The sequence below is a fragment of the Canis aureus genome, chromosome 19, assembly GCF_053574225.1.
Source record: "Canis aureus isolate CA01 chromosome 19, VMU_Caureus_v.1.0, whole genome shotgun sequence".
Lineage (NCBI taxonomy): Eukaryota > Metazoa > Chordata > Mammalia > Carnivora > Canidae > Canis > Canis aureus.
This window is the reverse complement of record NC_135629.1, coordinates 48,581,521-48,653,609: the sequence shown is the minus strand read 5'-3', so window position 1 is coordinate 48,653,609 and position 72,089 is coordinate 48,581,521. Positions and strand designations below refer to the sequence as shown.

The following is a 72,089-nucleotide window of genomic DNA, read 5'->3' as shown; positions in this document are numbered from 1 at the left end:
AATGAACTATTGGGACTTCATCAAGATAAGAAGCTTTGGGGGGGAGGGGCAAGATGGCGGAGGAGTAGGGTCTCCAAATCACCTGTCTCCACCAAACTACCTAGAAAACCTTCAAATTATCCTGAAAATCTATGAATTCGGCCTCAGATTTAAAGAGAGACCAGCTGGAATGCGACAGTGAGAAGAGTTCGCGCTTCTATCAAGGTAGGAAGACGGGGAAAAAGAAATAAAGAAACAAAGGCTTCCAAGGGGGAGGGGCCCCGCGAGGAGCCGGGCTGAGGCCGGGGCGAGTGTCCCCAGGACAGGAGAGCCCCGTCCCGGAGGAGCAGGAGCTGCACCGACCTTCCCGGGCGGAAAGGGGCTCGCGGGGAGTTGGAGCAGGACCCAGGAGGGCGAGGATGCCCTCGGGCTCCCCGGGACAGTAACAGCAACTGCGCGCCCAGGAGAGTGCGCCGAGCTCCCTAAGGGCTGCAGCGCGCACGGCGGGACCCGGCGGGACCCGGAGCAGCTCGAAGGGGCTCGGACGGCGGCTCCGCGGAGGGGGCTGCGCGGCCCCGGGAGCAGCTCGGAGGGGCTCGGGCAGAGGAAGAGGCTCCGTGCGGAGGGGCCTGCGCGGTTCCAGGAGCAGCTCGGAGGGGCTCGGGCGGCGGCTCCGCGGAGGGGGCTGCGCGGCCCGGGAGCGCGAATCCAACAGAGCAGGCTCCGGAGCACAGGGCGCCGGGACACAGCCCAGGATCCCGCCTCCCCCGGGACAGGCAGAGGCCGGGAGGGCCCAGGACAGCAAGGACGCTCCTGCCCCAGCTGAGCACATCAGCGGCCCCGCCCGGAGCCTCCAGGCCCTGCAGACGGAGTTCCTGGAGCTGAATCCAGGGCTCCAGAGCTGCCCCGCCACTGGGGCTGTTCCTCCTGCGGCCTCACGGGGTAAACACCCCCCACCGAGCCCTGCACCAGGCAGGGGCACAGCAGCTCCCCCAACTGCTAACACCTGAAAATCAGCACAACAGGCCCCTCCCCCAGAAGATCAGCTAGACGGACAACTTCCAGGAGAAGCCAAGGGACTTAAAGTACACAGAATCAGAAGATACTCCCCGGTGGTTCTTTTTTTGTTTGTTTGTTTTTGTTTTTGTTTTTGTTTTGTTTTGCTTTTTGATTTGTTTCCTTCCCCCACCCCCCTTTTTTTTCTCCTTTCTTTTTCTTTCTCTTTTTCTTCTTTTTTTTTTCGTTTTTTTTTTCTTTTTCTTCCCCTTTTTTTTTCTCTTTCTCTTTTCTTTCCTTCTTTCTCTCCTCTCTTTTTCTCTTTTTCCCAATACAACTTGCTTTTGGCCACTCTGCACTGAGCAAAATGCCTAGAAGGAAAACCTCACCTCAAAAGAAAGAAACAGTCCTCTCTGCCACAGAGTTACAAAATCTGGATTACAATTCAATGTCAGAAAGCCAATTCAGAAGCACTATTATACAGCTACTGGTGGCTCTAGAAAAAAGTATAAAGGACTCAAGAGACTTCATGACTGCAGAATTTAGAGCTAATCAGGCAGAAATTAAAAATCAATTGAATGAGATGCAATCCAAACTAGAAGTCCTAACGACGAGGGTTAACGAGGTGGAAGAACGAGTGAGTGACCTAGAAGACAAGTTGATAGCAAAGAGGGAAACTGAGGAAAAAAGAGACAAACAATTAAAAGACCATGAGGATAGATTAAGGGAAATAAACGACAGCCTGAGGAAGAAAAACCTACGTTTAATTGGGGTTCCCGAGGGCGCCGAAAGGGACAGAGGGCCAGAATATGTATTTGAACAAATTCTAGCTGAAAACTTTCCTAATCTGGGAAGGGAAACAGGCATTCAGATCCAGGAAATAGAGAGATCCCCCCCTAAAATCAATAAAAACCGTTCAACACCTCGACATTTAATTGTGAAGCTTGCAAATTCCAAAGATAAGGAGAAGATCCTTAAAGCAGCAAGAGACAAGAAATCCCTGACTTTTATGGGGAGGAGTATTAGGGTAACAGCAGACCTCTCCACAGAGACCTGGCAGGCCAGAAAGGGCTGGCAGAATATATTCAGGGTCCTAAAGGAGAAGAACATGCAACCAAGAATACTTTATCCAGCAAGGCTCTCATTCAAAATGGAAGGAGAGATAAAGAGCTTCCAAGACAGGCAGCAACTAAAAGAATATGTGACCTCCAAACCAGCTCTGCAAGAAATTTTAAGGGGGCCTCTTAAAATTCCCCTTTAAGAAGAAGTTCAGTGGAACAGTCCACAAAAACAAAGACTGAATAGATATCATGATGACACTAAACTCATATCTCTCAATAGTAACTCTGAATGTGAACGGCCTTAATGACCCCATCAAAAGGCGCAGGGTTTCAGACTGGATAAAAAAGCAGGACCCATCTATTTGCTGTCTACAAGAGACTCATTTTAGACAGAAGGACACCTACAGCCTGAAAATAAAAGGTTGGAGAACCATTTACCATTCGAATGGTCCTCAAAAGAAAGCAGGGGTAGCCATCCTTATATCAGATAAACTAAAATTTACCCCAAAGACTGTAGTGAGAGATGAAGAGGGACACTATATCATACTTAAAGGATCTATTCAACAAGAGGACTTAACAATCCTCAATATATATGCTCCGAATGTGGGAGCTGCCAAATATATAAATCAATTATTAACCAAAGTGAAGAAATACTTAGATAATAATACACTTATACTTGGTGACTTCAATCTAGCTCTTTCTATACTCGATAGGTCTTCTAAGCAAAACATCTCCAAAGAAACGAGAGCTTTAAATGATACACTGGACCAGATGGATTTCACAGATATCTACAGAACTTTACATCCAAACTCAACTGAATACACATTCTTCTCAAGCGCACATGGAACTTTCTCCAGAATAGACCACATATTGGGTCACAAATCGGGTCTGAACCGATACCAAAAGATTGGGATTGTCCCCTGCATATTCTCGGACCATAATGCCTTGAAATTAGAACTAAATCACAACAAGAAGTTTGGAAGGACCTCAAACACATGGAGGTTAAGGACCATCCTGCTAAAAGATAAAAGGGTCAACCAGGAAATTAAGGAAGAATTAAAAAGCTTCATGGAAACTAATGAGAATGAAGATACAACCGTTCAAAATCTTTGGGATGCAGCAAAAGCAGTCCTAAGGGGGAAATACATCGCAATACAAGCATCCATTCAAAAACTGGAAAGAACTCAAATACAAAAGCTAACCTGACACATAAAGGAGCTAGAGAAAAAACAGCAAATAGATCCTACACCCAAGAGAAGAAGGGAGTTAATAAAGATTCGAGCAGAACTCAACGAAATCGAGACCAGAAGAACTGTGGAACAGATCAACAGAACCAGGAGTTGGTTCTTTGAAAGAATTAATAAGATAGATAAACCATTAGCCAGCCTTATTAAAAAGAAGAGAGAGAAGACTCAAATTAATAAAATCATGAATGAGAAAGGAGAGATCACTACCAACACCAAGGAAATACAAACGATTTTAAAAACATATTATGAACAGCTATACGCCAATAAATTAGGCAATCTAGAAGAAATGGACGCATTCCTGGAAAGCCACAAACTACCAAAACTGGAACAGGAAGAAATAGAAAACCTGAACAGGCCAATAACCAGGGAGGAAATTGAAGCAGCCATCAAAAACCTCCCAAGACACAAGAGTCCAGGGCCAGATGGCTTCCCAGGAGAATTTTATCAAACGTTTAAAGAAGAAATCATACCTATTCTCCTAAAGCTGTTTGGAAAGATAGAAAGAGATGGAGTACTTCCAAATTCGTTCTATGAAGCCAGCATCACCTTAATTCCAAAGCCAGACAAAGACCCCGCCAAAAAGGAGAATTACAGACCAATATCCCTGATGAACATGGATGCAAAAATTCTCAACAAGATACTGGCCAATAGGATCCAACAGTACATTAAGAAAATTATTCACCATGACCAAGTAGGATTTCTCCCTGGGACACAAGGCTGGTTCAACACCCGTAAAACAATCAATGTGATTCATCATATCAGCAAGAGAAAAACCAAGAACCATATGATCCTCTCATTGGATGCAGAGAAAGCATTTGACAAAATACAGCATCCATTCCTGATTAAAACTCTTCAGAGTGTAGGGATAGAGGGAACATTCCTCGACATCTTAAAAGCCATCTATGAAAAGCCCACAGCAAATATCATTCTCAATGGGGAAGCACTGGGAGCCTTTCCCCTAAGATCAGGAACAAGACAGGGATGTCCACTCTCACCACTGCTATTCAACATAGTACTGGAAGTCCTAGCCTCAGCAATCAGACAACAAAAAGACATTAAAGGCATTCAAATTGGCAAAGAAGAAGTCAAACTCTCTCTCTTCGCCGATGACATGATACTCTACATAGAAAACCCAAAAGTCTCCACCCCAAGATTGCTAGAACTCATACAGCAATTCGGTAGCATGGCAGGATACAAAATCAATGCCCAGAAGTCAGTGGCATTTCTATACACTAACAATGAGACTGAAGAAAGAGAAATTAAGGAGTCAATCCCATTTACAATTGCACCCAAAAGCATAAGATACCTAGGAATAAACCTCACCAAAGATGTAAAGGATCTATACCCTCAAAAACTATAGAACACTTCTGAAAGAAATTGAGGAAGACACAAAGAGATGGAAAAATATTCCATGCTCATGGATTGGCAGAATTAATATTGTGAAAATGTCAATGTTACCCAGGGCAATATACACGTTTAATGCAATCCCTATCAAAATACCATGGACTTTCTTCAGAGAGTTAGAACAAATTATTTTAAGATTTGTGTGGAATCAGAAAAGACCCCGAATAGCCAGGGGAATTTTAAAAAAGAAAACCATATCTGGGGGCATCACAATGCCAGATTTCAGGTTGTACTACAAAGCTGTGGTAATCAAGACAGTGTGGTACTGGCACAAAAACAGACACATAGATCAGTGGAACAGAATAGAGAATCCAGAAGTGGACCCTGAACTTTATGGGCAACTAATATTCGATAAAGGAGGAAAGACTATCCATTGGAAGAAAGACAGTCTCTTCAATAAATGGTGCTGGGAAAATTGGACATCCACATGCAGAAGAATGAAACTAGACCACTCTCTTGCACCATACACAAAGATAAACTCAAAATGGATGAAAGATCTAAATGTGAGACAAGATTCCATCAAAATCCTAGAGAAGAACACAGGCAACACCCTTTTTGAACTCGGCCATAGTAACTTCTTGCAAGATACATCCACAAAGGCAAAAGAAACAAAAGCAAAAATGCACTATTGGGACTTCATCAAGATAAGAAGCTTTTGCACAGCAAAGGATACAGTCAACAAAACTCAAAGACAACCTACAGAATGGGAGAAGATATTTGCAAACCACATATCAGATAAAGGGCTAGTTTCCAAGATCTATAAAGAACTTATTAAACTCAACACCAAAGAAACAAACAATCCAATCATGAAATGGGCAAAAGACATGAACAGAAATCTCACAGAGGAAGACATAGACATGGCCAACATGCATATGAGAAAATGCTCTGCATCACTTGCCATCAGGGAAATACAAATCAAAACTACAATGAGATACCACCTCACACCAGTGAGAATGGGGAAAATTAACAAGGCAGGAAACAACAAATGTTGGAGAGGATGCGGAGAAAAGGGAACCCTCATACACTGTTGGTGGGAATGTGAACTGGTGCAGCCACTCTGGAAAACTGTGTGGAGGTTCCTCAAACAGTTAAAAATATACCTGCCCTACGACCCAGCAATTGCACTGTTGGGGATTTACCCCAAAGATACAAATGCAATGAAACGCGGGGACACCTGCACCCCGATGTTTATAGCAGCAATGGCCACGATAGCCAAACTGTGGAAGGAGCCTCGGTGTCCAACGAAAGATGAATGGATAAAGAAGATGTGGTTTATGTATATTACTCAGCTATTATAAATGACAAATACCCACCATTTGCTTCAACGTGGATGGAACTGGAGGGTATTATGCTGAGTGAAGTAAGTCAGTCGGAGAAGGACAAACATTGTATGTTCTCATTCATTTGGGGAATATAAATAATAGTGAAAGGGAAAATAAGGGAAGGGAGAAGAAATGTGTGGGAAATGTCAGATAGGGAGACAGAAGGTAAAGACTGCTAACTCTGGGAAACGAACTAGGGGTGGTAAGGGGAGGAGGGCGGGGGGTGGGAGTGAATGGGTGACGGGCACTGGGTGTTATTCTGTATGTTAGTAAATTGAACACCAATAAAAAAATAAAAAATAAAAAATAAACGCTTTGAGGAACCTCAAAAAAAAAAAGAATGTAAAAAGTGAATTCCCCATTGCTAAAATATAAATGTGACTTACTTACTTAGTTTATGTATTTATTAAAGATTTATTTATTTATTTTAGAGAGAGAGCACAAGAGAGAGAGCATGCATGTGCAAGTAAGAGGGAGGACAGGGGTAGAGGGAGAAAGAATCATGAAACAGACTCCCCACTGAGCATGGATCCTGCCGAGGTGCTCAAATCTAGGACCCTAAGATCATGTCATGAACCAAAATGAAAAGTCGGACCCTCAACTGGCTAAGCCACCCAAATGCCCCTTTTATGTATTTTTAAAGTAATCTCTGTGCCCAATGTGGGGCTTGAACTCATGGCCCAGAGATCAAGTGTTCCATGCTCTGCTTGCCAGGCTGGCTCAGTTGATGGAACATGTGACTCTCGGTCTCAGGATTTTGATTTTTTAGATCCACATTGGAAGTAGAGGTTACTTAAAAATAAAATCTTAAAAAAATCACTTGCCCCACTGAGACAGCCAGGTTCCCATGACATGAGAGATTTAAATATAAAATTTTTAATATAAATTCTGACCTTGAGCCCTTTGTGTTTTAGGTTTTAAAAAAAAGGAATTTATTACTAAAATTAACTTTGCCCATTCTACTTTAAATTTTTGTGTCTAAATACCAACATTCTTTTGATTTCATGCTAATTCAAACATTCACTCTTCATTTCTATCCTCTCCAAATTTCTTTCAGATTTAATTTCAACATAAAAGATGGGATTATTGAATCTGTGTCATACATACATGTGTAAGAGTGTATTTGTAGGAAGTAATGTACAAATGCACACATATATACAAGTGCATACACTCTTTACCCATTGAAGACTTCCTGGATTCACCAAATATTTCCAAATACTGTATTGATTCCTAACAACATCCACCTGACTTAGAAATAAGAAAACAGAGATTTCAGGTTGATTACATTTTTTACAATTATATAACAAACTTTAAAGCTTTTGTACAATTTCTTGAATTATACATAAGTGGATTTATGTGGTGTCTTAATTTTTGTATGATTACCTGAATTCAGAAAATTTTACATTTTAAGTGTGTGTTTTCTTACGTGTCATTGCAATTCAATTCTTTGTGTAAAAGAAAAAATCCTGGGGGCACCTGGGTGACTCAGTGGTTGAGTGTCCGCCTTTGGCTCAGGTTGCGATCCCAGAGTTCTGGAATCAAGTCCCACAACAGCCTCTCCCCCCGCCCAGGGAGTCTGCTTCTCCTTCTGCCTATATCTCTGCTTCTCTCTGTGTGTCTTCCATGAATAAATACATAAAATATTTTTTTATTTTTTTATAATAAATTTATTTTTTATTGGTGTTCAATTTACCAACATACAGAATAACACCCAGTGCTCATTCCGTCCAGTGCCCACCTCAGTGCCCGTCACCCATTCACCCCCAAACCCCGCCCTCCTCCCCTTCCACCACCCCTAGTTCGTTTCCCAGAGTTAGGAGTCTTTATGTTCTGTCTCCCTTTCTGATATTTCCCACACATTTCTTCTCCCTTCCCTTATATTCCCTTTCACTGGAGGGTATTAAGCTGAGTGAAGTAAGTCAATCGGAGAAGGACAAACATTATATGTTCTCATTCATTTGGGGAATATAAATATAAATATAAAATATTTTTTAAAAAAGAGAAAAAATCTGTCAAAACTAATCAATGAATCCAACAGGATATAAAGTCAAAATACAAAAACTGGTTGCAACTTTATACACTAAAAAAAAAAAACATCAGAAAAAGAAATTAAGAATCCCATTTACAACTACACCAAGAAGAATAAAACACCTAAGAATAAATTTAAACAAGTAGGCAAAACATCTGTACACTGAAAATTATAAGACACTGCTGAAAGAAATGAAAGATGACAAAAAAAAATAGAAATATATTTCATGTTGATTGGAAGAATTAATACTGTTAAATGACCATATTCCCCAAAAGCAATCTGTAGATTCAGTGTAATCCCTGTCAAAATTCCAACAGCATATTTTACAGAAATAGAACAAATGCTCCTACAAATTTTATGGAATCACAAGACCCGAATAGCCAAAGTAATCATGTGCTGGAGGCAGCACACTCCCTGATTTCAAAGTGTATTACAAGCTATGGTAACCAAAACAGTATCATGTTAGCATAAAAAGCACACAGTTAAATGGAACGAAATAGAGAGTCCAGAAATAACCCACAAATCAGTGGTTAATTAGTTTATGACAAAGAAGGCAATAATATATAAAAGGAAGGATCAGTCTCTTCAATAAATGGTCATATGCAAAAAAAATTCAATTGGACCACTATCTTACACCATAGGCAAAAATTAACTCAAAATGGATTAAAGTCTTGAATATAAGACCCAAAGCCATAAAACTCTTAGAAGAAAACATATTGGTCTTGGCGATGAGTTTTAGGATTTAACACCAAAAGCAAGAGAACAAAAGCAAAACTAAACAAGGTCTACCTCAAAGCAGATGGTTTCTTCATCAACAAAATGAAATGGCAGGGAATGTTTGCCAAATCATGTATCCAAGGGGTAAATATTCAAAATATATAAAGAACTCTTACAACTCAACAGCAACAAACAATCTGATTAAACAATGGGCAGAGGATCTGAATAGACATTTTTCCAATGAAGACATACTGATGGCCAACAGGTCCATGAAAAGATGACCAACACCACTACTCATCAGGGAAATGCAAATCAGAAGCACAATGAGATATCACCTCATACTTCTTGGAATGTTCAGTATCAAAACAACAAGAAACAGCAAGTGTTGATAAGGATGTGGAGGAAAAGGACCCTGAATACTGTTGGTGCAGTTGTAAATTGGGGCAGCCACTATGGAAAACAGTGTGGAGGTTCCTTGAAAAATTAAAAATAGAAATATTACATGATCTAGCAATTCTGCTTCTGAGCATTTATCTGAAGAAAACAAAGACAGAAATTCAAAAAGATATGCAAACCCCATTTCATTACAGCATGATTACAATAGCCAAGACATGGAAACAACCTTGATGTTTGTGAGTGGATGAATGGACAAAGAAAGGTGCTGCACTGAGTGATGTATGGATATATTGAATGCCTACATTGTACATCTGAAACTAATGTAACACCATATGTTAACTCTACTGGAATTAAAATTATATATATATATAATTTCTAATATATATATTATAATATATATATATTACAATATTATTTAGCCATTAAAGTGAATGAAATGCTGGCATTTGTGACAGCATGGATGGAACTTGGGGGCATTATGCTCAGTAAAATAAGTCAGACAGAGGAAGATAAAAACCATATGATTTCACGTAAGTGTGGAATCTTAAAAAACAAAACCAAGTTTGTGGATACACAGTACAGACTGGTAATAGCCTGTGCTAGGGGGTGGGGAGTGGGTGAAATGGGCAAAAGTGTCAAAAGGCACAAATTTCCAGTTATAAAATGAGCAAATCTTGGGGATATCATGTCCAGCATGGTGACGATAGTTAACAAAACTGTACTGTAGATTTGAAAGTAGCTAGGAGAAGGGATCTTGACAATTATCATCATGAAAGAAAAGTATTTTTTTTACAGATGATAACCGAACTTATTTTGATCACTTTGCAATATATAAAATATTGAATCATTCCATTGTACACCTGAAATCAATGCAATGTGAAGTCAGTTATATTTTAACGACATCATCAACAACAGCAACAACAACAATAATGACAAGGGACAGTTCATCCATAACATTGGCTCAGGGTTGAGTCACAAGTATCATGGGCCTAGGTGAGCATCCCAGGCATTCTTAGCCTATAGGATCGCTATTCATAGGCTGAGGCTTAGGAGGACAACAATAAAATCTATCTCATCAGGAAGAGCAGATAGGGAGGAAAAAGGAATGACAACAAACCCAATGTGAAAACTGATTTTGTATTTTCTTCTATGATGAAATTATATAAATGGCCTTATGCCAAGTGCAGTTTTACCCATCTGAGTTATACAAGTCATGGTTATTCTTTCAAGAAGTCTAGGGAAATTTTGGTGTGATATATGTCATTGAAAAAACACTTGAAAGGAAATCATTTTTAAGAAATCGAAGAGGTCCTGTAAAAGATATAGAAGTTTTCAAATCTTTCTGATCCAAAGTTGGGAAGAGCTGTGGGCACATATGTAAATGGCAAAGGAAAAACTGTATATATATCACACAGAGCAGAGAGCTTAGTAAATGGAGTTTTCTGAAGTTGTATAGAGAGGTTGAATTCTAAGAAATGGAAATTTCAGGAAATATGTAGAAGCAAATTCTATTTCACAGTGATCAAAAAACATGACTTTGAGCCCTGCAATCAAGGGCACTTCTTCACCACCAAGACAATGTTCTTTTTATAACTGCCCTCCTGAAAAATCTCATCAGAGCCTCCTTTATATCTTTGTTCCTCAGACTGTAGATGAAGGGGTTCAGCATGGGCGTGATGACCATGTACATTACTGAGGCTACTGCACTTGCATGGGAGCTCTGGGTAACAGCAGAGCTAAGGTACACTCCCAGGACAGTGCAATAAAATAAGGAAACAACCAAGAGATGAGATACACAGGTGGAAAATGCTTTATACTTGCCCTGAGCTGATGATATTCTATGTATGGAGGAAATAATCTTGGAATATGAGCAAAGGATCCCAGCAAGGGGACCGCCAGCCAACAGCACAGCTGAAACATATATTATTGTGTCATTAAGAAAGGTATCAGAACAGGCAAGTTGGATCATCTGATGGAGTTCACAGAAAAAGTGAGGGATTTCCACCTCTGAACAGAAGGAAAGCTGCAAAACCATTAAGCTCTGTAATAAGGAATTCAGAACACTGATGATCCAGGACACCAGAACCAGCAGTCCACAGACCCGGGGATTCATGATGACCATGTAGTGCAATGGGTGACAGATGGCCACAAAACGATCATAGGCCATCACAGCCAAGAGAAAGTCATCCCAGCCTGCAAAGAGTAAGGAAAAGCAGATCTGGCTGATGCATCCTGTATATGATATAAATTTGTTCTGTGTCTGTATATTTATCAGCATCTTGGGGATGGTGGTTGAGGTGAAACAGATGTCTACAAAGGACAAGTTGGCCAGAAAGAAGTACATGGGAGTGTGGAGGTGAGAGTCAGAGCCAACAGCCAGGATAATGAGCAAGTTTCCAAACACAGTGATGAGGTACATGAAGAGGAAAAGTCCAAATATGGGGAGCTGAAGTCCTGGTTTATTTGACAATCCTAAAAGAAGAAATCTTGAAATTTGTGTATCATTTCCTGGTCCCATGTGGTGGTTGTGATGATTAGGAATTAGAAAAGATGATTAAGTTTTACAGAAATGGTCATTAGTAACATGGTAAAAATGCTATAATTAAAATGACATGTGGGGGAAAATGAGGCATACAAGCAAGTGGATGAGGTGTTATCTTTACTGGGAGTTCAGGAAGACCTAAAACAAGGTGATATTTGAAAAAGACCTCAGGGAAATCTGTAGGAGAGACACAAGTATATCTGGGGACATGTGGGCCCTAGAGGAGAAAGAGCCAGTGCAAAGACCGGAGCAAGACACTTGTTTTGGATGTCCAGGATTCAAAATAGAGCCAGTGTGATCGGGAAATGAGCAAGAGGGAGAGTGATTACAGGTGGTGTCAGGAATGTTGAGGAACAAGGTTGCCTTCCCACTGCAGCTGAGACTTCAAGACACAGGGAGTCCTTCATTCATAGTGTTCCTTGCACTTCAATAATTTGTTTCCAAGGGATCCTGTCAACAAAAATAGATCCCTTCCTTATTTCCAAGTGTCAGTTAAGATCCTGGAGTCTGTATTTTAAAGGTCTCATATTGGCACACTATGGACTCCTGGGGCTATGTGACTACCAGGCTCTTCTCAGCCCCAGCTACAATATTTAGGAAAGAAATGATACCAGTTAGGCTCTCAATATCAAATTATCATTATTATAACATGTATAGAAAAATCCTCAAATTCCAGTTGGTAAGACTTCCATGAACATGTAACTTGGTGCTCTAATTTAATGACCATTTTGTCTTGCATTTAGCTAAGAATAAAAAAATTCAAAAGGAAGAGAAAAGAAAGAGGATGGAGAAAGGTCTAATGAGCCCAAATGGTTCCTGATAGATAATGATGATGAAAAAGCTTCCCTGGTTCTGGCTGCATTCCAACCCTAGATATATCCCTTTGATGACCAGAATAGCTAATAATGCTGCAAAAACCAATTTCTCCAAAAGAGAAAAAGGTGATGTATTTATGGTATCAAGACAGCATAATGTATGAACATCCCCTAGAAATATGAATTAAAGGAATACATCCACAATTGACTGAAGGAAATACACAACATACAAAAATAGCAGGAATTTATCAAGATGAAATAGTGAAAGACTTTTCTAAATGATATTAAATACAAAATCTTGGAATCCATGGATGAGTTTTGAATCCTGGATCTACAACACATGAGATGTTTGAATTTGGGAAGAAAAAACCATTCTATTTTTTTTAATTTTTTTTAATTTATTTTTTATTGGTGTTCAATTTACTAACATACAGAATAACCCCCAGTGCCCGTCACCCATTCACTCCCACCCCCCGCCCTCCTCCCCTTCCACCACCCCTAGTTCGTTTCCCAGAGTTAGCAGTCTTTACGTTCTGTCTCCCTTTCTGATATTTCCCACACATTTCTTCCCCCTTCCCTTATATTCCCTTTCACTATTATTTATATTCCCCAAATGAATGAGAACATATAATGTTTGTCCTTCTCCGACTGGCTTACTTCACTCAGCATGATACCCTCCAGTTCCATCCACGTTGAAGCAAATGGTGGGTATTTGTCATTTCTAATAGCTGAGTAATATTCCATTGTATACATAAACCACATCTTCTTTATCCATTCATCTTTTGTTGGACACCGAGGCTCCTTCCACAGTTTGGCTATCGCACCCCGATGTTTATAGCAGCAATGGCCACGATAGAAAAAACTATTCTAAAATGTTAATATTCTCACCAGAGTAGTGGGGGTGGTGGTATCCATACGGTGGTCAATGGATTGACTCCATATATGTAAAAAGTTGAGCATAGTTCCTTCCTATTAGTATATGAATGGTCTTTCTCTCTGTTCAGTCAAGTTTGTATGTGTGTGAGTGTACATACACGTGTATTTGTGTGTTTGCATGTGTACACATTCTCGGTCATAATGCAAAAGGTATATTTACTGTGGGTAGTTAAAAAAATTGGAATCCACTATAGTAAAGGAAAACAATGGTTTTAATATAAGGCCAGTGCTTGCTAATGTGATGAAAATGTATGAATGAAGAGTCCATCGGAAGACCAGGTTGCAGAGGGAAAAGGCAGTCAGCGTGGGTGCTGATGTGACATCAGACTCCAAGGAGCCCATGCTGACTCAAGCTCCTAGTCTAATTGTTATTCCTGTCCTTACTCCCAGTTTATTTGGCTACACTGATTTTTATGTTTCCTGAAGGTGGATGAGGCTGACTTCTTCTGTTACTTTCCTGGGTGTCATTCCTTCCTTTGTTATTTTGGGCTTTGGGATTTGATCTTTGTTTGACACAAAATCCAATGGGTATGTGCCAATCCTGGTTCTCTCTTCCTTGTCTGCCATGCAGAACACTTCTAAGATCATACTCTGCTAAGTCTTGCAGAGTCTTGTTCTGTGACAATATATCCCCTTTCTGTATATAATTTATCCTTGAAGACCCTGTGTAATATGAGCACTTATTTCCCTGTTCTCCATTATAACGTATGCTCCAAAGGAGTAGCAGCCTCACGTACTTTGTTCATGTCTTTGTGTTGACAATGGTACACATTTGTATAGAAGCAATAATTTTAAATGAGAGTTAATTAAATGGAGAGAATGGCAGGGGAAAAATTATGTTAAATATGGTGGATTTAAGTAATTTTCTTAAAATTAAACAATGTCTGGGAAGCCAGGTTGGCTCAGCAGTTTAGCGCCACCTTTGGCCCAGGGTGTGATCCTGGAGACCCGGGATTGAGTTCTATATCAGGCTTCCTGCATGGAGCCTACTTCTCCCTCTGCCTGTGTCTCTGCCTCTCTCTCTCTCTCTCTCTCTCTCTCTCATGAAAAAATAAATAACATCTTCAAAAATCTAAACAATATCTAATACTAACATCTTACAGAAAAGATATACAATAGCAACCCTCATATCAATATGGGTCACTAACTCAGGATGAAATGGCTAAAGGCTTTGAAACAAAAGACTAGGAAAACATTATTTTTAATACACAGTGGGAAGCAGTAGCTAATGTTATAATTTTATCATATGTAACCACAAATAGACTCAATCATGCATATGAAAGGATGCAGAGGATCTTTAGTTGAATACAAAGAACATGTTTCACATGATGACAGGAGATACTGTTTTTTTTTTTTTTAGGAGATACTGTTATTTTAAAAAACAGACCTAATTCCAAAATATAAAATGATAGAAATAAGGACAATTAGATGTGTAGTAAGGTGGCAATATGTATAAAAAGCAATTCTTACTACGAAGAATGCAGAAGAATTTCAGCATTTTAAGGCAATGAGGGAAACAGGAATGAGATCAACTGATAGATTTGATCACACAAAATACATAGGCTATCACTATTCCATCAATACGTCTATACACAGTACAAGGGTTTAATGGAAAACAACAAACCTATTGAAAGTATTGCCATTCTTTTTTTTAAAGAATGGGATCAAAACACATTAAAAACACATAGATCCCAGTACATGGCAGCAAGTTACTTGCAAAAACAATTTGCATATAGGAAGTAAATGACTAACAAAGTAAAAAATATATTCATTCTCATTAGTAATAAAATCATTGCAAAGTAATGCTCCTTGGCATATCCTTACATGCATATTAAGTACATTTTCCCCCTGGTGAATACTAATGGGAGAGATGATACTGTGAAATGTATGTCTCAAAAACTAGTGTCACAAGGTAATATTTCCCTCCATGGGCCTGGATCCTTCTAATAAATACAGAACAAAGTAAATGCACCCCAGCTGAAAAATCTTGAAAAATGCTCACTCCACTTCTTCTTTTTTTTTACATTTTAAAATTTAGATTCAATTCAACATATAGTATAACACCTGGTGCTCATCTCACTCCACTTCTCACATTTCTAAGCCTAATACTCTGTTTTCCTACTGTCCTTAGCTCCAAAACTCCCTGAACTTGTTCTCATTTCACTGGAACTACTTTATGCCCTCATTCCTGCCTTTGTGTCATCCAGCTGGACTTCCATTCCTACAACATATTGTCAACAATGACGCCTATATTACTGAGTCAAATTAATGTTTCTTTTAAAAATATATTAAATAAATTATTTTTAACCTTAGTAGTCAACCCCACAAGCAAACATGAAATTCTGGACTCTGGGATAGGCTGATTAGGCTCTCAGGTGACCTCAGGTAAAGGTTTTCGGGTTCCATTCTCTCTCTGATCCTTTCCTGAAATTCCTGTTGAGCTCTCAGACTCACCTGGATGGGGCCTATAAGATCAAAGTCTCCATGTGAAGGTCCCAAGTCTTCCCTCAATAGTTAATGAGATCAGAGCTCTGTTCCCAGACAGGACAACTGGAAATAGTAAACCATGGGTCCCCCAGCCAGACCTAGGAACTTAAAAGCAACATTCATATCCTGTCCTGCACAAGGATGTACCTGGGAAGGGACTGCAACAAAGGAGGTATTTACAGCTACCTGTGTCTCTTCATTAGAAACTGTTTCCATTGTTACTCCCACCTCCGAGTATATTATTTCCCCATAGACCTCTCATCTGGACAGAAAGGACATTTTTCCTGTGGATTCTTTATTCCTAGGAAACTATATTAGAAACCAGGGGAATCCAGTTTTTAATTACTTCTTCCCCATGATCTTGCCTGCCTTCCAGAGCTCTAACCTCCTTGCATTTTTCCCAATTCTGAGTTCATGTTTTCTCCAAATCTAAGACTGAGGAACCTACTTAAACAAGTCTCTTGGACTTTCAGCATACTGCATATGGCAGAGAAGATCTCCTGATAGCTCTATAAAATTGCTATTCCCTCTTCAACAAAAGAGAGTGATACATGAATCTACTATAAACATATTGGCAGTGTGCTGTTGCCTTCATGATGCTTTTAACTAACCAATCAGGTTATTCATGCTGATAACACAAATTCAGAGCTGTCATTTAGTGCTCCAATTTAAAAAGTTTTTCAATTATGAGATATTTAAATCTTTTTAGGCATCACACATGGAGTTGAGAATCCCATGTGGATTGTTTTATTTCATTTCTATAAAGGTCCATTCTGTAAGGTCTGTACTATAATGAACCTTAGTCTACACTTTTAAAAGTGGGGCTCAGAGTGTGCAATGAGCTACCCAGAGTTATGAGCTGAGGAAGGGATGTGCTTTGACTTTAACTCCAAGAAGATATTTTCAGTTCTCATGCAACTGGAAGCAGCTTACACTGAGCCTGGCTCCCTGGCAAGGCATGGTGCAACTCCACCCAGGCAAAGACATCTGAGAATCAGTGCAGTAGGCCCCTCCCACAGAAGACCAACTGGAAGAACAGGTGAATAGCAAGTTTATGGACCATACAGGACTGCAGAATTCCAGTCCTAGGGGAAAATAGTACATAGAACTCAAGGTTTTTTCTCATGATTCGTTTATCATTCAGTTTAAAATTTTCTTTTTTTTTTCTTTTTTCCCTTTTAACTAGTTTATTTTATCAACTCTTTGTTTTTAAATCTTTTTTAAGCTTTCATTTTTTACACTTACATTTTATATATACAGCCTTCATTTGTGACTTCACTTCACTCTATTCAATTTTATTTCTGTAAATCTATGTGTATATATACACATATATACTTCTGTAAATATATATTTTTTCTTTATATATATATATATATATATATATATTTCTTTACAATTGTGGGATTTATTGTCTTGTAACACAGACCAAAATACACTCAGGACCATGCAGATTACCCGGTTTCTCCACCCTGTGAGATTATATTCTATCACCTCATTTTATTTCCTTTCAGCTTTTTGTGTTTTTTCTTTTTCTTTTTCTTTTTCTTTTCTACTGTCTGATCTCTTCAAATTTCTCTAGTGTGTATTTCACTTGGGTTGAGGTTGATATTTTTCATGGTGTTCACTTGTTCATCCATTCTTATCTGGATAAAATGATGAGAAGGAGAAATTCACAACAAAAGAAAGAACCAGAGATAATACTCTCTGCCACAGATGTCATCAAAATAGATATAAGTAAAATGTCAGAACCAGTCATTCAGGATAACAATTTATATAGTAGCCGGTCTTGAAAAAAAGCATAAAAGACACTAGAGAATCTCTTAGTGCAGAAATGAAATTGAATCAGGCCAACATAAAAATGCTCTAAATGATATGCAGTTTAAATTGGATGCTCTAACAGCTAGGGTAAATGAGGCAGAAGAGAGAGTAAGTGAATAGAAGACAAGTTGATGAAAATAAACAAAGCTGAAGAAGAGACAAAAACAACTAATAAGGACACATCAAGAAATCAGTGATGCCATAAAACAACAAAAAAACGAGAATTATTGGAAGTACTGGGGGAGAAGAAAGACAGAAAGAGAGAGAACCAGTGAGAATGGGGAAAATTAACAAGGCAGGAAACAACAAATGTTGGAGAGGATGTGGAGAAAGGGGAACCCTCTTGCACTTTTGGTGGGAATGTGAACTGGTGCAGCTACTCTGGAAAACTGTGTGGAGGTTCCTCAAAGAGTTAAAAGTAGATCTGCCCTACGACCCAGCAATTGCACTGCTGGGGATTTACCCCAAAGATACAGATGCAATGAAACACCGGGACACCTGCACCCTGATGTTTATAGCAGCAATGTCCACAATAGCCAAACTGTGGAAGGAGCCTCGGTGTTCATAAAAAGATGAATGGATAAAGAAGATGTGGTTTATGTATACAATGGAATATTACTCAGCCATTAGAAATGACAAATACCCACCATTTGCTTCAACGTGGATGGAACTGGAGGGTATTCTGCTGAGTGAAGTAAGTCAGTCGGAGAAGGACAAACATTATATGTTCTCATTCATTTGGGGAATATAAATAATAGTGAAAGGGAATATAAGGGAAGGGAGAAGAAATGTGTGGGAAATATCAGAAAGGGAGACAGAACGTAAAGACTGCTAACTCTGGGAAACTAACTAGGGGTGGTAGAAGGGGAGGAGGGCGGGGGGTGGGAGTGAATGGGTGACGGGCACTGGGTGTTATTCTGTATGTTAATAAATTGAACACCAATAAAAATAAATTAAAAAAAGCATCTCTTTGAACCAAAAATGTCTCAATATTTCTTCTTTACCAATGTGTTCAGCCACCTTGAATCAGTATGATATCTATCCCATTTGACAAGGCCAACCTGTTATATAGCAAGAGCTAACTGACACAATAATCCAAGTGAACAGCCATGAGGCAATTAGAATGTGTGCTGATTTTTTTAATTGGAGTTCAATTTGTCAACATATAGCATAACACCCAGTGCTCATCCCGTTAAGTCCCCCCCACAGTGCCTGTCACCCCAACCCCTCGCCCACCTCCCTTTCCACTATCCCTTGTTTGTTTCCCAGAGTTAGTTGTCTCTCATGTTCTGTCACCCTCTGTGTGCTGCTTTTTATTTGTGGCATATGATCTGACAAATGAGGAGAGCAGTTGTGATCATTCTCTTATTCAAGCTTATTTCCCATGACTTTATGAACAAGTGAATATGTGGACTTCCTTTTGCATCGCTTCACGAACTTAAAGGACATGCACATTTGTGCAGAAGAACTGGTGACCCTGACCCACATGACCAGCAGGACATTCAGCTTTCCTGTGAAGCATCCTGTGATCCTGCAGGGGGAAGGGATTTCTGAGAAAGGAGGTATGAAATGGATGATACTGATACTGCTCATTCACAATCCCTTAGCATTTGTGACAAATATTAGGAAGAGGGAATTATTTTGTGTAACAATAGAGAGAGTCATATTAGCAGGTAGAATTGAAAGTTTTCAAGTTGAAACATGAAGATAATGGTGAAAAAATACAGAAGACCCTAACTAACCCTTCATCTCAATGAATAAACCCCCTCAGTGTGGACACCAATGTTCCATGCTTCAATAAATAGATGCAGAGCATGAAATGTGATGTAAAATAAGAGAAGATAGAAGTATTTTGTGTAGTAGCAAAATGAGTGTTTTGAAATTTTGCTCTGTCATATTCATGATCAGCCTGACACTAAGAACATATAAAATCAATCCATTTACTCAAATTTGTCTTTCCATGTAGACTCAACTGGGAGAGATATACTTGCTAATCAGTGTTTGCAATGGCTGTGGTGGACTTTCCAGACACTTAGCTGAGTCACAAAGTAAAAACAAAATAAGATTAAAATTGAGAGGGAGACAAACCATAAGAGTCACTGAACTCTAGGAAACAAACTGAGGGTTGCTGGAGGGGATGTGGGTAGGTTAAAGGGATATTGGGTGATGGGCACTAAGGAGGGCACTTAATTTAATGAGCACTAGGTGTTGTATGTAACTGATGAATTACTAAGTCCTATCCCTGAAAATAAATAAATAAATAAATAAATAAATAAATAAATAAATAAATAAGTAAATAAATAAATAAATAAATATATAAGACTGTGAGTGATTGTCAGACATTAAGCTGTCCCGAGCCTTGAAGCGCCTCTTCAGAAAACCCTGGGTAACCTAGATACTAACACATGAATGACCCTGCTTTCCCCCTACAGTGCCCAAATTCTAATCATAAAGAATTCTCCAATAAAGTGTGAACCTGCAAACTCCTCAACACTCTGGCCATGGACCCTAATAAAGACAGATCCCTCAGTGATGCTTTCTCTCCCCCTCAAAATGCCTCTTTTTGCCTCTGAGACATTCCTGTATGGCCATTGGGCATTCCATGAGCCCTCTGGGACCTGTGAGTAATAAACCTTGAAGGTTTTTCTTCTGTTTTCTTCTTTTTTTCTTTAAATTCAATTGTAGTGTTCAATAATTTATCAGTTGGTAAATTATTGGGTAGTGCTCCATCTTTATATCTTACTTATCCATTCAGCTGTCGATGGATATCTTGGCTCTTTCCCCAGTTTGATTATCGTGGACATTGCTGTTATGAACATTGGGGTGCAGGTACACTTTGGGTCACTACATTTGTATCTTGGGGGTAAACACCTACTACAGTAATTGCTAAGTTGTAGGGTAGCTCTAGTTTTAACCTCTCGAGGAACCTCCATTACATTTTCCAGAGTGGCTGTGCCAGCTTGCATTCCCACCAACAATGTAAGAGGGTTCCCCTTTCTCTGAAGCCTTGTCAACATTTGTTGTTTCCTGCCTTGCACAGTAAGATACCACCTTTACACCAGTCAGAATGGCTAAAGTTAACAAAACCTTATTTTTTTAGAGTTCTCTGATGGGTGTTGCTGAGGTATTTCTTGCAGTCTAATACCAATCAAAAGTCTGGTGCAGCCTCACCAGAGGCTCTGGTGCATCTTTGGGAAATATCTGCAAGCACATGGGTACAGGGGAGTGGCTGGGCTTTCCTAGCCTGATCATCCTTGCCAAGAGCCTGAGCCTTAAAGGGAATAAGGTTAGAGTCCACATTATCAGGAAGAGGAGAGAAAGTAGTGATGGGAAAAGATTGACAGACTCTAGATGAAAATGGGGGTTTTGTATTCTCCTCTACAGTAAAATTATGTGAAAGGCTTAGTAGCCAAGTGTAGGTTTTTTCATATGAAGAATACAGCTCATGATTATTCTTTTTTTTTATTTTTTTTTATTTTTTTTTAGCTCATGATTATTCTTTTGGGAAATCTAGGGAAAATTATTTGGCATGATATAAGTCATTTGAAATGAAATTACTTTTAGGAAATCCATGTCCCATGTAAGTTACAGAAGTTTCCAGGCATTTGTGATCAAAGATTGGAGAAACCAGGGACAGCTGGGTGGCTCGGTGGTTAAGTGTCTGCCTTCGGCTCAAGATGTGATCCCAGAGTCCCAGGATCGAGTCCTGGGATGAGTCCCAAATTGGGCTCCCTGCATGAAGCCTGCTTCTCCCTCTGCCTATGTCTCTGCCTCTTTCTTTCTGTGTCTCTCATGAATAAATAAAATAAAATCTTTAAAAAAAGATTGGAGAAACCGTTAGAGATGTATGAAGGTGGACAATGGAAAACCTGTCTATGTATCAGACAGAGCAGAAGGTTAATAATATGAATTACTTAAATGTATAGAGAAGTTGAATTCAAACAAATGGAAATTCCAGGGTATAAATAGAAGAATCAGATTCTACAACCACGGCCTGGTCAAGAATGGCAATTCTTGACTTTGAGGCTGTGAGCCCTATAAACATAGGCATTTCTTCAGCCCCAAGATGACTGGCCCTTACATCACAGGAACCCCAATGATTCTTTTCAGAGCCCTCTTTATATCTCTGTTCCTCAGGCTGTAGATGAAGGGGTTCAGCATGGGCGTGACCACTGTGTACATCACCGAGGCCACTACACTTGCATGGGAGCCTTGGGGCACAGCAGAGCTAAGGTATACTCCTAAGCCTGTACAGTAAAATAAGGAGACAACTGAGAGGTGAGATGCACAGGTGGAAAATGCTTTATACTTACCCTGAATCGATGATATTCCACATATGGAGGAAACTATCTTAGAGTAAGAGAAAAGGATCCCAGGCAAGGGAGCCACACCCAGCAGCACAGTTGCAAAATACATCACCGCCTCATTAAGAAATCTGTCAGAACAGGCGTGCCCAATTACCTGATTGAGGTCACAGAAAAAATGGGGGATTTCCATGCCTGCACAGAAGGACAGCTGTAACACCATTAAGCTCTGTAACAAGGAATTGAGAACACTGGTGATCCAGGCCACCAGAACAAGCAGTACACAGAACCAGGGGTTCATGATGACTGTGTAGTGCAGGGGATGGCAGATGGCCACAAAGCGGTCATAGGCCATCATACTCAGGAGAAAATCATCACATCCTGCAAAGAGTAGGAAAAAGTATATCTGGGTGATGCAGCCTGGGTAGGTTATGACTTTACTTCCAGTCTGAATGTTCTGGAGCATCTTGGGGACAGTAGTGGAGATGAAACAGATGTCTACAAAGGACAGGTTGGTGAGGAAGAAGTACATGGGGGTGTGGAGGTGGGAGTCAGAGCTGACAGCCAGGATGATTAGCAAGTTTCCAAACACAGTGATCAGGTACATGGAGAGGAAAAGCCCAAATATAAGGGGCTGCAGTTCTGATTCCCCTGAGAATCCCAGAAGAAGGAACTCTGAAATTTGTGTATCGTTGTCTGATTCCATGTGGTGGTGATGACTACAAGGAAAGAAAAAGATAAGATAACAATTTTCAAGCAAACAGGCTTCATTTATATATTTATTTTTATTTTTGAGTTTTTATTTAAATTCCAGTTAGTTAACCTATAGTGTAATATTTGTTTAATGTGTGCAATATAGTGATTCAACAGTTTCCAATAGTACCTGGTGCTCATCACAAGTGCCTTCCTTAATCCTCATCACCTATTTCATCCATCTCCCCACCACCTTCTCTCTGGTAACCATCAGTGTGTTCTCTGTAGTTAAGAGTCTGTTCTAGGTGCATCTCTCTTCTTTATTTTTTCCCCTTTTGCTCATTTGTGTTTCACATATTAGTGAAATCATATGATATTTATCTTTCTAACTGATTTATTTCACTTAGCATAATACTCTCTACCAGCATTTGTGTCACTGCAAATGGCAAGATTTCAATTTGTTTTACGAATGAGAAATTTACCATTGTGTATGTGTGTGTGTGTGTGTGTGTGTGTGTGTGTGTGTATCTTTTTTATCCATTCATCTATTGATGGACACTTGTGTCCACAGTTTGGCTGTTGTAGATAATGCTACTAAAAACATTAGGGTGCATGTATCTCTTTGAATTAGTATTTCTGTATTTGTTGGGTAAATACCTAGTGGTGCAATTGCTGGGTCATAGGGCAGTTATATTTTTAATTTTTTGAGGAACCTCCATACTGTTTAGCAGAGTGGCTCCATCCATTTGCATTCCCACTAAGGAAAGGATTAAGGTACAGGCAGAGAGAGATGGGATGCCCCTGAATTCCCTGACTAGGCTCATGCTGGGAGCTACTTAACTAGGCTCACAGAAATCCCAGATGTGGAGAAATGTTATAGATAAGATATTAACCAGAAAGAAGGGAACATAAGAAATCCACCTTGTTTGTCCTAAATATAGACAAGATATTCACATCATAGTTACATATCCACCTTGTTCCTCTTACGAATAGATTAGATATTTACATGATAGTTATAAATCCCACTTTGGTTTAATGTTATAGACATGATATTTAACAAGTTGCTTGATGTGTTTTCTATAAAAGCCAGACCATTAAAACCTTCAGTGGCAACCTATTTGGAACTCTTATCACTCTAGAGAGCTTTTTTTCTTTCCTTTCTGAGCTCACCTTTCCTCAATAAACTTTTTCTTCATTTCAAACTTTTGTATCCCCAAGATTCATTCTTCAGCTCCATGAGACAAGAACCTTGTAACCCTGCAACACCACCATCAAGATAAAAGGTTCCACTTTCTCCACATCCTTGTAAACAACTGTTTTTGCATTGGAAAAGGACAAACATATGGTCTCATTCATTTGGGGAATATAAAAATTAGTGAAAGGGAAAGGAGACAAAATGAGTGAAAATATCAGTGAGGGTGAGAAAACATGAGAGACGCCTAACTCTGAGAAATGAACAAGGGGTAGTGGAAGGGGAAGTGGGCGGGGGTGGGGTGGGGTGACTGGGTGATGGGCACTGAAGGGGGCACTTGGTGGATGAGCACTGGGTGTTATGCTAAATGTTGGCAAGTTGAACTCCAATAAAAAAATTTAAAAAAATATATTCCAGGAAAAACAAACAAACAACTGCTGCTGCTTGTGTTGTTGATTTTAGCCATTTTGACAGGTGTGAGGTGATACCTCATTGTAGTTTTGATTTGTAGCAAATGGGCATTATTAACAGAGTGACATGGTACAATTTATATTTTGCTCTCAAGAAAGCAATACATATGTTTGGTATAGATCTGATTCCATTTAAGGGAATCTACCGACATTGCTGATTAGGAATTTCTGTCCATTCAGCCTTTTTTCTAACAGGGCATGTATTATAGGTTTAATGAAAATGCTTTCCTGTTTTTGAGGATTATATATTGAGTACTGACATCTGCTAGACAAAGAGTATAAAATTCTGAGAAAGAACAGTCCAGACAACCTTTGAATAAATAACTAGTACAATAATTTCTGGACTGAAGGCTAGTTCTTTTTCTTTAACTTTTGAGGAAACTCCATCCTGTTTTCCGGAGTAGCTGCAACAGTTTGTATTCCCACCAAGAGGGAAAACATTTCCCCTTTCTCTGCATCTTCAACACCTATTGATTCCTGTGTTTTTAATTTTAGCCATTCTGACTGGTGTGAAGTGATATCTAATTGTAGATTTAATTTGTGTTTCCCTGATGATGAGTGATGTTGAGCATCTTTTCATGTGCCTGTTAGCCATCTGTATGTCATCTTGGAAAGGTATCTATTTATGTCTTCTTTCTTTTTCATGACTGTATTATTTGGTTTTTTGGGGGGGTGAGTTTGATAAGTTTTTTAATAGATTTTGGATACTAACCTTGTATGAGATATGACATGTAAATATTCTGTAGGTTGCACTACTAGGAATTTACTGAAGGGATACAAAAATAGTAATTCAAAAGGGCACATGGACCCTGATGTGTGCAGCAGAATTATCAATAATAGCCAAACTATGGAGAGAGCCCAAATGTCCACTAACTGATGAATGGGAAAAAAAAGATGTGGTATATAAATAAAGTGGAGTATTACTCAGCCATCAAAATATATGAAATCTTGAATTTGCAATCACACAGATGGAGCTAGAATATATTATGCTAAGTGAAATAAGTCAGAGAGAGATAAATACCAAATGACTTCACTCACTCGTGGAATTTAAGAAAAATTTCAAATTTACATACTGCGGGAAAAAGAGAGGCAAACCAGGAAGTGGACCCTTAACTATAGAGAACAAACTGAGGGTTGCCAGAGGGAAGTGAGTGGCGGAGGGATAAAATAGATGATGGGATGAAGGAGGGCACTTGTGGTGATGAGCACAAGATATGGTATGGAACTGTAGAATCACTAAATTCTACACCAGAAATGAATATTGCACTGTATGTTAACTACCTGGAATTTAAATAAATGCTTGACAGGGAAAAAAGTCCATACAATCCAAAGATGGAGAAGGAATATATACTTAAAAAGGAAAAAAATCATAAATCATACACCATGTCAGAAGGTGACAGGTGCCATGAAGAAAAAAAAAAGTTAGTATGAAAAGTAGTGGGTGAGAAGAGTGCTAACTTTTAATAGGAGTACAGGAAGACCTGCAAATAAGGTGACATTTTAACAGAGACTTCCAATAAGACTAAGCAAGAGGCAGGAGGTTTCTGGGGAAGGTGTGTGTCCTGCAGGGAAAAAAGAGCAAAGGTGCTGCAGAAGGCACTTACTTCAGATATGCAGATCTCAGAATGAAGTCAGTGTGGTGAGGGGATGAGCAAGAGGGAGAGAGATGAGAGGTGGTGGCAGAGAATGGTGAGGACTGAGGTGGCTTTCCTGCCACTGATGGGACTTCAAGACACAGGAAGCCTTTCCTTCACATGGTGTTCTTTGAATTTTATTGATTTTGCTCCAAGAAATTCTGTGAACAGAGATAGATCTGATTCTTATTTTCATCTTTTGGTTAACATTCTGCATTTAAGGGTCACATATTGGAGTATATGAGCTCAGATACTATTGCCTGGAGGACTGCTCGTGCCCCTCAACACACACTGCACATAGTGCCCTATGCCCTCGTGGGATTGCATTACTATCATGCTTTTTTTTTCTATCATGCTTTTTTAAAAGATTTTATTTACTTATTCAAGACAGACAGAGAGAGAGAAAGAGAGACAGAGACAGAGACGGAGACAGAGACACAGGAAGAAGGAGGCCCCATGCAGGGAGCCCGACATGGAACTCCATCCCAGGTCTCCAGGATTGCACCCCAGGCCGAAGGTAGCGTCAAACCGCTCGGCCATCGGGGCTGCCCACTATCATGCTTTTTTCATTGCTAACCACAGTAGTTTTGAAAGAAAATGATAGAAGGCAAGCTGTCAACATCAGATTACCTTTGCCCTGATGAATGTGTAAATAGCACATAAATTCTAGTTAGTAAGCCTTCCCTGGACATCTAAACAAGAGGCCCCATTTTCATATGATCATCTTGTATTTAAAAAAAGATAAAAAAGCAGTTCCAAAGCACAGAGAGGAACAAAATGGACACAGGTTTAAAGAGATTTATCTAATAAGCTCAAGTGGTCCCTAAGAGACTGTGATGAGCAAAAGCTTCTCTGGTTCTGGCAGCTTTCCAGCCCCAGTACATATACCCTGATGCCCAGAATAATTAACAAGGCAGGAAAAAACAATGTATCCAAACAAGAAAGAGTGACATCTTATGAGGTCAAGATAATTTACTGATTGAATATTCCTCTAGAAAAATGTACAAAGAAGGGATCCCTGGATGACTCAGTGGTTTAGTGCCTGCCTTCAGCCCAGGGCATGATCCTGGAGTCTTGGGATCAAGTCCCACGTCGGGCTCCCCGCTTCTTTGAGCCTGCTTCTCCCTCTCCCTATGTCTCTGTCTCTCATGAATAAATAAATAAATCTTTTTAAAAATGTGCAAACGGAATAAACCTGCAATTTACAACAGAAATAAACCTGCAATTTACAACAGAAAATATACAATGTACTATATGGAAAATATATAATGTACTATAATGGAAGAGGATTTTTAAAGATGAAATAATGAAAGACTTTTCAGACTGTTTTAAATGCAAAACTTTTGGAATCAGAAAACCAGGTTTTGAATGTCAGATCTATAACACATAAGCTGTTTGAATTTGAGAGAGACAACTGAGCCATTCCAAATGTGAATATCCTTACTCAAGTATTTCCCCCATTCCCTCTTACTCAGGGGGAATAGCAGTATCCATCCTCCTATGGTGGCAGACGATGGTCATCAGTATATGTGAAAAACTTACAGTATATTCCTTCCTGTGAGTAAATAAATGATTATCACCAGTGAAGAGATTTGGCTGACTTTTCTTCTATCTCACAAATATCACTTTATGTCCCCATCCCCTTCCCCTGTCTCATCCAATGGGACTTCAGTTTCCACCATGTGCTGTCAACAATGACGTCCATGTTGCTGAGTCAAATGGACACTTCTCCTTTGAAAACATTACATAAACCAATTATGAATGAGTCTCCCTATTCTCAGGTAAATCTCAACTTCCTACTTCCTTTCTCTCTGACCTTTTCTTGAAATACCCGCTGAGCTCTCAGACTTACCTGGGTGGGGTCTATAAGATGAAAGTCTCCATGTGGAGGTCTGAATTCTTCCCTGGATGGTTGGTGATGAAAACCAAAGCTCTGTTTCCAGGCAGACAGCAGGCAAGAATGAAACATGGGTCCCCCATCCAGACATAGGAACAGAAAAATAACAACCATGTCCTGGCCAGTCCAGGGTTTCACTTGCTGAAGTTATGCAGCAGAGGAGATAATTACAGCTCCCTAGATCTGTTCATTAGTCACTGCTTACAGTTTTACTCCCATCTTAGAGCACTCTATTCCCTGTGGGTCACTGGTCTGGACAGAAAGGAATTTTTTCCTAGTGAGACTCTGTCCCTGGGAGACAAAATTAGAAGTCAGGTGAATCCAGCTTTATATTCCTCATTCTCCTGAACTTGCATCCCTTTCAGAGGCCTAACCTCCTGCACTTTATCTTAACCTTGAGACCATACTGAATTTATTTAGTTGAGGGGTTACTCTACCATTTATAGCTTTGGGGTGATGTTAATCAATAAGCCATGTGATCCTCTTTATGTGTGGTTTGGAGAAAAAGTCTGAGTCCTCACCCTAGAATCTCAAATAATTCTTTGTTTGATTCTTCAAAGTGAGGGACCCTGAAATGACACCAAATATACCTCTGAAAAAGACTTTTAGTTGGCAGAATTATATCCCTTAAATACTTCCTATCTTTTTTTTATTAATTTTTTATTGGTGTTCAATTTACCAACATACAGAATAACACCCAGTGCTCATCCCGTCAAGTGTCCCCTTCAGTGCCTGTCACCCATTCACCCCCACCCCCCGCCCTCCTCCCCTTCCACCACCCCTAGTTCATTTCCCAGAGTTAGGAGTCTTTATGTTCTGTCTCCCTTTCTGATATTTCCCACACATTTCTTCTCCCTTCCTTATATTCCCTTTCACTATTATTTATATTCCCCAAATGAATGAGAACATGCACTGTTTGTCCTTCTCCGATTGACTTACTTCACTCAGCATAATACCCTCCAGTTCCATCCACGTTGAAGCAAATGGTGGGTATTTGCCGTTTCTAATGGCTAATATTCCATTGTATATATAAACCACATCTTCTTTATCCATTCATCTTTCGATGGACACTGAGGCTCCTTCCACAGTTTGGCTATTGTGGACATTGCTGCTAGAAACATCGGGGTGCAGGTGTCCCTGCGTTCCATTGCATCTGAATCTTTGGGGTAAATCCCCAACAGTGCAATTGCTGGGTCGTAGGGCAGGTCTATTTTTAACTCTTTGAGGAACCTCCACACAGTTTTCCAGAGTGGCTGCAACAGTTCAATACTTCCAATCTTAATCCACACAATCTTTAAATATATATTGTGTCATGGCAAGGGAGAATTAAGGTTGCAAATGGTTTTAACATTGCTCATCAGCTGACCCTAGGATAAAGTTATTCCTATGATCCAGGTAGGCTCAAGAGAACACAACGGTCCTCAAAATGTGGAAGAGGGAGGCAGAAGTCTTGGAGTCAGAGAGAGATTTTGAGATGCTATGGTGCTGGCTTTGAAAATAAAGAAGGGGATGTGAGTCAGGGAGTATAGGTGACTCTAACACTAACAATTGTTCTATCTTAAATTCCTGTATCCAAACTTTTGCATACTTTTACTTTCACATTAATACAAATGTTCATTCTTTTCATTTTTATCCCCTTCCCCAACTTTGTGGCATGAAATATGACTAATAATGAGTGAGTGTGTGTGCATATAAATGTCATGTTTATTGAAAAAAAAGTGTATATAAACACACACACATACACACACACCTGAACATACACACATCATACCCTTCACTACTGAACATTTTCTTAGGGATCTATAAACATGACCACATATTTGTTCATTCCCATAGTATTCTTCTGAAATCAGTTTTATTATCCTGTGTTATTCTCAGAAATAAGGTTTGGGAGGGCACTTGATGGGATGAGTACTGGGTGCTATACTATATGTTGGCAAATCAAACTCCAGTAATATATATATATATATATATATATATATATATATATATATATACAAAAAAAAGAAATAAGGTTCAGGAGTATTAAATTTTACTAAGTTATAGAACAAAGTAGTGAAAGCTTATTGAGCATTTTCTAGAATTACATACAGAAGAAATCATTCAGAATGTGCTCCTAAATTTTGTGCAATGCCTTTAATGCAGCAAAGTTTACACTTTATTTAAAATTTTTATTGAAATAGTTGACAATGTTACATTAGTTTCATATGTACAACATAGTGATCCAACCCACAACTCTTTGTTATGCTGTGCTCACCAAAAGTGCCAAACTACATAAATAGGTGCAATTTATTATATATAATTATACTTCAACAATATAGTTAATGGAGAAAGTCTAGTGGAGCATGGCAGAGGGTAGGATCTAGAGCACTGATACAGCTGATTCGCATCAACAGGGATGGAAGATATCTTTTCTAACTAGAAAGAAAACAAAATGTCTATATGGCTATAGGGCCAATGAAACTAAGGCAATTTGCATTTGGTATGCCCACTCGAAATTAGTGTCAGATACTGATCTTATATTCAAAATACTCTTTCCCAAAGAACAAACAAAGCCCACTGTTACTGGAAGAAAGGAAATAATAAAGAGGAGAACAGAAGTAAATGACACAGAGAATTCAAAGAGTAACAGAAAAAAATCAGTAAAACAAAGCTACTTCTTTGAAAAGTTCAATAAAATTGACAAATCCTTAGGTACACTCATGAAGAAAAAAAAGAAATGACACAAATAAAATCAAAGATGAAAAAGGAGTGGTAACAACTGATGCGGCAGATATACAAAGAATTAAAAAAGATTACTACAAACTATTATATGCCAAAAAAAGTGGACAATCTAGAAGAAATGGAAAAAGTCCTAGAAATATATAATCTTCCAAAATGGAAACAGACAGGAGGGGCAAGATGGTGGAAGAGTAAGGTCCCCAAGTCGCCTGTCCCACCAAATTACTTAGATAACTTTCAAATCAACCTGAAAACCTACAAATTCGGCCTTTCTTTTTTTTAATAAATTAATTTTTTATTGGTGTTCAATTTACCAACATACAGCATAACATCCAGTGCTCATCCTGTCAAGTGTCCCCCTCAGTGCCCGTCACCCACTCAACCCACTCCCCGCCCTCCTCCCCTTCTACCACTCCTAGTTCATTTCCCAGAGTTAGGAGTCTTTATGTTCTGTCTCCCTTTCTGATATTTCCCACACATTTCTTCTCCCTTCCCTTATATTCCCTTTCACTATTATTTATATTCCCCAAATGAATGAGAACATACACTGTTTGTCCTTCTCCGATTGACTTACTTCACTCAGCATAATACCCTCCAGTTCCATCCATGTTGAAGCAAATGGTGGGTATTTGTCGTTTCTAATGGCTGAGTAATATTCCATTGTATACATAAAACACATCTTCTTTATCCATTCGTCTTTTGATGGACACCGAGGCTCCTTCCGTAGTTTGGCTATCGTGGACATTGCTGCTAGAAACATCGGGGTGCAGGTGTCCCGGCATTTCATTGCATCTGAATCTTTGGGGTAAATCCCCAACAGTGCAATTGCTGGGCCGTAGGGCAGGTCATTTTTAACTCTTTGAGGAACCTCCACACAGTTTTCCAGAGTGGCTGCACCAGTGCACATTCCCACCAACAGTGCAAGAGGGTTCCCTTTTCTCCGCATCCTCTCCAACATTAGTGGTTTCCTGCCTTGTTAATTTTCCCCATTCTCACTGGTGTGAGGTGGTATCTCATTGTGGTTTTGATTTGTACTTCCCTGATGGCTAGTGATGCAGAGCATTTTCTCATGTGCATGTTGGCCATGTCTATGTCTTCCTCTGTGAGATTTCTGTTCATGTCTTTTGCCCATTTCATGATTGGATTGTTTGATTCTTCGCTGTTGAGTTTAATAAGTTCTTTATAGATCTTGGAAACTAGCCCTTCATCTGATACATCATTTGCAAATATCTTCTCCCATTCTGTAGGTTGTCTTTGAGTTTTGTTGACTGTATCGTTTGCTGTGCAAAAGCTTCTTATCTTGATGAAGTCCCAATAGTTCATTTTTGCTTTTGTTTCTTTTGCCTTCGTGGATGTATCTTGCAAGAAGTTACTGTGGCTGAGTTCAAAAAGGGTGTTGCCTGTGTTCTTCTCTAGGATTTTGATGGAATCTTGTCTCACATTTAGATCTTTCATCCATTTTGAGTTTATCTTTGTGTATGGTGAGAGTGGTCTAGTTTCATTCTTCTGCATGTGGATGTCCAATTTTTCCAGCACCATTTATTGAAGAGACTGTCTTTCTTCCAATAGATAGTCTTTCCTCCTATATCGAATATTAGTTGACCATAAAGTTCAGGGTCCACTTCTGGGTTCTCTATTCTGTTCCATTGATCTATGTGTCTGTTTTTGTGCCAGTACCACACTGTCTTGATGACCACAGCTTTGTAGTACCACCTGAAATCTGGCATTGTGATGCCCCCAGATATGGTTTTCTTTTATAAAATTCCCCTGGCTATTCGGGGTCTTTTCTGATTCCACACGAATCTTGAGATGATTTGTTACAACTCTGATTGAATTGAACGTGTGATTTGCCCTCGTAAGCATTGATATTTTCACAATATTAATTCTTCCAATCCATGAGCATGGACTATTTTTCCATCTCTTTGTGTCTTCCTCAATTTCTTTCAGAAGTGCTCCGCAGTTTGGAGGCTATAAATCCGTTATCTCCTTGGTTAGGTTTATTCCTAGGTATCTTATGCTTTTGGGTGCAATTGTAAATGGGATCGACTCCTTTATTTCTCTTTCTTCAGTCTCATTGTTAGTGTATAGAAATGCCACTGACTTCTGGGCATTGATTCTGTATCCCACCACACTGCCAAATTCCTGAATGAGTTCTAGCAATCTTGGGGTGGAGGCTTTTGGGTTTTCTATGTAGAGGATCATATTCATCTGCAAAGAGGGAGAGTTTGACTTCTTTGCCAATTTGAATGCGTTTTATTTCTTTTTTTTTGTCTGATTGCTGAGGCTAAGACTTCCAGTACTATGTTGAATAGCAGTGGTGAGAGTGGACATCCCTGTATTGTTCCTGATCTTAGGGAAAAGGCTCCCAGTGTTTCCCATTGAGAATGATATTTGCTGTGGGCTTTTTGTAGATGGCTTTTAAGATGCTGAGGAATGTTCCCTCTATCCTTACACTCTGAAGAGTTTTGATCAGGAATGGATGCTGTATTTTGTCAAATGCTTTCTCTGCAACTATTGAGAGGATCATATGGTTCTTGTTTTTTCTCTCGCTAATATGATCAATCACATTGATTGTTTATGAGGGTTGAACCAGCCTTGCATCCCAGGGATAAATCCCACTTGGTCATGGTGAATAATCTTCTTAATGTACTGTTGGATCCCATTGGCTAGTATCTTGTTGAGAATCTCTGCATCGATGTTCATCAGGGATATTGGTCTGTAATTCTCCTTTTTGGTGGGGTCTTGTCTGGTTTTGGAATTAAGGTGATGCTGGCCTCATAGAACAAGTTTGGAAGTGTTCCATCTCTTTGTATCTTTCCAAACAGCTTTAGTAGAATAGGTATGATTTCTTCTTTAAACATTTGATAAAGTTCCCCAGGGAAGCCATCTGGCCCCGGACTTTTGTGCCTTGGGAGGTTTTTGATGACTACTTTAATTTCCTCCCTGTTTGTTGGCCTGTTCAGGTTTTCTATTTCTTCCTGTTCCAGTTTTGGTAGTTTGTGGTTTTCCAGAAATGTGTCCTTCTAGATTGCCTAATTTATTAGCGTATAGCTGCTCGTAATAAGTTTTTAGTGTCATTTGTATTTCCTTGTTATTTGCTGTGGTCTCTCCTTTCTCATTCATGATTTTATAAATTTGAGTCTTCTCTCTCTTCTTTTTAATAAGGTGGCTAATGGTTTATCTCTCTTATTAATTCTTTCAAAGAACCAACACCTGTTTTGTTGATCTGTTCCACAGTTCTTCTGGTCTCTATTTCATTGAGTTCTGCTCGAATCGTTATTAACTCTCTTCTTCTGCTGCATGAAGATTTTATTTGATGTTCCTTCTCCAGCTCCTATAGTTGGAAGGTTAGCTTTTGTTTTTTTTTTTTTTTTAAGTTTCAGTTTATTTTATTTATGATAGTCAGAGAGAGAGAGAGAGAGAGAGAGAGAGGCAGAGACATAGGCAGAGGGAGAAGCAGGCTCCATGCACCGGGAGCCCGACGTGGGATTCGATCCCGGGTCTCCAGGATCCCGCCCTGGGCCAAAGGCAGGGGCCAAACCGCTGCGCCACCCAGGGATCCCAGGAAGGTTAGCTTTTGTATTTGAGTTCTTTCCATTTTTTTTGAGGGATACTTGTATTGTGATATATTTCCTCCTTTCTACTGCTTTTGTTGTATCCCAAAGATTTTGAATGTTTGTATTTCATTATCATTAGTTTCCATGAGTCTTTTTAATTATTTCCTAATATCCTGGTTAACCCTTTCTCCTTCTAGCAGGATGGTCCTTAACCTCCTCGTGTTTGAAATTCTTCCAAACTTCTTCTTGTGATTTAGTTCTAGTTTCAAAGCATTATGGTCTGAAAATATGCAGTGGATGATATCAATATTTTCCTATCAGTTAACACCTGATTTGTGACTCAACATGTGGTCTATTCTGGAGAAAGTTCCGTGTGCGCTTGAGAAAAATGTGTATTCAGTTGCATTTGGATGTAAAGTTCTGTAAATATCTGTGAAATCCTTCTGGTCCAGTGTATCATTTAAAGCTCTTGGTTCTTTTTTTTTAATTTTTTTTATTTTACTTATTAATGATAGGCACACAGTGAGAGAGAGAGGGGGGCAGAGACACAGGCAGAGGGAGAAGCAGGCTCCATGCACCAGGAGCCCGATGTGGGACTCGATCCCCGGTCTCCAGGATCGCACCCTGGGCCAAAGGCAGGCGCCAAACCGCTCCGCCACCCAGGGATCCCTAAAGCTCTTGGTTCTTTGGAGATGTTGTGCTTAGAAGACCTGTCAATTGTAGAAAACCTTATATTCAAGTCACCAAGTATAAGTGTATTATTATCTAAGTATGTCTTAACATTGATTATTAATTGATTGATATACTTGGTGGCTCCCACATTCAGGGCATAAATATTGATGATTGTTAGGTCCTCTTGTTGAATAGATCCTTGAAGTATGATATATGATATAGTGTCCCTCTTCATCTCTTTCTACAGTGTTTGGGATAAACTTTAGTTTATCTGATATAAGGATGGCTACTCCTGCTTTATTTTGAGGACCATTTGAATGGTAAGTGTTTCTCCAACATTTTATTTTCAGGCTGTAGGCATCCTTATGTCTAAAATGGGTCTCTTGTAAACAGCAAATAGATGGGTCTTGCTTTTTTATCCCATCTGAAACCCTGTGCCTTTTGATGGGGTCATTAAACCCATTCATGTTCAGAGTTACTATTGAAAAATGTGAATTTGGAGGAGGGGCAAGATGGCAGAAGAGTAGGGTCTCCAATTCACCTGTCTCCACCAAATTACCTAGAAAACCTTCAAATTATCCTGAAAATCTATAAATTCGGCGTGAGAATTAAAGAGAGAACACCTGGAATGCTACAGTGAGAAGAGTTCGCGCTTCTATCAAGGTAGGAAGACGGGAAAAAAGAAATAAAGAACCAAAGGGCTCCAAGGGGGAGGAGCCCCACGAGGAGCCGGGCTGAGGCCGGGGCGAGTGTCCCCAGGACAGGAGAGCCCCGTCCCGGAGACGCAGGAGCTGCACCAAACTTCCCGGGCGGAAAGGGGCTCCCAGGGAGTTGGAGCAGGACCCAGGAGGGCGAATATGCCCTCGGGTTCCCTGGGACAGTAACAGAGCAACTGCGCGCTCAGGAGACTGCGCCGAGCTCCCTAAGGGCTGCAGTGTGCACCGCGGAACCCGCAGCAGCTCGGAGGGCTCGGGGGCGGCTCCGCGGAGGGGGCTGCGGGGCGGGAGCAGCTCGGAGGGGCTCGGGCAGAGGAAGAGGCTCCGTGCAGAGGGGGCTGCGCGGTTCCAGGAGCAGCTCGGAGGGGCTCGGGCAGAGGAAGAGGCTCCGTGCGGAGGGGGCTGCGTGGTTCCAGGAGCAGCTCGGAGGGGCTCGGGCGTCTGCTCCACGGAGGGGGCTGCGCGGCCGGAAGCGCGAATCCAACAGCGCAGCCTGGGAGCACAGGGCGCCGGGACACAGCCCAGGATCCCGCCTCCCCCCTGGACAGGCAGAGGCCGGGAGGGCCCAGGACAGCAAGGACGCTCCTGCCCAGAGCTGAGCAGATCAGCGGCCCCTCCCCGGAGCCCCAGGCCCTGCAGAGGAGAGCTCCGGAGTTCCTGCCGGAGCTGACTCCAGGTTTCCAGAGCTGGCCCCGCCACTGGGGCTGTTCCTCCTGGAGCCTCACGGAGTAAACAACCCCCACTGAGCCCTGCACCAGGCAGGGGGCAGAGCAGTTCCCCCAAGTGCTAACATTTGAAAATCAGCACAACAGGCCCCTCCCCCAGAAGACCACCTAGACGGACAATTTCCAGGGGAAGCCAAGGGACTTAAAGTACAAAGAATCAGAAGATACTCTACCGTGGTTCTTTTTTTCTTTTCTTTTTTGTTGTTGTTCTTGTTGTTGTTGTTTTGTTTTGTTTTGTTTTTTGATTTGTTTCCTTCCCCCACCCCCTTTTATCCTTTCTTTTACTTTCTCTTTTTCTTCTTTTTTTTTTCGTTTTTTTCTTCCTTTTTCCCCTTTCTCTTTTCTTTCCTTCTTTCTCTCCTCTCTTTTTCTCCTTTTCCCAATACAACTTGCTTTTGGCCACTCTGCACTGAGCAAAATGACTAGAAGGAAAACCTCACCTCAAAAGAAAGAATCAGAAACAGTCCTCTCTCCCACAGAGTTACAAAATCTGGATTACAATTCAATGTCAGAAAGCCAATTCAGAAGCACTATTATACAGCTACTGGTGGCTCTAGAAAAAAGCACAAAGGATTCAAGAGACTTCATGACTGCAGAATTTAGAGCTAATCAGGCAGAAATTAAAAATCAATTGAATGAGATGCAATCCAAACTAGAAGTCCTAACGACGAGTGTTAACAAGGTGGAAGAACGAGTGAGTGACACAGAAGACAAGTTGATAGCAAAGAGGGAAACTGAGGAAAAAAGAGATAAACAATTAGAAGACCATGAAGATAGATTAAGGGAAATAAATGACAGCCTGAGGAAGAAAAACTTATGTTTAATTGGTGTTCCCCGGGGGGTCCAAAAGGGCCAGAGGGCCAGAATATGTATTTGAACAAATTCTAGCTGAAAACTTTCCTAATCTGGGAAGGGAAACAGGCATTCAGATCCAGGAAATAGAGAGATCCCCCCCTAATATCAATAAAAACCGTTCAACAGGGATCCCTAGGTGGCGCAGGGGTTTGGCGCCTGCCTTCGGCCTAGGGCGCGATCCTGGAGACCCGGGATCGAATCCCACGTCGGGCTCCCAGTGCATGGAGCCTGCTTCTCCCTCTGCCTGTGTCTCTGCCTCTCTCTCTCTCTCTCTCTCTCTCTCTGTGACTATCATAAATAAATAAAAATTAAAAAAAAAAAACGTTCAACACCTCAACTTTTAATAGTGAAGCTTGCAAATTCCAAAGATAAAGAGAAGATCCTTAAAGCAGCAAGAGACAAGAAATCCCTGACTTTTATGGGGAGGAGTATTAGGGTAACAGCAGACCTCTCCACAGAGACCTGGCAGGCCAGAAAGGGCTGGCAGGATATATTCAGGGTCCTAAATGAGAAGAACATGCAACCAAGAACACTTTATCCAGTAAGGCTCTCATTCAAAATGGAAGGAGAGATAAAGAGCTTCCAAGACAGGCAGCAACTGAAAGAATATGTGACCTCCAAACCAGATCTGCAAGAAATTTTAAGGGGGACTCTTAAAATTCCCCTTTAAGAAGAAGTTCAGTGGAACAATCCACAAAAACAAGGACTGAATAGATATCATGATGACACTAAACTCATGTCTCTCAATAATAACTCTGAATGTGAACGGGCTTAATGACCCCATCAAAAGGCGCAGGGTTTCAGACTGGATAAAAAAGCAGGACCCATCTATTTGCTGTCTACAAGAGACTCATTTTAGACAGAAGGACACCTACAGCCTGAAAATAAAAGGTTGGAGAACCATTTACCATTCGAATGGTCCTCAAAAGAAAGCAGGGGTAGCCATCCTTATATCAGATAAACTAAAATTTACCCCGAAGTCTGTAGTGAGAGATGAAGAGGGACACTATATCATACTTCAAGGATCTATCCAACAAGAGGACTTAACAATCCTCAATATATATGCCCCGAATGTGGGAGCTGCCAAATATATAAATCAATTATTAACCAAAGTGAAGAAATACTTAGATAATAATACACTTATACTTGGTGACTTCAATCTAGCTCTTTTTATACTCGATAGGTCTTCTAAGCACAACATCTCCAAAGAAACGAGAGCTTTAAATGATACACTGGACCAGATGGATTTCACAGATATCTACAGAACTTTACATCCAAACTCAACTGAATACACATTCTTCTCAAGTGCACATGGAACTTTCTCCAGAATAGACCACATACTGGGTCACAAATCGGGCCTGAACCGATACCAAAATATTGGGATCGTCCCTTGCATATTCTCAGACCATAATGCCTTGAAATTAGAACTCAATCACAACAAGAAGTTTGGAAGGACCTCAAACACCTGGAGGTTAAGGACCATACTGCTAAAAGATGAAAGGGTCAACCAGGAAATTAAGGAAGAATTAAAAAGATTCATGGAAACTAATGAGAATGAAGATACAACCGTTCAAAATCTTTGGGATGCAGTAAAAGCAGTCCTAAGGGGGAAATACATCACAATACAAGCATCCATTCAAAAACTGGAAAGAACTCAAATACAAAAGCTAACTTTACACATAAAGGAGCTAGAGAAAAAACAGCAAATAGATCCTACACCCAGGAGAAGAAGAGAGTTAATAAAGATTCGAGCAGAACTCAATGAAATTGAGACGAGAAGAACTGTGGAACAGATCAACAGAACCAGGAGTTGGTTCTTTGAAAGAATTAATAAGATAGATAAACCATTAGCCAGCCTTATTAAAAAGAAGAGAGAGAAGACTCAAATTAATAAAATCATGAATGAGAAAGGAGAGATCACTACCAACACCAAGGAAATACAAACGATTTTAAAAACATACTATGAACAGCTATACGCCAATAAATTAGGCAATCTAGAAGAAATGGATGCATTCCTGGAAAGCCACAAACTACCAAAACTGGAACAGGAAGAAATAGAAAACCTGAACAGGCCAATAACCAGGGAAGAAATTGAAGCAGTCATCAAAAACCTCCCAAGACACAAGAGTCCAGGGCCAGATGGTTTCCCAGGGGAATTTTATCAAACGTTTAAAGAAGAAACCATACCTATTCTCCTAAAGCTGTTTGGAAAGATAGAAAGAGATGGAGTACTTCCAAATTCGTTCTATGAGGCCAACATTACCTTGATTCCAAAACCAGACAAAGACCCCACCAAAAAGGAGAATTACAGACCAATATCCCTGATGAACATGGATGCAAAAATTCTCAACAAGATACTGGCCAATAGGATCCAACAATACATTAAGAAAATTATTCACCATGACCAAGTAAGATTTATCCCTGGGACACAAGGCTGGTTCAACACCCGTAAAACAATCAATGTGATTCATCATATCAGCAAGAGAAAGCCAAGAACCATATGATCCTCTCATTAGATGCAGAGAAAGCATTTGACAAAATACAGCATCCATTTCTGATCAAAACTCTTCAGCGTATAGGGATAGAGGGAACATTCCTCAACATCTTAAAAGCCATCTACGAAAAGCCCACAGCAAATATCATTCTCAATGGGGAAGCACTGGGAGCCTTTCCCCTAAGATCAGGAACAAGACAAGGATGTCCACTCTCACCACTGCTATTCAACATAGTACTGGAAGTCCTAGCCTCAGCAATCAGACAACAAAAAGACATTAAAGGCATTCAAATTGGCAAAGAAGAAGTCAAACTCTCCCTCTTCGCTGATGACATGATACTCTACATAGAAAACCCAAAAGTCTCCACCCCAAGATTGCTAGAACTCATACAGCAATTCGGTAGCGTGGCAGGATACAAAATCAATGCCCGGAAATCAGTGGCATTTCTATACACTAACAATGAGACTGAAGAAAGAGAAATTAAGGAGTCAATCCCATTTACAATTGCACCCAAAAGCATAAGATACCTAGGAATAAACCTAACCAAAGATGTAAAGGCTCTATACCCTCAAAACTATAGAACACTTCTGAAAGAAATTGAAGAAGACACAAAGAGATGGAATAATATTCCATGCTCATGGATTGGCAGAATTAATATTGTGAAAATGTCAATGTTACCCAGGGCAATATACACGTTTAATGCAATCCCTATCAAAATACCATGGACTTTCTTCAGAGAGTTAGAACAAATTATTTTAAGATTTGTGTGGAATCAGAAAAGACCCCCAAATAGCCAGGGGAATTTTAATAAAGAAAACCATATCTGGGGGCATCACAATGCCAGATTTCATGTTGTACTACAAAGCTGTGGTCATCAAGACAGTGTGGTACTGGCACAAAAACAGACACGTAGATGAATGGAACAGAATAGAGAACCCAGAAGTGGACCCTCAACTTTATGGTCAACTAATATTCGATAAAGGAGGAAAGACTATCCATTGGAAGAAAGACAGTCTCTTCAATAAATGGTGCTGGGATAATTGGACATCCACATGCAGAAGAATGAAATAGACCACTCTCTTTCACCATACACAAAGATAAACTCAAAATGGATGAAAGATCTAAATGTGAGACAAGATTCCATCAAAATCCTAGAGGAGAACACAGGCAACACCCTTTTTGAACTCGGCCACAGTAACTTCTTGCAAGATATATCCACAAAGGCAAAAGAAACAAAAGCAAAAATGAACTATTGGGACTTCATCAAGATAAGAAGCTTTTGCACAGCAAAGGATACAGTCAACAAAACTAAAAGACAACCTACAGAATGGGAGAAGATATTTGCAAATGACATATCAGATAAAGGGCTAGTTTCCAAGATCTATAAAGAACTTCTTAAACTCAACACCAAAGAAACAAACAATACAATCATGAAATGAGCAAACGACATGAACAGAAATCTCACAGAGGAAGACATAGACATGGCCAACACGTACATTAGAAAATGCTCTGCATCACTTGCCATCAGGGAAATACAAATCAAAACCACAATGAGATACCACCTCACACCAGTGAGAATGGGGAAAATTAACAAGGCAGGAAACCACAAATGTTGGAGAGAATGTGGAGAAAAGGGAACCCTCTTGCACTGTTGGTGGGAATGTGCACTGGTGCAGCCACTCTGGAAAACTGTGTGGAGGTTCTTCTTTCAGTTTCTGCCTATCTTGGAAGCTCTTGATTTCTCCTTTTTTTTTTTTTTTTTTTGAATGATAGCCTTGCTGGATAAAGTATTCTTGGCTGAAGGTTCTTTTCATTTAGGAGCTTGAAATTATCCTGCCAGCCCTTTCTAGCCTGCTAGGTCCCTGTGGAGAGGTCTGCTGTTAACCTAATACTTCCCCCTTATAAAGTTTAGGGATTTCTTGTCTCTTGCTGTTTTAAGGATCTTCTCTTTATCTTTGGAATTTGCAAGTTTCACTGTTAAATGTTGGGGTGTTTAACGGTTTTTATTGATTTTGGGGGGGGTTCTATCTCCTGGATCCTAATGCTGGTTTCCCTTCCCAAGTTAGGGACGTTCTAAGCTATGATTTGTTTAAATGTACTTTCTTGTCCTCTGTCCCTTTCGGCGCTCTCTAGAATCCCCATTAAACGTAGTTTTTTCCTTCTGAGGCTGTTATTTATTTCCCTTAACCTTTCCTTGATATTTTATTTCTTTTTTTTCTTTTTTCCTCAGCTTCCTTCCTTGCCATCAAATTGTCTTCTTTGTCACTCACTCCTTCTACCTCATTAACCCTCGTCGTTAGCACCGCCAGTTTGGATTGCATCTCATTTAATGGATATTTAATTTTGGCCTGATTAGATCTAAATTCTGCAGTCTTAATGTCTCTTGAATCCTTTATGCTTTTTTCCAGAACCACCAGTAGCTTTATAATTGTCCTTCTGAATTGTCTTTCTGACATTGAATTGTAATCCAAATTCTGTAACACTGTGGGAGTGAATACTGTTTTGATTCTTTTTTTGTGTGTGTGATGAGTTCTTCCTTCTAGTCATTTTGCTCAGTGAAGAGTGGCAAAAAACAAGTTGTATTGGAAAAAGGAAGGAAAAAGGGGGAAAAAAGCGGGAAAACAAACAAAAAACAAAACAAAACAAAAATACCCAAGGAGGTGTATCCTCTGATTCTATATATTGTAAGTCCCTCGACTTCCCCTGGAGCTTTCCAGTGCTACTTGGTTAAAAACTTGTTCTTCCCCTGTCCTTCTAGCGGGTCTTCTGGGGGAGGGGCTTGCTGTGCTGATTCCCAGGTGTGTGCACCTGGGGTAGCTTCCCGGCCCCTTCCAAGTCCATGGCTCAGTGGGAGCTGTTTATCCTGTGTGGTCCCTGCTCCCTGGCTGCCCTGCTCAGTCCCAGGCGCAAGGTGACACCAGGAAGAACATCAACAGTGGTGGCAGCCAGCTCTCCAGCCCTAGAGTCAGCTCCCGCAGTAACTACTGCAGTCTCACAGTCTGCAGGGGCCTGGATGCTCCAGGGGCAGGGGTGCCCATCTGCACAGCTCGGGGGCACCCGGTGGCAGGAGCGTCCTCGCTGTCCTGTTCCCACTGGCCTCTGCCTGTCCCAGGGAGAGTGCTGGATTCTGGGCTCTGACCCCTGGCGCCCTGGGCTCCGGGATCTGTGCAGCTGGAATCACGCTCCCGGGGTTGCGCAGCCCCCTCCACTCAGAGCCCCCGCCTGAGCCACCTGAGCTGCTCCCAGGGCCGCTGGGCGCGGGCTCCAGCCTGTTAGGGTGCTCGGCCTGTGGTGTGTGACGCGCTCTCCCCTGGGTTGCACTTCCTCTGTTAGTGACCCCGGGAACCTGGGGGCTCCACTGCCCCTCCTGGGATCCTGCCCGAGTTCCCTGCAAGCGCCTTATGGTCAGGGAAGATTGGTTAAGTTCCTGCTTCTCCGGGCCTGGGCTTTCCTGTCCTGGAGGCACTCACAGCCCAGCATTAGCCCGGCTCCTCCCAGGGGCCCTTCCCCCACTGGATGCTTTTTAAATTATTTATTTCCATCTTCCTACCTTGATAGAAGTGTGAACTCCTCTCACTGTAGCATTCCAGCTGTTCTCTATTTAAATCTCAGGCCAGGGATCCCTGGGTGGTGCAGGGGTTTAGCGCCTGCCTTTGGCCCAGGGCACGATCCTGGGATCCCGGGATCGAGTCTCAACTCGGGCTCCCGGCATGGAGCCTGCTTCTCCCTCTGCCTATGTCTCTGCCTCTCTCTCTGTGTGTGTGACTATCATGAATAAATAAATAAAATCTTCAAAAAAGTAAATCTCAGGCCGAATTCGTAGGTTTTCAGGATGATTCCAAAGTTATCTAGGTAAGTTGGTGGGGACAGGTGACTTGGGGACCCTAGTCTTACGTCATCTTGCCCCCTCCTCTCCAGTCCTTCACTTTTAAAACCATTGGTATTATAATAGATCTATTTAGAACTTTAAAGACACCATAGGCTGAGCTTAGAATCTTATATGGATTGTATTATTTATTTCCAACAAAGCCATTCTTGGGGACTGTAAAATTATACAGTCTCTCTTTCAGTCTCTTTCTACATTTGTAGAAATGTGATTCAAAATGGTTGAGTGATTGACCCAGAATTATGAACTGGGTCATTATGAACTGATGTGCTTTTATTGGAATGCAACAAGGCCAGTGGTTCTCAGCCAGGGATGATTTTTTCTCCAGAAGACACTTGGAAATATCTGGAGAAATTTTTGGCTGTCATAGCTGGGCTAGTACTACTATTAATATGGCATGTCTAGGGTTGCCCAGAGAGTCTGCTTCTATAACTAGCTCCCAGTCATTGAAATTGGCTGTCTTGGTCTGTGACACTTTTGTGTGTTAAGGCTGTGGTCCATTATCAGAGTCAAGTGTGTTCTTCTCCTCCCAGAATCCCCCAAACCACCTCAGATCTGTCTTTAGGTGGTCAAACAAGTTTATAGGTGTCTCTTTTTCCTCAAGACATAAAATGGGCCTTTCAAATCTTTGTTCCCTTATCTGTAATCTGGATTCAGTCTGAGAAGTTAGAAATATTTTAGAGCTCAAAGGAAATTCTCTGGCACAGAGCAGGTTCTCCATCCACAGGGACTATTGTTACATTTAGTTCCACATTTCCTCAGCTCTTGATGGCACAAAAAAAGAACTCTTAGGACAGGAAGTGAGTTTCAGATTCCTTTGCCTTTGGGACACTTTTTCTGGGTGGGTAGGGAATGAAATGGGCATCACTGGCAGCTTCCTGCACAACTGGGGAAGTCAGGCGGGCACTCATACACTCTCACATTCTCCAGTGAAGTACCTGGCTGAGAAGATCTCCTGTGGCACTGAATGTGCTGATTTGGAATAGAGGGTATGTGGGTAAAGTGTTAGAATGGCTAAAATTAACAACTCAGGAAACAACAGATGTTGATGAGGATATAGGGAAAACGGAACCCTCTTACAATGCTGGTGGGAATGCAAGCTGGTATAGCCATTCTGGAAAACAGTATGGAGGTTCCTCAGAAAGTTAAAATAGAGCTACCCTATGATGTAGCAACTGCAGTACCAGGTATTTATCTAAAGGATACAAACAGTGATATGAATGGGCACCTGCACCTCAATGTTTATAGCAACATGTCTACAATACCTACAAGATGGAAGGGGCCAAGTGTCCATCAACAGATGAATGAATAAAGAAGATGTAGCATACAATAGAATACTACTCAGCCATCAAAAAAATAAGATCTTGCCATTTGCAACCATGTGGATGGAATTAAATGGTATTATGCTAAGCAAAATAAGTCAGAGAAAGACAAATATCAGATGATTTCACTCATATGGAGAATTTAAGAAACAAAACAGATGAATATAGGGTAAGGTAATGAAAAATAAAATAAGATGAAAATTGAGAGAGAAGCAAACCATAAGAGACACAGAACTCTTAAACCAATGAGGAGGGGTGCCTGGGTGGCTCAGTTGGTTTAAGCATCCAACTCTTGATTTCAGCTCAAGTAATGATCTCAGGGTTGTGAAATAGAGCCCTGGGTGGGGCTCCCTGCTGAAATTCTGTCTCTCCTTCTGCCCATCTCTCCCCACTGCTGCTTGCTCTCTCTCTCTCTCTCTCTCTCTCTCTCTCAAAACAAAAACAAAAACAAAAACAAAAAACAAAAACCAACCAACCAAACAGAAATAATTGAAGAAAACAAGCTTTTTAAATAAATGGTGCTTGGACAATTTTTATTAGTTAGAGGCAAAATAACATTAAATTTCTATCTTAACACCAACCACTTGTTGACATAAAGTGAATGAACTTGTAGAAAAATAAAATGACTAAAATTAAGTAGTAGAAAAAATATAAAATAGCAGTTGACTTATAAAAGACAGATTAGATTAATCCTCTGGGCATAAACCAGATGAAAGTAAAGGAACTAAGAACATAATTGATGGATTCCAGAATGTAAAAACTTATAGGTCAATGATAAAGAAAATTTAAAAACACGTGTAAAATTAGTGAAAATTTTTAGAACACATTTCTTATTAGAATGCATAAAGTGTAGACATTTAAAAAGTTCTTTTAAAACAATTTAGAATAAAAATACCTAAGATGAGAGAAGATCTAAGGATGCAGACAAAAAATGTGAAAATGGAACTGGAGGGTATTATGCTGAATGAAATGAGTCAATCGGAGAAGGACAAACATTATATGTTCCCATTCATTTGGAGAATATAAATAATAGTGAAAGGGAATAGAAGGGAAGGGAGAAGAAATGGGTGGGAAATATCAGAAAGGGAGACAGAACATAAAGACTCCTAACTCTGGGAAACGAACTAGGGGTGGTGGAAGGGGAGGAGGGCAGGGGGTGGGAGTGAATGGGTGACAGGCACTGAGGGGGGCACTTGACGTGATGAGCACTGGGTGTTATTTTGTAAGTTGGCAAATTGAACACCAATAAATAAAATAAAAATAAATTTATTATTAAAAAAACAAAAAAATAAATACATGTGAATAAATATATAAATGTGAAAATATGCTAAACATTGTACCAATCAAATGAAGTGAAATGATAATATTAGGGAAACCTTAATAAATCTCAGCATGGGGTGTGATTTATTTCTAAGGCTGCAGCCCCCAGAGACTGAACATTTCTTATTTCTTAGCTGGGGAGCTGATTTCTAGAAGCAAACATTTATATGTTAGGGATGAAACAATTATTAAAGATTTGTCTGGAGGCAACATAATGTGATGCCTGAGAGACAGTCTGAACCAGGCAGCCCTCACAGACCTCAGAAGGGTTGAGCCTTTTCACCACAGCCTTGACCTTGAGTGAGTCAGCTAGATAGCGTAAGCTCTGCTTCTTCTTCTGTAAATGGTATTAAAAAACTTACATGAGGTAATGTGTAAAAACATTTATAGAGTGTTATTATTATTTTTTGTTATCAAGATCCATATCAATAACCAAATTTTGGGGGCATCTGCATGGCTCAGTGAGTTAAACTGCTGACTTTTTGATCTTAGGGTCTTGGGTTCAGTCTCTTCCATGGTCTTGATGCTGGGCATGGAGCCTACTAAAAACAAACAAAAATCCCACCAAATTTCTTTTCTAGCTCAAAAGCTTTCATTAAATCAGTATATTTTTATTTTTGGGTTTTGACTGTATTTAATTTTTTACTCAACAAGGATTCACTGAGAATAAACTCCATCCTGAGAACTGTACTAGACACTGTAGTTTCAAATTTAGTTAAGAGATAGTTCTGAAATTAAAGGAGTCTGTATTGTGGACAAGCAAAGAAATTTAGTAAAGTTGATGTGACTGGAAGGAAAGTAAATCAGATTGGGAAAAAAGGGAGGGGGTCAGATCTTTCCGTTGATTTTATTCATGTGACCTGAGAAAACATCTCTGGAATGAATTTTCAGGACATTTCCAAAATAGGCACACATCCCATCACTCTGAGGATAGATATTAACTACATGATGTTTGACTTATTTTTTAAAAGAAATCCAAATTATCTGAAGATTACTGAGAAAATACTTAGTATATTCACACTAAATGAAGATGACTGGTTATAAAGTGAAAAGGGGAACCTAAGATATAACCTGAACAAAAATAGAGAAGACAGGAAGACCCAAGGAGAGAACTGCTTTAAAATGTGTACACCTGGGGAAAAAAATAAAAATATTGAATGGAGGAAGCCAGGATCTCTGGGCCTTCATATTGTATGCCGGTGACTCAGGAGAGTCCTGTAATGGTCCTGATGCTGAGAGGCACCAACCTACCCAGGGCCCCCTTCATGTCCCCATTCCTCAAGCTGTAGATGAAGGGGTTCAGCATAGGGGTGACAATGGCGTACATCACTGAGGCCACCAGACTTGTCCTGGAGGATGTAGTTGCTGCAGAACTGAGGTAGTCCCCTAGGCTTGTGCCATAGAACAAGCAGACCACTGAGAGGTGAGACCCACATGTGGAAAAGGCTTTGTACTTATCTGCAGTTGAGGAAATTCTCAAGATGGAGGAGAAAATCTGAGAATAAGAAAAAAGGATCCCAGAGAGAGGAAAAACACCTAGGACAATAGTCACAAAATACACCACTATGTTATTGATAAGGGTGTCAGAACAGGCAAGCTTCAAGACTTCAGGAAGATCACAAAAAAAGTGTGATATTTCCATGTTTGTGCAGAAGGGTAGCCTCAAAAGGGTCAAGGTCTCGAAAAGGGAGCCCATTACACTGATGCACCAGGACCCCAGGGCCAGCAACCCACAGAGCTGCGGGTTCATGATGAGTGAGTAGTGCAAGGGGTGACAGATGGCCACAAAGCGGTCATAGGCCATCACGGTCAGGAGTAAATTGTCCAGGCATCCAAACACAAAGAAAAAAAATATCTGGCTGAGACATCCTTCATATGTTATGGTTTTGCTCTGAGTCTGGATGTTCACCAGCATCTTGGGGACTGTGGTGGAGGTGAAACAGATGTCAGCAAAGGACAAGTTGGCAAGGAAGAAATACATGGGTGTGTGGAGACGGGAGTCTGAGCAGATGGCCAGGATGATGAGCAGATTCCCAGTGAACGAGACCAAGTATATGGACAGGAACAACCCAAAGAGCATGAACTGAATCTCTGACTTCTCTGAAAATCCCAGGAGGAGAAATTCTGAAGCATGTGTTTGATTTCCTGATTTCATGTGGATGAAATAACTAACAGGAAAGAGAAAAATCAACATTCAATTACCTTCACCTTGACAGCACAAAAATGTGATTGTCTTTAATTTCAGGCAAATGGATAATAAAGTACTACCCTGTTATAATTGCCTTGTTTTGGGGAATTTGAAATGCTTCCATCATTCCTTCTGGTGCCACTGCTTTCTGGAATGTAATCGCAGTTCCACAGCAGTCATTCCCCCCTATAGCCTAGGTACTCAGAGTGTGGTCTGTATACCAGCAGGAGCAGCATTGCCCAGGGCTTCTTTGAATGCAGAGTCCCAGGCTGCATTCGGACTTGCTGAATCAGAATCCACATTGTGAGAAGGTCATGGTTTTTTTCCCCCTGCTCATTCATGACTCAATAGTGTTGTTCTAGAAAATCTGTAGCTTCTAGTCCTTTAACTCTTATCTCCTCACCTTTATTTTCTTCTACACCTTCCTTCAAACCTCCTTACTTGATATGTAGGCAAAAAGAGAGCCCAATAATTACAGGTTTTCTTTTCTCTGCCATCTCTGTGGAGTAAAATATTGTCATACACTGGCCTTGACTATTCCAAACACTGGGTATGAATCCTATATTTAGTTTTCTAATGGAAATACCTACAACTTTCACAATGATTTGTCTAGTTTCTATGATTCAGATTATATTATTTTGCATGTTTGTTTGTAACACTGTTTTTGTCATGGGAAAATCTGCCATTATGCCTTCTTTCTTTTATTTTTGAGTAGAATTTCTTTAAATACTATTTTTAAAAAGTTTTTATTTATTCATGAGAGACACAGAGAGAGAGAGAGAGAGGCAGAGACACAGGCAGAGGGAGAAGCAGGCTCCATGCAGGAAGCATGAATGTGGGACTTGATCTCGGGTCTCCAGGATCAAACCCTGGGCTGAAGGTAGCACTAAACTGCTAAGCCACCTGGGCTGCCCTAAATACTATTTTTAAAAATGAAGAAGCACCACGCATTAGGCCATTGTTATACTTGGGCATGTTTTGTTTTTAAAGGTAGGACTGAAAGTTTTGATATACATATACATATATACATTATATACATGTTTTAAAAAGATAGACAATCACAAGATAGTGTCAAGGAAAATGATAGCGTAGGGAATTCCAAAGGCCCAATATTTCACAAAAGAATTGAAATTACTGGGGACAACTAACAGTATCTAGGAATGTAAAAAATAGTTTCTGATTTTGAAAAAGGAAGTGAACCTTTGCTTCCTTGTTAAATTCCCTTACTACATGTGGTACATGTCTGTACCACAGACACAGGGGTTCTTTTGTAAGGAGAGCAATTCCTTTTTCAGCTTAAGGCTCCACTCTGAAAGATGCCCAAGGAAACAATCCCAGAGTCCCTAATTAGGATTTCCCTACACTCAAAGGGAATGAGATACACATGGGTTCAAGGCCCATAAGAATTCTAGTACTTTCATTCAGAGATATGGTGATGCCCCTGAATGCACTCAGCCTCACCTAAGATAATTCCAAGACCATCCCCATGGCTCTCATATAGATAGTGAGGGAGGACCAAAAAAATGAAAATAATTCCAAGGATGAAAGACAGGAAAATGATACCCATCCTGGGTCTGATAACAATTTTTTTTAATTTATTTTTTATTGGTGTTCAATTTACTAACATACAGAATAACCCCCAGTGCCCGTCACCCATTCACTCAGGTTACACCCAACAGGGCACAGAAATCTTTCTTGTGAAAATCATGTAAGATCAGTACATAGAAATTACAACAGGTCCAGGAAATATTAATTTGAGTATCAAAGTAGTATCAGATGGTGACTTGTTATTTGGAGCCACCAAAATTAATATTAGTACAGCTAACCAAGACTGTGCAATTAGTTTTCACTACTCAAGAATCTGAATAGTCTTGTAGCTGAGATGGATTAGGTACCTTTAAATTTGATCAAGTTTTACTGCTGATTTTTTTCAATACACTTTATTTTTTTGTATATTTTTTGATTGGAGTTCGATTTGTCAACATATAGTATAATACCCAGGGCTCATCCCATCAAGTTCTCCCCTCAGTGCCCATCACCCAGTCACTTTAATACTTGAGCCATGATAATAGTGCTCCTGCTTCACCTCTTCCCTTCTGTGGCTCTTACTCTATGTGTGATGCCTCTAGCTTGCATTAAGAAACATTTCAAGAACTTTAAATTGCATCTTGGATTCTGTGAAGAAAATTGGCTGCACAAATTGCTCCTTCCATCACACAATGAGAATTGAGGAGGTCACTGTCTTTATTTCCTTAGTGTCAGAAAGTGTCATGCTTCTCTCAAGTGATTATTTGTTGTCACATTATGGATACTGTGACCCTTCCAATTGATCACTGGGCTAGAGATTGCTGACATAACAAATCCATTCTCTTCTTCCATGTTATTGGAATCTGATTAAATTTGGAGGTGATCATATGCCAGCTAAGATACTATATTTCCCAACTTCTTTTTCAATCACAGACAGTGGGTAGAGAGTATGAGAATTGCTGAATGGGAATACTAGAATGCCCTTTAGAAGACTTTCCATTTTATATCTCCTTCTTGCCTAGAATTCATACATGACACTGGAACTCCCATAGATGACATATCTTGGAAAACCACATAGTGTGGGTGTGGAAGCAGAGATGGAATAGACCCTTGTCCATCATATTAGCATAGAGACATCATGCCCCTTCTTCAATGAGGGAGACAAATTAACCCCTAAAGGAATAGGGACACTATTCCTTCTTAATTTTTCTATGTATTTATGTAGCCATATTTCATCCTAACAGCACAAACACAGTCCTCTACCTTCACTGGAATTCTCAGTCATATCAAGGGCCCAATTTTGGCAACAATGTAACATTTCATGGTAGATATTTGGTTTGCTCATGTAATTATTCACCTAGTTTTATGTCTCCTTTCTCTTGGCCACACTATTTCTCTTATCATATATGTTTAAGGTGTTTTGGTTTGTTCTAAGTTTTGTGTAGGTTCCTTAAAATTCTTTTGGAAAATGTCATGTGAATGAGTGAATGAGTAGATAAATGATGTTTTTCAGATGCCACCATGGCATGGACTCTCAATCCATCACATTTGCCCTCCCATAAGCATTCTCTGAGACCTCTTTATATTTACTCTTGTGCTGATGGGAACAATATCCACAGAATAAAAGAAACATTTCCAAGTCCATCAGGCACTAGATAGAAAGGGGCGATTGCAACTCACATCTGCCTGACTGCAAGTCAAGGCTATTCTCACTCTGCAGGGCTGTCTTAGGCAGTCAATGCTTCACAAATAAGAGGAAAGGCTAATGTTGGAATAAAGCAGAACCCGAGAGGAGAGCAGACATAAGGGAAGGTTGGTTCCTGCAGGAGGAGAGGGGCCCTGCAATGATGCTCTGAGAAGAGAAACAAGAAGGGCTGAGAAGGAATGGGGAGCAAGAATCCTCTGCAAACTGGTATTCTCACTTTGGAAAACAGTGTGAAGGTTCCTCAAGAAGTTAAAAATAGAGATACTCTATGATCCAGCAATTATACTACTGGGTGTTTTAATTTTTTTTATTATTATTTATCTAAGATAGTCATACAGAGAGAGAGAGAGAGGGAGGCAGAGACACAGGCAGAGGGAGAAGCAGGCTCCACGCACCAGGAGCCCGATGTGGGATTCGATCCCGGGTCTCCAGGATCGCGCCCTGGGCCAAAGGCAGGCGCCAAACCGCTGCGCCACCCAGGGATCCCCTACTACTGGGTGTTTACCCCAAAGATATTGATGTAGTGAAATGTCAGGACACCTGTACCCCAATGTTCATAGCAGCAATGTCCACAGTGGCTGAACTGTGGAAGAGCCATAATGTGCATTGAAAGATGAATGGGTAAAGAAGATGTGGTCTACATACACATTGGAATATTACTGAGCCATCAGAAAAGACGAATACCCACCATTTGCTTCAACGTGGGTGGAACTGGAGGGTATTATGCTGAGTGAAGTAAGTCAATCTGAGAAGGACAATCATCATATGGTTTCACTCATATGAAGAATATAAGAGGGATCCCTGGGTGGCGCAGCAGTTTGGCGCCTGCCTTTGGCCCAGGGTGCGATCCTGGAGACCCGGGATTGAATCCCACGTCGGGCTCCCGGTGCATGGAGCCTGCTTCTCCCTCTGCCTGTGTCTCTGCCTGTCTCTCTCTCTCTCTCTGATGTGACTATCATAAATAAATAAAAATTAAAAAAAAAGAATATAAGAAATAGTGAAAAGGATTATAAGGGAAAAGAGGGGGACTGAGTGGGAAAAATTAGAGAGGGAGACAAACCATGATAGACTCCTAACTCTGGGAAACAAACAAAGGGTTGCAGAAGGGGAGGTGGGTGGTGGTATGGGGTAACTGGGTGGCAGGCACTAAGGAGGGTACTTGATGGGATGAACACTAGGTGTTATACTATATGTTGGAAAATTGAATTTCAATTAAAACATGTAAAAAAAAAAGAATCCTCTGCAGGCATGAAGTGGGCAATTTTGGAATCAGTCCCATCACACTATCTCATCAATCTGACTGTTTCCCCAGAAGACATGGTTAATAAAACTTTCCTTCTCTCCACACAATTTTCCCAGAGTACTTACTGGACTGTTCTGGCTTCTTCTGATGCCTCATCCAATGGATGTGGCTCTACTGGTCCTTCCTGCCAAGGACAGTTGATGTAGAAAGGACAAGAAATGGGGTCAGGTGCTGGTTCTTTGGAGTGGTTGGACATCTCAGAGAGGCACCAAGAGGAGGATGCTCTTGGCCTGCAGTTGATGAACAGCAGGTGAGCCCTGAGAAGGTGGATTCAGAGACTGAATTCTCAGAGCACCTTATTAAGTAAATTACTTTCATATTGCTCAGTTCTCTAAACAATCCAGCTCCACTGAAACCAAGGGCCTAAAAACAAAGGAAAATTTTCTGCCATTTCAGTTCCCATGTGTCCACCTTGGGATCCAGGTGCATATTCCCTTTCTACCAATGGGTCCATCCCCCTGGAGTGGACATCTCTCCAATGTACATAACCTCTCATGTAGGCACATCAAAGCCCACACTGAGCCTCTGAGCTGTTGTGAGTGACAGTCTCCAGTGTCTGACTCAAAGATATAGCTATGTCACCTGACCACTTTTTGTTTTATTGTTTGTTTACTTTGATGTGTAAAAGCCTCTAAGTTTGATATTGTCCCAATAGTAGTTCTGCTTTTGATTCTCTAACCTTAGGAGGCTTATCTAGAAAAATGTGCTATGACTCACGTCAGAGAAATTACTGCATGTGCTCTCAATAGGATTTTTATGGTTTTAGGCTATTTAGGTTTTTTAATCCTTTTTCAGTTATTTTTGTATATGCTATTAGAATGTGGTCCAGTTTCATTATTTTACATGTAGCTCTAGTTTTCCAGCACCATTTACTGAAAAGATTGTCTTTTCCCCATATTCTTGCCTCTTTTGTCATAGATTAATTGACCATATAATCATGGTTTTATTTCTGGGGTCTGCAGCCAAGAATACTTTATCCAGCAAGGCTCTCATTCAAAATAGAAGGAGAGATGAAGAGCTTCCAGGATAGGCAGAAACTGAAAGACTATGTGACCACCAAACCAGCTCTGCAAGAAATATTAAGGGGGACTCTGTGAAAGACGATGTCCAAAGAAACAATCTACAAAAACAGGGACTGAATAGGTATCATGATGACATTAAATTCACATTTTTCTTTTTTTTAAAGCATTACAGTTAATAAAACTGTAACTTCTTTAATTAATGCTGAGATTTTCCTGACATAGTTTTACTTTCACAATTTGTTAGTAAAGATTTTAAAAATAAAACATAGGATGCCCTTTTTTCAAGTGGAATGCAGCCAAGTGGGCAGAGTGCCAACTAAGTGATATTACTGGGCTATAGGAAAGTTAGGTGAGCTTGGTGTGGCCTCATGATATCACAGACATCCTGGCTACTCCCAAGTATTTGCTTGTTTGCAAGGAAATTTTGGAATTCAAACAAGGTATAGATTGAGTAGATCATATTATGTGGTTTATTTAGGCTAAGGGTTAAATTACAGTCTATTCTAGATATTTCCAGTTCATGCTCTTTCAAGTTAGCTGATGACATACCTAGCTTTGACCCTTAGAGTCTCATCTCTTCTGGAAGCTCTGTTATGCCTTGGGACAGCTAAGTCCTTTTTACCTGAGCCTCGTCTAGTACCTCAGCAAGTGTGAAGGATGTTGAGAAATGCTGCAGCTGCATGTTAGGGACATAGGAGCTCATTACAGTAGTCCTCCACTTTTGTGTAAATTTGGGGATTTCCCTTAAAGAAAACATAAGCTAACTGTACTCTCTTGATTCTGTTTTAGTAAGGATCCCCTAGACTCCATAATAGACATTTCTGGAACAATCCTTTCAGTTCTTTTTTTCTTTTCTTTATTTTTTTATTTTATTTATTATTTTTTTATTGGTGTTCAATTTACCAACATACAGAATAACCCCCAGTGCCCGTCACCCAATCACTCCCACCCCCCGCCCTCCTCCCCTTCTACCACCCCTAGTTCGTTTCCCAGAGTTAGCAGTCTTTACGCTATGTCTCCCTTTCTGATATTTCCCACACATTTCTTCTCCCTTCCCTTCTATTCCACAATAGCCAAACTGTGGAAGGAGCCTCGGTGTCCATTGAAAGATGAATGGATAAAGAAGATGTGGTTTATGTATACAATGGAATATTACTCAGCTGTTAGAAATGACAAATACCCACCATTTGCTTCAACGTGGATGGAACTGGAGGGTATTATGCTGAGTGAAAGAAGTCAATCGGAAAAGGACAACCATTATATGGTCTCATTCATTTGGGGAATATAAATAATAGTGAAAGGGAATAGAAGGGAAGGGAGAAGATGGGTAGGAAATATCAGAAAGTGAGACAAAACATGAAGACTCCTAACTCTGGGAAACGAACTAGGGGTGGTGGAAGGGGAGGAGGGCGGGGGGTGGGGGTGAATGGGAGACGGGCACTGAGGGGGGCACTTGACGGGATGAGCACTGGGTGTTATTCTGTATGTTGGCAAATTTAACACCAATAAAAAATAAATGTTTGCTGTGGGCTTTTCATAGATGGCTTTTAAGATGTCGAGGAATGTTCCCTCTATCCCTACACTCTGAAGAGTTTTGATCAGGAATGGATGCTGTATTTTGTCAAAGACATGAACAGAAATCTCACAGAGGAAGACATAGACATGGCCAACATGCATATGAGAAAATGCTCTGCATCACTTGCCATCAGGGAAATACAAATCAAAACCACAATGAGATACCACCTCACACCAGTGAGAATGGGGAAAATTAACAAGGCAGGAAACAACAAATGTTGGAGAGGATGCGGAGAAAAGGGAACCCTCATACACTGTTGGTGGGAATGTGAACTGGTGCAGCCACTCTGGAAAACTGTGTGGAGGTTCCTCAAACAGTTAAAAATATACCTGCCCTACGACCCAGCAATTGCACTGTTGGGGATTTACCCCAAAGATACAAATGCAATGAAACGCCGGGACACCTGCACCCCGATGTTTATAGCAGCAATGGCCACGATAGCCAAACTGTGGAAGGAGCCTCGGTGTCCATCGAAAGATGAATGGATAAAGAAGATGTGGTTTATGTATACAATGGAATATTACTCAGCTATTAGAAATGACAAATACCCACCATTTGCTTCAATGTGGATGGAACTGGAGGGTATTATGCTGAGTGAAGTAAGTCAGTCGGAGAAGGACAAACATTATATGTTCTCATTCATTTGGGGAATATAAATAATAGTGAAAGGGAATATAGGGGAATGGAGAAGAAATGTGTGGGAAATATCAGAAAGGGAGACAGAACGTAAAGACTGCTAACTCTGGGAAACTAACTAGGGGTGGTAGAAGGGGAGGAGGGCGGGGGGTGGGAGTGAATGGGTGACGGGCACTGGGGGTTATTCTGTATGTTAGTAAATTGAACACCAATAAAAAATAAATTAAAAATAAATAAAAAAATAAAAAATAAAAAATAAATGTATTATTAAAAATAAATAAATAAATAAATAAATAAATAAATAAATAAATAAATAAGAAACTGAAAAAATATGTGACCTCCAAACCAGCTCTGCAAGTAATATTAAGGGCGACTCTGTAAAAGAAGGACAAAGTTCAAGGAAACAATCCAAAAAAAAAAAAGAGGGACTGAATAGGTATCATGATGACACTAAATTCATATCTTTCAATAGTAACTCTGGATGTGAATGGGCTTAACAATCCCATAAAAAGGCACAGGGTTTCAGACTGGATAAAAAAGCAAGACCCATCTATTTGCTGTGTACTAGAGACTCATTTTAGACGTAAGGACACCTACAGCCTGAAAATAAAAAGTTGGAGAGCCATTTACCACTCAAAAGGTCCTCAAAAGAAAGAAGGGGTAGCCATCCTCATATCAGATAAATTAAAGTTTTCCCAGACTGTAGTAAAAGATGAAGAGGGACACTATATCATACTTAAAGGATCTATTCAACAAGAGGACCTAACAATCATGAATATTTATGCCCATAATGTGGGAGCTGCCAAGTATATCACTCAATTAATAACCAAAGTAAAGACATACTTAGATAATAATACACTTATACTGGGATCTGGAACACAGCTTCCTGTAATTGACAAATCTAAGCACAACATCTCCAAAGAAACAAGAGCTGAAAATGATACACTGGACCAGATGGATTTCACAGATATTTACAGAACTTTACATCCAAACTCAACTGAATACACATTCTTCTCAAATTCACATGGAACTTTCTCCAGAATGGACCACATACTGGGTCACAAATCAGGTCTGGACTGATACCAAAAGATTGGGATCCTCCCCTGCATATTCTCAGACCATAATGCTTTGAAATTAGAACTAAATCACAAGAAGAAGTATGGAAGGATTTCAAACACGTGGAGGTTAAGGACCATCCTGCTTAAAGATGTAAGGGTCAACCAGGAAATTAGGGAACAATTAAAAAGATTCATGGACACGAATGAGAATGAAGATACAACTGTTCAAAATCTTTGGGATTTTTCTTTCTGAGGCTGTCATTTAATTCCCTTAATCTATCCTCATGGTCTTTTGTTTGTCTCTTTTTTCCTCAGTTTCCCTCTTTGCCATTAACTTGTCTTCTATGTCACTCACTCTTTCTTCTACCTTGTTAACCCTAGTCGTTAGGACCTCTAGTTTGGATTGCATCTTATTTAATTGATTTTTAATTTCTTCCTGATTGGATCTAAATTCTGCAGTCATGAAGTCTCCTGAGTCCTTTATGCTTTTTTTCTAGAACCACCAGTAGCTTTATAATTGTGCTTCTGAATTGGCTTTCTGAGATTGAATTGTAATCCAAATTCTGTAACTCTGTGGGAGAGAGGACTGTTTCTGATTCTTTCTTTTGAGGTGAGGTTTTCCTTCTAGTCATTTTGCTCAGTGCAGAGTGGCCAAAAACAAATTGTATTGGGAAAAGGAGAAAAAGAGAGAAGAGAAAGAAGAAAAGAAAAAGAAAAAGAAAAAAGAAAAAAAGAAGGAAAAAAAGAGAAGAAAAGAAAAAGGGGGTAAACAAACAGAAATAAAAAAAAAACAAGGGGGAGTAACCTCTGATTCTGTATACTGTAAGTCCCTCGACTTCCCCTGGAACTTTCCAGTGCTGCTTGGTCAATAATTTGTTTTTCCCCTGTCCGTCTAGCTGGTCTTCTGGGGGAGCGGCCTGCTGTGCTGATTTTCAGGAGTTAGCTCTTGGGGGAGCTGCTTAGCCCCCAGGCTGGTGCAGGGCTCAGTGAAAGATGTTTAAGCTGTTTATCCGGTGAGGCCACTGTGAGGCTCAGTGGGGGTTGTTTATCCTGTGAGGCCCCAGGAGGAACATCAACAGTAGCAGCTGGATTCAGCTCCTGCAGCAACTACGGAGCTCTCAGTCTGCAGGGGCCTGGATGCTCCGGGGGCGGGGCCACTGATGTGCTCAGCTCGTTGCCGCCCGCCCGGAGGCTGGAGTGTCCTTGCTGTCCTGTGCCCTCCTGTCTTCTGCCTGTCCCGGGGGGAGGCCGGATCCTGGGCTGTGTCCCCGGTGCCCTGTGCTCCCGGCCTGTGCTGTTGGATTTGTGCTCCCGGCCGCGCAGCCCCCTCCGCGCGGAGCCACCACCCGAGTCCCTCCGAGCTGCTCCCGGGTCCAGCCTAGCGCACGCTGCAGCCCTTTAGGAAGCTCAGCCTGGGGGTGTGGTGCGCTCTCCCCGGGGCGCAGGAGTCTGTTAGTGTCCCAGGGAGCCTGAGGGCATCCCAGCCCCTCCTGGGGTCCTGCTCTAACTCCCTGAGAGCGTCTTTCTGCCCAGGAAGATTGGTGAAGCTCCTGCTTCTCCAGGATGGGGCTTTCCTGTCCTGGGGGCACTCGCCCCGGCCTTCATGCAGCTCCTCCCCCTTGGATGCTTTTTGTTTCTTTCTTACCCCACCCCGTCTTCCTACCTTGATAGAAGCATGAATTCTTCTCACTGTAGCATTCCAGCTGTTCTCTCTTTAAATCTCAAGCGGAATTTGTAGGTTTTCAGGATGATTTGAAGATTATCTAGGTAATTTGGTGGGGACAGGTGACTTGGGGACCCTACTCTTCCGCCTTCTTGCCCTGCCTCCCTCCCATTGACATTTTTCACAGAGCTGTAACAAATGATTCTAAAATTTGCATGGAACCAGAAAATCCCCCAAATAGGCAAAGGACTGTTGAAAAAGAAAACCAAATCTGGTGGCATCAAAATTTAGGACTTCATGCTCTATTAAAAAGCTGTAATCATTAAGACAGTAGAATACTCGCACAAAAATGGAGCCGTAGATCAAAGGAACAGAATAGGGAGCCCAGAAATGGACCCTCAACTCTACAGTCAATCAATCTTCAACAAAGCAGGAAAGACTATCCGATGGAAAAAAGACAATCTCTTCAACAAATGGTGTTGGAAAAATTGCAGCCACATGGAAGAATGAAACTGGGTCATTTTCTTACAGCATCCACAAAGATAAACTCAAAACAAATAAAAGACCTAAATGTGCAGCAGGAATTCATTAAATTCCTAGAGGAGGGATCCCTGGGTGGCGCAGCGGTTTAGCGCCTGCCTTTGGCCCAGGGCGCGATCCTGGAGACCCGGGATCGAATCCCACGTCGGGCTCCCGGTGCATGGAGCCTGCTTCTCCCTCTGCCTGTGTCTCTGCCTCTCTCTCTCTCTCTGTGACTATCATAAATAAATAAAAATTAAAAAAAATTAAAAAAAAATAAATTCCTAGAGGAGAACTCGAGCAGAAACCTCTTTGACCTCTGCTGCTGAAACTTTTTGCTAGACATGTCTCCAAATGCAAAAAAAAAATGAAGTATCAGGACTTTCATCAAGATAAAATCTTTTGCACAGTGAAGGAAACACTGGACAAAGCCAAAAGACAACCTACAGAATGGGATATTTTTGCAAATGTTTTATCAGAGACACTTAACTATAAGAAACAAACTCAGGCTGAAGATGAAGGGGTTCAGCATGGGGTTGACCACCACATACATCACTGAGGCTACTGCACTTGAGTGGGAGCTCTGGGGAGCAGCAGAACTAAGGTACACTCCTAGGTCCATAGAATAAAATAAGGAGACAACAAAGAGGTGAGAAGCACAGGTGGAAAATGCTTTATACTTGCCCTGAGCTGATGAGATTCCACATATGGAGATTATCTTAGAATAAAAGTAAATTATCCCAGTGAGGGGACCAACCCCAGAAATGTAGCTACAAAATACGTTACCATTTTACTAAGAAAGATGTCAGAAAAGGCAAGTTGGGTCATCTGACTGAGTTCACAGAAAAAGGGAGGGATTTCCACCTCTCTATAGAAGGACAGTTGCAACACCATTGAGGTTTATAACAAGAAATACAAGACACCTATGACCCAGGGCGCAAGAACCAGCCACACACAGAACCAGGGGTTCATGATGACCATGTAGTGCAGGGGTAACAGATGGCCACATGTCAGTCATAAGTCATCACGGCCAGAAGATCCATGTCCAACACTGTAAAGATTACTATAAAGTACATCTGTGTGATGCAGGCTACATAGGTGATTACCTTGCTCTGAGTCTTGATATTCTGCAGCATCTTCAGGACAGTGGTGGAGGTGAAACAGATGTTGACAAAGGAGAGGTTGGTGAGGAAGAAGTACACGGGGGTGAGGAGGCTGGGATCTGTGCTGATGACCAGGATGATGAGCAGGTTTCCAAGCACAGTGATCAGGTACATGGAGAGGAGCATCCCAAATAGGAGGGGCTGTAATTCTGGTTCCTCTGATAATCCCAGAAGAAGAAACTGAAATTTTTGTTCCCTTGCTAGGTTCCATGTGGTGGAAGTGACTTCTGGGAAGAAGGAAGTAACGTGACTGATTTCCACTCAAACTAATGTAGTTTTGGAATGTTGGTGAGATTCAGAGCCAAAGACCAAAACAGAATCTTTGAGATGTCTTTGCTGCAAAAAAGGTGATTTTATTAAAGCTCAAAACAGGACCTGTGGGCAGAAAGAGCTGCTACACTGGGGTTGTGAGGAGTGATTATGTACTTTTTAGTCAGTGAGGGTTATGGATAGCCTAAGTCTCTAAGGAATTTAGAAGCAAGGTTTTCAGAATGCTAAGGGGCTAACTGCTTTTAAGATAAAACTCTTTTTGACTCCTAACTCTGGGAAACGAACTAGGGGTGGTGGAAGGGGAGGAGGGCGGGGGATCAGGGTGAATGGGTGACGGGCACTGACGGGGGCACTTGACGGGATGAGCACTGGGTGTTATTCTGTATGTTGGCAAATTGAACACCAATAAAAAATTTATTATTAAAAAAAAAGATAAAGCTCTTTTTAGTCATAAACTTTAATACTTCACAGCAGCCATGATTTCCTTCCATGAAAATGGTCATGCTCTGCATGTTTCAAGTATATATCAATGGGCTGCAAGCCTTACAAAATTTAATTTAAGCTGAATTTCTTTTGCCTTTGTTTCCCACATCAAGACTTGCATTAATCACAGATTTGAAAATCAACTTTTTATATTTTGTAGCCCATGAATTAATTTTAATATGTTGTGCATGGATATGGCCCCCTTTAAAGAACCCACTGCATCATATCTAATCATTTTTTTACCAACTAGCTTCTTTCCTAAGAAATCATATATTCTTCATGATTCATATATTCTTCATCACCTGGGCAGCCCCGGTGGCCCAGCGGTTTAGCACCACCTTCAACCCAGGATGTGATCCTAGAGACCCAAGATCGACTCCCACGTCAAGCTCCCTGCATGAAGCCTGCTTCTCCCTCTGCCTGTGTCTCTGCCTCTCTCTCTGTGTCTCTCATGAATAAATAAATAAAATCTTTTAAAAAAAACAAATCATATATTGTATAGTTTTACAAATTCTTCAAATATCTCAGGAATATAAATTGACTGCTGATCAAGTTTAAGGAATTATGTAAGACATGGTTGTTTTAATGTTTATATTTCATTAGAGACTCAAAGCAAGCTTAACTTGACAATAGCCAAGTTCTAAAGTCCTGTGAACCTCACATTCAGCCTACAGAAAGTCCTTAGAAACTTGTTATCTCTACCACCCTCCATCCACAAGCTGAAAAGTGTATAACCAGTCTTCCTCACAGTCCCCATGCAGCTCTCTCTGTCCATGAGTCCTGACCCTTGCTATAGTAAAAGCACATTTTTCCATCATAAAATGACTCAAGAATTCTGTCCTGACCTTTGCATGTAGCAGTGCACATCATAAATGATATTCCATTTGACAAGGATAGCCTGTTATATATCAAGAATTGACACAGTAATCCAAGTGATCAGACTTGAGGCAATTAAAATATGTGCTACTTTTTATTTGTAGCATATGTTCTGACAAATGAGGAGAGCACTCATGAGCATTCTGTCATTCAAGCTTATTTCCAATGATTTTATGAACAAGTAACTACATGTGGGCTCTCTTCCAGGTCCCTGGAAGAATTTGAAAGACATGCATGTTTGTGCAGAACTGGTAACCCTGACCCACATAAATGGTAAGACATCAAGCTCTCCTGTGAAGCATCCTCAGGTCATGCAGGGGGAAGGGATTTCTGAGCAGGAAGGAGATAGGAAATGGATGATATTAATACTGTTCATCTGCCCTCCCTTAGCATTTGTGACAAATATTGGGAAAAGGGAGTCATTTTGTGTACCAACAGAAAGAGTCATGATAGCAGGTAACATTGGAAATTTTCAAGTAGAAACAGGAAGATAATTCAGTGATAAAACATACAAAACACTAACCAACCCTTCACCTCAAAGAATAAACCCTCTCATTGTGGACATTGATGTCCTCATGCTTCAGTAAATAGATGTACAGCATGAACAGTGATAGAAAGAGAGAAAGAGAAAGAAAGAAAGAAAGAAAGAAAGAAAGAAAGAAAGAAAGAAAGAAAGAAAGAAGAAAGAAAGAAAGAAGAAAAAGAAAGAAAGAAAGAAGAAAGGAGGTTCCTCAATCAGTTAAAAATATACCTGCCCTACGACCCAGCAATTGCACTGTTGGGGATTTACCCCAAAGATACAAATGCAATGAAACGCCGGGACACCTGCACCCCGATGTTTATAGCAGCAATGGCCACGATAGCCAAACTGTGGAAGGAGCCTCGGTGTCCATCGAAAGATGAGTGGATAAAGAAGATGTGGTTTATGTATACAATGGAATATTACTCAGCTATTAGAAATGACAAATACCCACCATTTGCTTCAACGTGGATGGAACTGGAGGGTATTATGCTGAGTGAAGTAAGCCAGTCAGAGAAGGACAAACATTATATGTTCTCATTCATTTGGGGAATATAAATAATAGTGAAAGGGAATATAAGGGAAGGGAGAAGAAATGTGTGGGAAATATCAGAAAGGGAGACAGAACGTAAAGACTGCTAACTCTGGGAAACGAACTAGGGGTGGTGGAAGGGGAGGAGGGCGGGGGGTGGGAGTGAATGGGTGACGGGCACTGGGGGTTATTCTGTATGTTAGTAAATTGAACACCAATAAAAAATAAATTTAAAAAAAAGAAGAAAGAAAGAAAGAAAGAAGAAAGAAAGAAAGAAAGAAAGAAAGAAAGAAAGAAAGAAAGAAAGAAAGGAGAAAAGAGAAAAAAGAAAGAAAGATTTTGTGTAGTAACAAAATAAGTATTTAGAAATTTTGCTTCATCATATTTATGTTCATCTTGATGCTAAGAACATACCCAGTCCATCTATTTATTCAGATTTGTCTTTCCATGTAGATTCCCTTGAGAGATATATACTTGCTAATCAGTGTTTGCAGGGACTATGATAGGCTTTCTGGACATCTAGGTGAATCACAGAATAAAAGCAAGAGACCAATTTAGAAACACAAGAGCGTATTTGTAGAGTAAGTGCCTGACATTAATCTTTTTTATTGTAATATAAGTGCCTGACTTTAAGTTTTTTATTTCTGAGGCATCCATTTCAAAGACAGTTATGTTGAAAAAACACCTCATCAGATGAGACACAATTACCAGATAAGCACTCAATTTGCCCCAGCCATGAAATACCTCTTCAGAAAGCCCTGAGTAACCTTGAGACTGACACATGAGTGACTCTGCTTTTCCTTTCAGCACCTGAATTCTACTCATACAATATTCTACAAAAGGGGGAACCCACAGCCCACTCTGGCCATGGACCTCAATAAAGGCAGATCCTCAGCTACACTCTCTCTCCTTCTGATTGACGTATTCCCATCTCTGAGACCTCCTTGAATGACCATTGGGCATCCCATATGCCCTCAAGGCCTCGTGAGGAATAAACATGGTTTGTTAGAGCTCTCTGATGGGTGTTGCTACGGCATGTCTTGCAATCACAATAAGAATGAAAGGCACACAGCAGAGGCTCTGGTCAGAGAAGAATCTGTGGGAATGTCCACAAGCACATGGGCACAGGGGAGTGCCCGGCTTCCCTAGCCTATGCATCCCTGTCAGGAGCGTAAGACGTAAACAGAACAGTGTTAGAATTCACATTATCAGTAAGAAGAGTGAAGGTAGTGACAGAAAAGATTTTCAGGGTGTAAATTGGGGTTTTGTATTCTCCTGTACAATAAAGTTACTTGAAGGGCTTAATGGACAAGTGGAGTTTCTTCCATATGAAGAACGCAACCCATGACTATTCTTTCGGGAAATCTAAGGAAAATTTATTTGACATGATACAAGTCATTTGAAATGAAATTATTTTTAAGAAATCCAACATGTCCCATGTAAGATACAGAAATTTCTAGGCATTCGTGATCCAAGGTTGGGGAAAACATTGGATCCTTTGAAAATGGACAAAGGAGAAACTGTATAACAGAAGGAGCTGAAGCTTAAAAAAGGGGTACTTAAATATATGAAGACAGTTTAATTCAAAGAAATGGAAATTCCAGGAAATAAATAGAAGGTATAGATTTTTACTTCCTCAGTCTGATCAAAGACTGGCTCTGCAACTATGAGTCCTGCAATCACAGGCACTTGTACAGCCCCGTGACAATTGGCCCTTACATCACTGGAACCCCAATGATTCTTCTCAGAGCCATTTTTATGTCTCTGTTCCTCAGACTATAGATGAAGGGGTTCAGCATGGGTGTGACCACCGTGTACATCACCGAGGCCACTGCACTTGCGTGGGAGCTCTGGGTAGCAGCAGAGCTAAGGTACACACCAAGCATCGTACAATAAAATAAACAGACAACCGAGAGGTGAGATGCACAGGTGGAAAATGCTTTATACTTGCCCTGAGCTGATGATATTCCACGTATGGAGGATACGATCTTAGAATAAGAGTAAAGGATCCCAGCAAAAGGACCCCCACCCAGCAGGAGAGCTGCAAAATACATCACCAAGTTATTAAGAAAGGTGTCAGAACAGGCAAGTTGGACCATTTCATTGAGTTCACAGAAAAAGTGAGGGATATTCAAGTGTGTACAGAAGGAAAGCCGCAACATCATTAAACTCTGTAGCAAGGAATTCAGGATACATATTATCCAGGATACCAGAACCAGCAGTCCACAGAGCAGGGGGTTCATGATGACCATGTAGTGCAGGGGGTGGCAGATGGCCACATACCGGTCATAAGCCATCACACTCAGAAGAAAGACATCCAACACAGCAAAGAGTATGAGGAAATAAATCTGTGTAATGCAACCTGCATAGCTTATGACTTTGCTCTGAGTCTGGATGTTCCACAGCATCTTGGGGATGGTGGTGGAGGTGAAACAAATGTCTACAAAGGACAGGTTGGCAAGGAAGAAGTACATGGGCGTGTGCAGATTGGGGTCTGTGCTGATGGACAGGATGATGAGCAGATTTCCAAACACAGTGATCAGGTACATGGAGAGGAAAAGTCCAAATATGAGGGGCTGTAGTTCTGGTTTCTCTGAAAATCCCAGAAGATAAAATTCAGAAATTTGTGTATCATTTCCTGATTCCATGTGGTGGAGTTGACTTCTGGAAAAATAGGGAAATAACATAACTGATATTCATACAAATTTGCATTACTCAAAGACTTGAAATGCTCTATTTTATATTTTGCAGCCCAGAGATACCTCTTTTTTTTTTATCCCATATAAATTTTATTTCCACTAGTGCTGGGTAGTGTAGCTTCAACAAAAGGATGACAATATGCAATAAACCATGGTAGAAAAGTGGTTTTTGTGTGCTGGAATCTTATGTTTTACTGAACTTTCTCCCCTGTGATAACCAATAACTTAATTTATTTTATTTTATATTTTTTTATTGACGTTTGATTTGCCAACATATAGTATAACTAGAGAGTATTTTGCTGAGTGAAGTAAGTCAATCCAAGAAGGACAATCATTATATTGTTTCACTCATATGGGCAATATAAGAAATAGTGAAAGGGATTATAGGGGAAAGGAGGGAAAATGAGTGGGAAAAATTAGAGAGGGTGACAAAACATGAGAAACTCCAGAGATATTTCTTATTTTGTTTTTTGTTTTTGTTTTGTTCTGTTTTTGATTCCCCAGCATGGAGTCCAACATGGTGCTTGAAGCAATGCAATGACCCTAGATCAAGACCTAATCTGAGAGTGCCTGGGTGGCTCAGTCGGGTAGGTGTCTGCTTTTGGTTCAGGTCATGATCCTGGGGTGGTGGGATTGAGTCACACATTGGGCTCCTTGCTTCTCCCTCCCTCCCCTCCGCCTCACTCCTTCTCTCTCTCTCTCTCTCTCTCTCTCTCTCTCTCTCTCCCTCAAACAAATAAATAAAATCTCTTAAAAAACTGAGCTGAAATCAAGAGTCAGCTGCTCAATGGACCTAGCCAAACAGATGCCCCCAGGAATACTTCTTAATAAGTTTTTGTGGTATGGTCACCTTTAGGGGATCTCCTCTGCCACATCTGACATGTTTTTTAAATTAGATTCCTTCATAAGAAATCATATATTTATAATTTTACTGAGAAATACTTCAAATATTTCAGGAATATAAATCTCTGACCAAGTTTCAGGCACTAACTAAGCAATGAGCATAAAGTGCTAAAGAACAGAAGTCCCTACAGTGATGGAGAAAGAATGGATAAGCAAGTAACAAAATTATAGAACTTTTCAGATGGTAAGAAGTACTAGGAAGAAAAGGAGAACAGGGATAAAGCAGAGTGTGAATAGGACATTCTATTTTCATGGTTGTGTAGCAGTGTGTACCTGCAGAGAATGGCCAGTGCAAAGGCCCCAAGGAAGGTAGTTGTCTCCAATGTTCAAGTCAAAGAAGCATAGCCAGTGCTGCAAGGGGAATGATCAGGAGGGAGATGGAAGAAAGACATGGTCAGACATGCTGAAGAGGGAAGTGGCCTCTCTGCTACCTCTGAAACCTCATGGCACAGAGACTTCCTTGTCCTCTTCCATTGTGTTTATCTTGCTGCAAAGGCATCCCAGGAATTGAACCAGATCCCCTTCTTAGTGGCCTCCCTAGATTGAGTTCTGGCCCCTGGATTGTGTCAGCTTGGGATTTATGAGTCCTGGCACCCTACTATGGGGACTGTTCACACTCTACAAGTCACACAACCACAGGACAGCATGGCCTCCTGGGTTGTGTTATTCCCCTGCCTTTCTCAACTTTGTCAGCCTGATGATGCCAGGATGAACCCAACCCAAATAGGTCAGGTCAGTGATCTTTCCCCTGCAAAATGCAGAAGTGGCTCCCAGAAATGCCAATTCTTACATCTTCCATGGACAAATAGAACTGGGTCACCATATTCAGATGGCCATCTTCTGCTGTATATTTCACAAACATTTTTTAAAAATCTAAGAAGAGGAAAGAAAAAGAGTGAGAGAGGGGGACGTGAAATAAAAAATAATAATAAGCTCAGGTGCCCCTGAGAGACTCTGAGGAAGGATATTCTCCCTTATTTCTGGCAGCATTCCACCTTGATTATATCCCCTGATGCCCAGCAAAAATAATAGGAGAAAAAATTAAACACATCCAAAAAACAAAAGTAGTGATACCTTTATAATGTCAAAAACTTTTATATGGTAGACCCAGGAGAAAAATTGAGCAAGGTAAAACCAGTACTTCACAAAAGCAAGTATACATAATACAACAAAAGGTGGGCATTTGAAATATCAAGCATAGAAGACTTATTTTTCATGTGCCTCCTGCATAATTGGCTGATTTATTTCTATGTGGTCTGATGGGGGTGAAGTTAGCCCCTTTCTCCCTTCCCTTAAGTGGCAGCCATTCATTGATATTCCTGGGATTTGGGTGTTGATCCCTCTTTTGACAAAGACATTGGGCATACTCTAATCCTCATTCTTGATTTCATCCAATGTGCAAAGGTACATGCAGACCATGCTCTATAAATCTTGCTGATTTATGACAGTCTATCTTTTTATACCAAACAATTTTGCTTCATATGACTATGCTTGAGAGCGTTACGTCACCTGTACATTTATACTGTTGTACTCTGTCCTCAATGCTATACTGCAACATGCAAAAAAAAGAAGGGACTTCGCCTTCTTTGTTCATTTTTCATTTTGTCACAAAATCAACAAATATATGTGTTTAACATAAAAATATCTAAGAAGATGAAAAGTGGGATCCCTGGGTGGCGTAGCAGTTTAGCGCCTTCCTTCAGCCCAGGGCGTGATCCTGGAGTCCCGGGATCAAGTCCCACATCAGGCTCCCAGCATGGAGCCTGCTTCTCCCTCTGCCTGTGTCTCTGCCTCTCTCTCTCTCTCTCTCTCTCTCTCTCTCGGTGTCTTTCATGAATAAGTAAATAAAAATCTTTAAAAAAGATGAAAAGTTATGGAATAAAAAAAAATGAGAGGATAATGAAACCAGGTTAAAATGGGTAAGTTTCCAACCAACTGTCCTAGGCAAAATTATATGAAAGATTAAAACTAAATGAAATCATATATGAAATAGCAATTATTAATATCAACATGGATCAATAATAAACTTGTCAAAGGCCTACACAAAAGAGTGTAATATATAATGTCCCTAGAATGCTCAGTTTTTATTTGTTAAGAGTCAAGAATTATAATACCCACCATTTGCTTCAACATGGATGGAACTAGAGGGTATTATGATGAGTGAAATAAGTCAATTGGAGAAGGACAAACATTATATGGTCTCATTCATTTGGGGAATATAAATAATAGTGAAAGGGGGAGGAGCAAGATGGCGGAAGAGTAGGGTCCCCAAATCACCTGTCTCCACCAAATTACCTAGAAAACCTTCAAATTATCCTGAAAATCTATCAATTCGGCCTGAGATTTAAAGAGAGACCAGCTGGAATGCTACAGTGAGAAGAGTTCGCGCATCTATCAAGGTAGGAAGATGGGGAAAAATAAATAAAACAAAGGCCTCCAAGGGGGAGGGGCCCCGCGAGGAGCCAGGCTGAGGCCAGGGCGAGTGTCCCCAGGACAGGAGAGCCCCGTCCAGGAGGAGCAGGAGCTGCACCAACCTTCCCGGGCGGAGAGGGGCTCGCGGGGAGTTGGAGCAGGACCCAGGAGGGCGGGGATGCCCTCGGGCTCCCTGGAACACTAACAGACACCTGCGCGCCAAGGAGAGTGCGCCGAGCTCCGTAAGGGCTGCAGCGCGCACGGCGGGACCCGGAGCAGCTCGGAGGGGCTCGGGGGCGGCTCCGCGGAGGGGGCTGCGGGGCGGGAGCAGCTCGGAGGGGCTCGGGCGGAGGAAGAGGCTCCGTGCAGAGGGGGCTGCGCGGTTCCAGGAGCAGCTCGGGGAGGCTCGGGCGGCGGCTCCGCGGAGGGGGTTGCGCGGCCCGGGAGCGCGAATCCACCAGCGCAGGCTCCGGAGCACAGGGCGCCGGGACACAGCCCAGGATCCCGCCTCCCCCCAGGACAGGCAGAGGCCGGGAGGGCCCAGGACAGCAAGGACGCTCCTGCCCCAGCTGAGCAGATCAGCGGCCCCGCCCCGGAGCCTCCAGGCCCTGCAGACCGAGTTCCTGCAGGGGCTGAATCCAGGTTTCCAGAGCTGGCCCCGCCACTGGGGCTGTTCCGCCTGCGGCCTCACAGGGTAAATAACCCCCACTGAGCCCTGCACCAGGCAGGGGCACAGCAGCTCCCCCAAGTGCTAACACCTGAAAATCAGCACAACAGGCCCCTCCCCCAGAACACCAGCTAGACTGACAACTTCCAGGAGAAGCCAAGGGACTTAAAGTACACAGAATCAGAAGATACTCCCCCATGGTTCTTTTTTTTTTTTTTTGTGCTTTTTGATTTGTTTCCTTCCCCCACCCCCTTTTTTTCCTCCTTTCTTTTTCTTTCTCTTTTTCCTCTTTTTCTTTTTTTTCGTTTTTTTTCTTCCCTTTTTTTTCTCTTTCTCTTTTCTTTCCTTCTTTCTCTCCTCTCTTTTTCTCTTTTTCCCAATACAACTTGCTTTTGGCCACTCTGCACTGAGCAAAATGACTAGAAGGAAAACCTCACCTCAAAAGAAAGAATCAGAAACAGTCCTCTCTCCCACAGAGTTACAAAATCTGGATTACAATTCAATGTCAGAAAGCCAATTCAGAAGCACTATTATACACCTACTGGTGGCTCTAGAAAAAAGTATAAAGGACTCAAGAGACTTCATGACTGCAGAATTTAGAGCTAATCAGGCAGAAATTAAAAATCAATTGATGAACTCATTCAACTCATGCAATCCAAACTAGAAGTCCTAACGACGAGGGTTAACGAGGTGGAAGAACGAGTGAGTGACCTAGAAGACAAGTTGATAGCAAAGAGGGAAACTCAGGAAAAAAGAGACAAACAATTAAAAGACCATGAAGATAGATTAAGGGAAATAAACGACAGCCTGAGGAAGAAAAACCTACGTTTAATTGGGGTTCCCGAGGGCGCCGAAAGGGACAGAGGGCCAGAATATGTATTTGAACAAATTCTAGCTGAAAACTTTCCTAATCTGGGAAGGGAAACAGGCATTCAGATCCAAGAAATAGAGAGATCCCCACCTAAAATCAATAAAAACCGTTCAACACCTCGACATTTAATAGTGAAGCTTGCAAATTCCAAAGATAAAGAGAAGATCCTTAAAGCAGCAAGAGACAAGAAATCCCTGACTTTTATCGGGAGGAGTATTAGGGTAACAGCAGACCTCTCCACAGAGACCTGGAAGGCCAGAAAGGGCTGGCAGGATATATTCAGGGTCCTAAATGAGAAGAACATGCAACCAAGAATACTTTATCCAGCAAGGCTCTCCTTCAAAATGGAAGGAGAGATAAAGAGCTTCCAAGACAGGCAGCAACTAAAAGAATATGTGACCTCCAAACCAGCTCTGCAAGAAATTTTAAGGGGGACTCTTAAAATTCCCCTTTAAGAAGAAGTTCAGTGGAACAGTCCACAAAAACAAGGACTGAATAGATATCATGATGACAGTAAACTCATATCTCTCAATAGTAACTCTGAATGTGAACGGGCTTAATGACCCCATCAAAAGGCGCAGGGTTTCAGACTGGATAAAAAAGCAGGACCCATCTATTTGCTGTCTACAAGAGACTCATTTTAGACAGAAGGACACCTACAGCCTGAAAATAAAAGGTTGGAGAACCATTTACCATTCGAATGGTCCTCAAAAGAAAGCAGGGGTAGCCATCCTTATATCAGATAAACTAAAATTTACCCCAAAGACTGTAGTGAGAGATGAAGAGGGACACTATATCATACTTAAAGGATCTATTCAACAAGAGGACTTAGCAATCCTCAATATATATGCCCCGAATGTGGGAGCTGCCAAATATATAAATCAATTATTAACCAAAGTGAAGAAATACTTAGATAATAATACACTTATACTTGGTGACTTCAATCTAGCTCTTTTTATACTCGATAGGTCTTCTAAGCACAACATCTCCAAAGAAACGAGAGCTTTAAATGATACACTGGACCAGATGGATTTCACAGATATCTACGGAACTTTACATCCAAACTCAACTGAATACACATTCTTCTCAAGCGCACATGGAACTTTCTCCAGAATAGACCACATATTGGGTCACAAATCGGGTCTGAACCGATACCAAAAGATTGAGATTGTCCCCTGCATATTCTCAGACCATAATGCCTTGAAATTAGAACTAAATCACAACAAGAAGTTTGGAAGGACCTCAAACACGTGGAGGCTAAGGACCATCCTGCTAAAAGATAAAAGGG

General features: G+C 40.8%; 4 protein-coding genes and 1 pseudogene across 4 annotated transcripts; all 5 read right to left on the bottom strand.

Annotated features, from left to right (window-relative positions):
* Window positions 1-10,715: 10,715 nt before the first annotated feature.
* On the bottom strand, window positions 10,716-11,669 carry LOC144291117 (olfactory receptor 7A17-like). Its single transcript, XM_077860849.1, has one exon. The coding sequence runs from the start codon at window positions 11,667-11,669 to the stop codon at window positions 10,716-10,718; it is 954 nt and encodes a 317-aa protein (XP_077716975.1).
* A 10,157-nt stretch (window positions 11,670-21,826) lies between these two features.
* Window positions 21,827-22,759, bottom strand: LOC144289334 (olfactory receptor-like protein OLF4). The gene has a single exon (XM_077857486.1). The coding sequence runs from the start codon at window positions 22,757-22,759 to the stop codon at window positions 21,827-21,829; it is 933 nt and encodes a 310-aa protein (XP_077713612.1).
* A 24,653-nt stretch (window positions 22,760-47,412) lies between these two features.
* On the bottom strand, window positions 47,413-48,363 carry LOC144291116 (olfactory receptor 7C1-like). The gene has a single exon (XM_077860848.1). The coding sequence runs from the start codon at window positions 48,361-48,363 to the stop codon at window positions 47,413-47,415; it is 951 nt and encodes a 316-aa protein (XP_077716974.1).
* An 11,517-nt stretch (window positions 48,364-59,880) lies between these two features.
* LOC144291115 (olfactory receptor-like protein OLF4) lies at window positions 59,881-62,645 on the bottom strand (annotated as a pseudogene).
* A 2,319-nt stretch (window positions 62,646-64,964) lies between these two features.
* On the bottom strand, window positions 64,965-65,897 carry LOC144289333 (olfactory receptor-like protein OLF4). The gene has a single exon (XM_077857485.1). The coding sequence runs from the start codon at window positions 65,895-65,897 to the stop codon at window positions 64,965-64,967; it is 933 nt and encodes a 310-aa protein (XP_077713611.1).
* Window positions 65,898-72,089: the final 6,192 nt, after the last annotated feature.

Bases quoted from the DNA above. Each gene is read 5' to 3' on its own strand.
- LOC144291117 (XM_077860849.1), bottom strand. From the start codon at position 11,669: ATGGGACCAGGAAATGATACACAAATTTCAAGATTTCTTCTTTTAGGA.
- LOC144289334 (XM_077857486.1), bottom strand. From the start codon at position 22,759: ATGGAATCAGACAACGATACACAAATTTCAGAGTTCCTTCTTCTGGGA.
- LOC144291116 (XM_077860848.1), bottom strand. From the start codon at position 48,363: ATGAAATCAGGAAATCAAACACATGCTTCAGAATTTCTCCTCCTGGGA.
- LOC144289333 (XM_077857485.1), bottom strand. From the start codon at position 65,897: ATGGAATCAGGAAATGATACACAAATTTCTGAATTTTATCTTCTGGGA.